This window comes from Panthera pardus, unplaced genomic scaffold (assembly GCF_024362965.1).
Source record: "Panthera pardus isolate Hobbes unplaced genomic scaffold, ASM2436296v1 HiC_scaffold_2, whole genome shotgun sequence".
Taxonomy (NCBI): domain Eukaryota; kingdom Metazoa; phylum Chordata; class Mammalia; order Carnivora; family Felidae; genus Panthera; species Panthera pardus.
The window spans coordinates 49351030-49423118 of record NW_026526765.1 but is presented as its reverse complement, the minus strand read 5'-3'; the positions used below and the strand labels follow the sequence as shown (position 1 = coordinate 49423118).

The following is a 72089-nucleotide window of genomic DNA, read 5'->3' as shown; positions in this document are numbered from 1 at the left end:
CCTGGGGTGCTATGTTGAGAAGGATTCTGAGACTGAAACCATGTCCAGAATCAGGAAGAAAAGAATTAGAGTGTTTGGCATGGGGTGCAAGAAGTAGATACTGTGAGCTACGTGGTATATGGTTGGGATGCTTGCCATATTAGTCTTTGATCATGTAAGGTGTTACACTGTTCACTTAATGCTTCATGTGTGTTCCTTCCTTGAAACCAGGGACCTCATTTCATATTTTTTTATTTATGCCCACTCTAACTAGTGGAGTGCTGAGCACAAGGCAAGGAATCAATCAAGGCTGGTGGGAGGATTAATTCATTCCTTGACTGGTAGCCAAAAAGCATGAGGTCATGTACTATAAACTCAGATCATCTGGGGACAATGAGCAAATACAATCCCACAGTCTCCCCAGCAGGGACCATGGGGACAGTGGTGTGATCATGGTTTTTTGAGTAAGACAAAACTGAGCTAGACTCCAGTCTATTGATTAATTGGGTGGCCTAATGGCCAGGTCATGTAACCACACTAAATGTTAGTGTCCCTCCCCATAAAGAATGAGGCTAATAATATCCACATTGTAGGATTATGGAGAGGATTAGAAAAGATCACACATATAAAAGTCTTGGCCCAGTTCTGGGCAGAAAAGAAACATTCAGAATATCTGAGTTTCATTTTAAGATATGAATAATAAATTTGAAAAGAATTCAGAAAGTCATCATCGTGTGGCAATCTGGTTTCCCAGGAAGACAGTCCACACCAACTCCTTGAATCATGCCTTTGGGCGGCATTTATGAGGAATCACCTCTTCCCTCCCACTTAGTCTCCTAGCCTACTACCCACCTTCTACACTCTCACCACCCCCTTTGTAGGTAATTTGGAGCTCTTCTCACTAGCACAACAGGCTCTCTTTATAAAGGAGGAGTGGAGACTGGAATGCTCAAACATGTTTTCCACTGAATCAAGCCTGTATTTCTCAGGCAGGAGCTAAGCATACTTAGACATGTGGAACGTCAGCCAGGATCAACAGAGACCCTGGATTACCCTTGCTTATGTAATTTTCTGGGGAAATCCAGGGCATTAAAGTCACTAACCACCCTGCTTCAGTTGAAATAGTGTCTCCTTCTAGAGCCAAAAGTCAATCTAGAATAAACCATACATTCCAACCCATAGATGGAGCATTTATTTTTGAAAACAGCTACCATTTACTGAGTGCTTACTATGTGCTAGGCACTATGCTAAGAACTTAATAGACATAGCCATACTTTACCCTCCCAACAAACTCAAAAGGTAGTATGAACTACTGTTTCTCCTTAAATCTATATAAACCCAGTCATTACCACTGTTTCAGTGGTAATTAAAATGCACAGAGATATTACTGCCCCCTGGGCTATATCTCTGCCCTGCCAAACACTCAGCACAATCACCAGGAATCCAATGGAGAGAGATGCCCAGGGGCAAAATTCCCAGTCTTGCTCCAGAGCCCCCAGAGATTTCCTCCTAGAACATCCATTAGCCCTGGCAGGCGTTGCTGGTGTAAATCACCACCCAGCACTAGATGAGAATATAGTTATTATAACAATTGCTGCATTGCATGATGCTTGTGCCATTTGGAAATGTAGGTCTAATTAGCTCTAAGCTGTAGAAGATTTGACTATGGTAGTTTCATTTTGGCTTAATGCTCGGTGCCTGGTGTAAAATCTGAATTTATTACTCTTTTTTTAATCATTTCTGCATGGCTCAACCAGTCGTATCAAAACTACTGCATGTTATAGACTTTAAAAAGTGATTCCCTGTAGGCATTTTAAGGTATAGGATCTATTATGGGAAGATATATATTTGACAGCATTCTGTTTATTACTCAGTTCCGCTACATTGTTCACGAACCCAGTGAAAGATGTTCACAGTGGTAAGTAACACTTTATTCCAGGAAGAAGAAACGCAGGGCAACTTCCTTCGGTAAGTACTAGAATCAGTGTGTGGTGCAATTATAGGACTAATGGGCAAATGTTTCACACACTCCATCAAGATCCTCAAAAACAAGAAACTGCTTTAGTGCTCCGTAGCCCCCTAGATTTTGTCCAAGAATATTTTTCCATTAAAAGTAGTGTGTCTCAGCAATGGATAATCTATGGTACATTTCTGAACATTTTAAAGGACAAAACCCAGGTAGTGTCATCCTTCCTAACCCAGTCCCTGAGAATAGCTGTTTGGAAATACGAAAGGAAGACATCCTTGTTAGTCTTTTTATATATATATTTCTTTATTTTATTTGTGCCATAACTAGTCCAGAGTTGGGGCGAGCATCTGGGGAAGGTAACCCAAAGGTCTGACCTCACCAAGCTACCAAACCAACCAACCCTGGCACTTCCTACCTCCAGAATTCTTCTTAATGTGCAATAATCCTATTGTTTAAACCACTTTCTGTTGGATAGTCAAAGCATCCTGATTAATCACTAGAAATAATACAATATTCCATCCTCAAACTATACAAATAGGTAGAGAAGAAAGAAAATGTACTTGACACATAGACCTAGATGCACATCTTTACTCTGTTGGTAGCTTTTTTATTGATTTATCTGTCTCCCTACTGTACTGTAGGCCTCTTGAGGATAAGGAATATGTCTAGTTATTCTTTATCTGTAAAGAGAATGTCCTAGTCTTTTACAAACTCAAACATCTTGATTGCAATCCAGGCTCTGACACTTACTAATTCTGTGATCTTGAGCAAATGATTTAATTACTCTAACAACAAAAAAAAAGTAACAAAAAAATAGTACCATAACACCTACTTTATAGAATTGTTGTAAGATCAACTAAAATAATCCATGTAGCAAACTACTTAGCCTGGTATCTGACACAATGTAAGAATTTTTTTCAAAAGGCAGTTAATAATACTAGTTTTGTATAATTACCACCTACCAATTTGATAAGAAATCGTTGAATGAATGAGTGAATGAATGAATAAATTAGTGAATAAATGGATGAATGAATAATAACTTTGCTTATGTTGCTTTGAGTGTTCCATGAGGCATAAATCTTGGAGTCTTGAGACACTCAAAATTAACTTGGAGTGTGATATAACTTTTTAAAGTTATATTTTATATTTTAAAGATATATTTTTAAAGTTATATTCAGCTGGTTTGTATCAAGCTTAATGGTTCCATTTTTAAGAATCTCTAGGAAAGATTTGCCCAAAAACAACATGTTCCCTTCTTAGGAAATATTCTCACTTGATCTTGTTCCCAAGGGCATAGAGCAGAGATGCCTCCCACTCTCTTGTCCAGTATCAGCTTTCTAAAGCTCAAAAGCCAGCTCTGGCTTCTAAGGCTGGTCCTCTGCTAACTCTGCCTATGTCCTCTGCATTTCTCCACTCTATCTCCTGGCTTTAAAAAGCAAATATTTTAGAACATCAGTCACATTTCAATCACACATAGAGGATGCTGTGGAACACCACCCAAACTGACATATTCATTTCCATAGTTGCTAGGAATATTGGCTCCTTCTCTGGTAGCAGCCTACAACCAATGACTGCTCATTTCTGCAATGTAAAGGTCTAGCCCCCTTGCCTCAATTCAGCGCAACCCAAGGACTATGACAGTCCTGAGGCCACAGTCTCTGCTGTAATTACCAATCCGTTCTACATCCACCTCTATCCAATCCTACTACCTCACTCCCTCACAGGTGTTGCTCCTGCAAACACATCCCCAGAAAATCTCTTGCACACTAGTTTCAAAGCCTATTTTCAGGAAATCTGATCTAAGACAGAATCATTCTAAGTGCCAGAGATGTGGCAGTGCATTTTTCTGGAAGCTCTGTTACACAGGCATGATTAGTTAAATCATTGGTGATTGACAGTTAAACTCAACCTCCAGCCTCTTTACCCACCCCCCAGGAGGTCAGAGGTGTAGGAGTGAAAGTTCCAACTCTCTAACCACATGCTTAGCCCCATAGGCAACTGCCCCCCATCTTTAGGTGCTTTGGATGCATTCCAAAAGTCACCTCATTAACCTAACAACAGACACCTTTATGTTCTCATCTCTTAGGAAATTCCAAGGGTTTCAGAAGGACTATGCCAGAAACTGGAGCAAAGAACAAATACATATATATATATATAGACACATAAATGAAACTTTAAATAGGGAGCTAGGACTCAAGGTCAGAAGAGGGGTCCAAGCTAAAGATATGATTTGGTCATTATTGGCATACAGATTGTACTGAAGGCCGTGAAACTGATGAGACCATCAAGTGTAAGTGGTGACAGATAAGTCAGGGTCTGAGGGCACTCCAGGATTTAGAAATCTAGGTGATGATAAGGAACCAGGAAATAATACTGAGAAGAAACAATGATGAGGTAAAAGGAAAACCAAGTGAGTATGGTGTCCTGGAAGCCCAGTGAAGAAGTACTTTTAGAAACAAGGTGAGATCAACTGCTAACAAGCTGAGCAAGATGTACCCTAAGAAGTGGCATTTGGTCTCAGCAATATGGAACTGAATCACCAGTAACTTTGACAAGAGTTGTTTTCGTCAGTAGTAGAGATGAAAGCCTGCAAAAAGGGCTCATGGAAGACCAACAGAACAGACGCTACTCCAATGACACAACTGCCTAGAGCTCTATGCTAAGACTCTGAAATTAAGCCGGAGTTTAAAGAGTGCTGTGCTCAATTAGTGATGTCGGCCATGAGTGCGAGATCGAGAATTAGTGGTATATAGGATACATTTTTACTATTTTTAATCCAGGATATAGAGTGGCTCATTCCATATCTTTATTATTTTTATTTATTTATTTATTTATTTATTTATTTATTTATTTAGCTATCCATATCTTTTTTATGCTGTCACCCATTTGGGGCACTCATTAACAGTTAATTCAGTATTGTCCCATTAAACTTCAGCTTTTTCAATGTCCCAATATTCTTGAATAGAAAAAGATGTTTTATTAAATTCTACACCCTAGCTGGATAGTTTTAAACCAGTTGCCGGTGTGCCATTAAAGTGATTTATGAGAGTCCTGAAAGAACTCTGTGTGTCTTAAGAAGATAGCACATCTCTCTGAATAACTAACTTACTAAGCAAAGAGCCTTCAAAAGAGTAAAAAAAGAAAGAAAAAAAATCAACGTTTGACTATGTGATGCATACTTCCATTTCCTGTCTCCTTCTTCCCTGGGAGTCAGAACTAGATAAGAGAGATTTTCACATATTGATGTATTTTGTACAGTTATTCTTTTTCATTGAAGGTCAAATGAGGCTACTTTATCAAATGGGCACAATGTACAGTAAGAGAAACTGAGAAGAACAAGAGGTGTACAGAAATATTAAAATTTAATTCAATGGCCAACTGATTCCCAATATGACCACACTTGCTTCAAGTCTTATATTTTATCCTAGTCTCCAAAAGCAGTTCTTTGTTACTCAATCCCTTAGGAACATATTTCCTAGAAGGGTATTTTCTATGGTCTTCAAAAGTTAATTTCCCTTTAAATTTGCATGCCTGCATTCTCACAAATAACTGCTCAGAGTTGGGAAGTGTCTTGAGTTATCTTGTCCAAATATCTACTCCCTATGTGAATGAATCCTAAGTGCACTATCCCTGACAGATGGCTTTTGGATCTCTGGTTAAACACCTCTGGTGATGGACAACTCACTTCCTTGGGAGAAAGCAGTTCCCTCTAGCTGTCAGACTTTTGAAATGAGAGTTGAAGGAGAATGTGGACATTCAAATAATTGAAGGGTTATGCACATAGGTGAGTGTCTTTTCTCACACAATTGACAAGTTTACATAACAAGATGTTCAGATTCTTTGGTTACCTGAGGCTGACTTATTTTGATGCCTCTCTGATTTCTGAGACTCCAAGACAGAGTAAACATTCTTCATTTGTCAAGTAAATGTCCTCCAACTATGCCCAGACTTAAGAAGGTTCCCATTAAAATGAACTCAGGACTGATTTTTAAATGTCTTTTGTTCCTGGGCTAGCACAGAGGCATGTGGTTGGGAGGGTGGAGGGACAACTGGAATAATGACCTCCTAGTTCTCTAATTATGGCACCAATAATTCCCTTTATATTCTGGTGTTTTGTAGCATGTTTATGGTTTTGTCTTATTTCATCTTAAAGGCCAAACAAAAGCTGACTCCAATTGCTACAAACTCATGAGGCCCCAGCCACAGGCCTCAAGCAAGGAAACAAACAAATAGAATGCATGGGAACCCAGTTTCTTAGATTAAATATGACAATGGTGTAGAGTCCATATGTCTCAGGAAAAAGGGGACATTGAAAAAGTCTCCAGGGTGCTCTGTCAAATAAGGATCATCCAGGATCCAAGCAATTGTTCATTTTTCATCCTCAGTGAAATGTCATATGGATTCCGTCCCTCACTTGTGCTTAAAGATGGATGGCCTATTGTTTAAGCCTGGTGTTTTTCATTAATTAGTTCTCTGCCAACAAAGCTTTAAGTAAAGTCATTTAATTTGGACTTTGCCTACTGGATTATAGAAAATCAGTATTTATTACTATTTTTCATTAATTTTTATTTTCCATAGGACTCAGCCAGTCAAAGAGACTAGGGTTTTGAAATTTTACAAACCAATTCCCCATAGATAACAGAAAACATTGGATTTATTGCCCCAAGTAAGCAATTTTGTAATTTGTGCCTAGGTATGTCCAGAAAACAACAACAACAACAACAAAAAAGAGCAAGAAAATGAAAAACAAAATTTGGCTTTTTCCACCTGTGGAGGGATGAACTAAGAATGTGTTTTAGTTAATCTGTGGATTCTAAATGCTTCTTTCCAGACTCAAATATCAAAATGACATTCTCATTCATTCTGGGGATGGTGGGAGTTTGGTAAGGAGTGATTTTTTTTTTAAAGGCCAGCAAGGCAATCTGGTTATATCCATCATTACCCTTAGTTAATGACCTACTTGTTAGTTAGCAGCTGCTGTTGCGAAGGAAAGGTACCTGGTTTCTAACAGTAGTACCTCATTGCTAGTTGGAGTGAGAGTAATCAATGGCCTGTCTCAGGGCCATGTGGGTGAGTGAACCTAGCCTGAAAAGAATGCGCTTTTCTTCAGTTACCTAGAAGGACTGTAGGTCTCTCCCTTGGAAAAAACTTAGAAAAAGAGCAGTCCACGTATAAAGTTATCCTAAAACTGGGCAGAACTATTTGATAGAAACAAGGTTATAATGAAAGCATTTCCTTGGAAAAGAATATAAAATATAATTTTGACAACAAAATGCCAATTATTTTCATTTCTAGTGAGAAACTAATCATTGAGCAAAAAGAAAATATTCATACCGGTATGATTGGGACATTCTCCTCTTGTCAAGCCACACAGAAAGTCAAACATGAGGATCAAAAGGGGGCTTGGAGTTCATGAAATCAGAAGAGAAAAGAATGGATGAATGGGATCTTTACTAGCATCCATCTGATGGTGACAAAGATGTTGACAATTGGACCATAAATTTTCAAAGTCCCTCAGCTAGAATTCTTTATATTCATTGCCACTAGCCCTAACCTGTAACTAAAGCTGAAAATAAACACAAAACTAAAATCAAGCTCTCCTACTGGTCTTTGAGCAATCCGTGGAGAATTTGGTTGCTTCCTTTCCAGGTGATTTGGAGCCAGGGAGATAGCCAAGTTCCAAAGCACAAACACTGACCTATGTATTCCAAACATTAAAGACAATGGAAATATAAATTAAAAATGCAATCTAGGAACCCATCAATTAATGCTCAAGTCCTTGAATTTATAGTGATATTTAAAAAAAACTAATTGGTTACCTTCAGAGGAGGATAGGAACCAATTTGTCATCTTTATGGTAAATAAGGAGAAACAATTAAGCATAGCCTCAACTGTACCACTGGGTAATCAAAGAGTAGATGAGGGAAAGCATCTGCTCATAAGTTTTCTAGCTAATAAATGCAAGGGAAATGGTAGAATTAGACATCACCATTTAGTAATTCCCAGTAAACTAATGGATCCAGACATTGAGCATTGGGTGATGTTAACATTTAAAAAAGAGCAAAAATTGGGACACCACGTACCTCCTGGTGAAACAACTCAATGCCACCTGCCAAATGAACCTAAAATTAATCATGTCTCAATACAATTCCCAACTTGTAGAAAATACAGAGGACAGAGGAACATATTGAACTGTATAACGAATGTATAATCAACATCCATATCATAGGAAAACTCTACAGGTCAAAAGGTAAACTGTAAGAAAAAGAAAGGACTAGATGAGAAACATATACATTAAAGGAGACTTGAAAGACATGTTATTTTTTGAATGGCCAAGATTAAACTTGAGCATCTTGAGATGCTCACTTGGATGATAAAACTATACAGGACACAAGGAAGTGTTTATTATAAAAACCAGGATACAGTTTACTTTGGGGGTAAAGGAGGGGTGAGATTGGATGGGGCAGATAGCCTTCTGGGGTGGATGACAAAATTTTATCTCTTGACTTCAATAACGGTTAGAAGGGTGCTGCCTTATAACTTATTACACTACATAGCTATTTTGTGCAACTTTTCGTATCAGTGTTCTATTTAACAAACTGAACAATCTACTCTTCCTCTTTCACTTTGGTTTTGTTTTATGAGTACTTGGCCTGAGGAAGACATCTTACCTCTATAAGAAACTCAGAGCACCTGGGCCACTCAGTTGGCTAAGCATCCAGCTCTTGATTTGGGCTCAGGTCATGATTTCATGGCTGTGAGACTGAGCCCCATGTCTGGCTCTGTGCTGAGTGTGAAGCCTGCTTGGGATTTTCTCTCCCTCTCCCTCTGCCTCTCCCCATCCCTTCCCTCAAGATAAATAAGTAAACATTTAAAAAAAGAGAGAAAGAAAGAGAGACTCAGCCAATCAGCCAATCATTCAATCACTGCTCAATGTCATGATATTTTGGAACAACTGTGTGATGGGTTATGCCCTTTTTAATCTGATGGTCTGGATTTGACTGAAACCTCTTGAACTAATCTGGCCCAAAAGCACATTTCTAAGAGGCCTTCCAGAAATGCAAACCCAACCCAGGAGCCCTAGTAGGCTATCTCCTAGTGGTGACAAATAGGACTGATAGTTTGAGATGGCCAGAGTCATTCTCTTGAATAGTCATCCTTCCCATGGACCAGTGTGTCTCTTGGGAAAAAGAGGGTGACTTCAGCTTCTTAGCACATTATCAACATGAAGAAAAAAAAAAAGAACTTATCAAAGCCAATCAAGAAATTATACACTGTTTAGGACAACCGCTCACAGTTATAACCAAGTGACAAAGCTACAAACAGTTCATAAAAGCCTTTCAGGGCATGTAGTAGGGTGGGGGAGACAGGATGGCTTCAACTGTATCCATTTTTACAGATCCTTCTCCAGCCCCCTTCTGCTGCCTGAACAGGTCTTGGCTGTATACGTGCCTACCCTGCCTAATAAAATAAGAGCTCTGGCACTTTTCTTGGATGAGCCCATCTCATTCCCAGGAAGTTTTCAGTGAATGCCTGGATAAAAGAAAACTGGTGCCTTGAAAAGAGAAGTGAAGACCTCAGCTTCAATCCCACGAGATCTCCCTAATGGTTTTTTTAGCTCCCTGACCCAAAATCATTTCTATTATTTTCAATAATAATGATTATAAATTATTTTTGGAGTTCATGACTCAAGAGCACTTGAGACTGGTTTATATTAAATTGGCCAATAAAGCATCTTGAGTTGATTCAAATTGTGAAAGGATGCAGAAATTTGGGACTATGGCACATGGGAGAAGAGGGAGCTATTGGAAAAAAATCTCCAAGCACAAAGCACTTTATAAGTTTTCAAAGTACTTTTAAAGTCAATCTGATATGTAAGTAAAAGCTAACAAAACTGCACATATATATCCCTCACCTAGATCACATTCACATTGGGCATGTAAAATCCAAGATGCAAGATTTTATGGGAGCTGGAAGCCATAATGTGTCTGCCTCTCAGGAAGCTGATGAGACAAGACTTTTGATGACCTAAGCCAGTGGCACCCTGGGGCATAGACAATTGCTTTGACGTATCCAAAGCCCTGTAAGGAAGTTTCAATTCCATTCCTTAAGGGGAAATGTCCGTGGACTCTGTGATAATAATCCTTGCATTAGAAGCCCATTTGTCCAATATCCTCAGTTTATCAGTGGAAGAATTAAGGTCCAAGGAGGGACATACTTGCTTAAGGTCATTGAGGTAAACACTAATTCTATCCTCCTCTTCTTCTCCTTCTTCCCAGACGGCAATTTTTTTGAGTAACCACTTGCCATACAGCTATGTATTCAGAAAAGGGGTCCACTGCTACCCCCAAAAGGAATGAACCATGGCTGGCCAAAGACAATCACAGCCACATCACTGCCTTAGTAGCAGTGACTGGTTAGACACAGACATGTGACCAATCCTAGGCAATGGGATCTGGGGATAGTTTCCAGGGAAATTTCCAGTAAATACTTTCCTCAAATAAAAACAAGGGAAAAACCAAGTGCCTGGGTGGCTCAGTTGGTTAAACGTCCAACATTGGCTGCTGTCAGTGCAGAGTCCACTTAGGAACCTCTGTTCCTCTCTCTGCCCCTCCCCTGCTCATGCACACATGTGCACACTCTCTCTCAAAAATAAATAAACATTTTTTAAAAAGAAGAAAAAGGGCGCCTGGGTGGCTCAGTCGGTTGAGCGTCCGACTTCGGCTCAGGTCATGATCTCGCGGTCTGTGGGTTCGAGCCCCGCGTCGGGCTCTGTGCTGACAGCTCAGAGCCTGGAGCCTGTTTCGGATTCTGTGTCTCCCTCTTTCTCTGACCCTCCCCTGTTCATGCTCTCTCTCTCTCTGTGTCTCAAAAATAAATAAAATGTTAAAAAAAATTTTTTTAAAGAAGAAAAAGAAACACATAGGAAGAAACACTCTTCTTCTTCATGGGATACTATGTCTGCCTATGACACCTGAAACTTCTATATCCACCATACAACCATGACAAAAAAGGCCAAGCAGAAAGATGGCAAACTCTAAGTCCTCAGTGATATAATGAAGCTGTAAATCTGGGCTGCCTGTTATGCATGATAGGAAATAACCTTGTTTAAGTTACTTTTTTGCCGTACTTTCAATTTCTTTCAACGTAAAACGTCCTCACTGTTACAATCTCTCAGAAAGCTCATGGTAAAGCTAGGATTAGAACCAGATATCATCATTTCCAGGCCAATGAAAGCCTCCATGTAAGGCGTGGTGAAGTCTGTTAGCAGCTATATCCGTCTAGGTTATGTGGCAGTAAGAAACAACCCCAAATCTCAGTGGTTTACTACAGCAAGGTTCTATTTCTTGCTTGTGTAACATGTCCATCAGTGTTGGCCAAAGCTCTGCTCCTGGGACCTAGGCCAATGAGTAAACTCTTTTCTGAAATATTGCTGATTTTGTGACAAAGAGAGAAACAAAGCATGCCAAACCATGAACTGGCTCTTAAAGCTTTTTCAGAAATTATGTGTATCACTTTCAGTCACATGCCATTAACCAGAGCAAGTCACATAGTCTAGCTTGATATCAATGAGGAAGGGAAAAAGAACAATTTCTTATGTAAATACTACATTTAGTCTGTATTCAATTCTTCTAAGAAATAGCTGAGCACCCTAGGGTTAACTAAAATGGGTACTGAATTATTTTGATAACATCTCTAAACTTCAGGATATTTTAGCAAACACAACTGCCATGCCTTTTTTATAATAAACTCCTCTTAAAATATCTTTTGTTTTAGCATGATTACATGCTCATTAAAACTCTTTCCATAGTGTATTTTGTGTATACACTGTATTTGTGTGTAATAGTGTATTTAGTGAATATTGCTAAGAGAGCAGATCTTAAATGTTCTGACCACAATAAAGAAATGGTAATTTTGTGATGGGAAGAATATATTAGTTAAAGCTATGGTCGTTATCATTTTGCAGTATATAAATGTATCAAATCACCTTATACCTTAAGCTTATACAATGTTACATGTCAATTATATCTCAATAAAGCTGGGGGGGGAAAAAGAGAATAAAAAGGTCCAAATCAGTGAAAGATTAAAAAAGATAAAATGTCTTGCTTTCCCAATTCTACCCACCATAGATAAATCACTAATAATTTGGTATATGTCCTCTGGTCCTTTTTCTATGTACGTTCACATCTGTATACATATGTAGATTTATACATATATTTGTGGCTTATTGCAAAGAAAAATACCGTTTTACACAATTATACATAATGTCATGAACATTTTTGCTTGTCAATATATAGCTAATTACTTTTCTTTTTGATGATTGCATAGTAGTACACTGTGTGTATGTACCATAATTTATATATCATAATTTCTTTCAGGATAGACATTTGGTTATTCTCACATTCATCATCACAAATAAGTCTGTACAGAAGTACTCATTAGGAGTATGCAGATATCTATATCACTCTTTTATATATTGGTATAGATATCTGCATATTCCTAATGAGTACTTCTGTAGAATAAATTCCAAGAAGTAGAATTGCTGGAAGAGAAAACATAAACATTCAAAAACTTGACAGGTATTGTAAAATGGTCCTCCAAAAAAAGATTATATCAATTATACCTTTGAACTGGTGGGCCTACTAAATCCAGCCAACAGTGTTTTAGACAGTGATCCTTATAGACACACACACACACACACACACACACACACACACACACACACGCAAAGTGCTGCGTTCATTATATGTAGTCAGTATAAAAAGATTCTGGACATATTTATAATGGACCCCTTTCCTCAAGGAGCTTAAATCTAGTGAGGGAGAAAACAGAGACATATGAAAATACTAAAAATACATAAATGCTTAGTATAAGAAACTGAATCAGGCACAGTCTGAGACAGCTGCAAGGAAGCAGATGTGATAAGAGAATGTTCAGTGAAGTGAAGGGTGTCAGTGTAGGGACAGAAGAGCTTTTCAGAAAAGAAGCAATGTCATCCATTACAAATGATAGAAGGAGGAGCTGAACCTTGGAAGACTGTTGCAGATGGGGTTGATGACAGCACTGGGAGAGGAAAGAATAGCTTGTATGGGCAAATGAGCTCACAGGGTCGGTGTGCTGGGCAAATCACATTAGGGTCAGAGTCTCTTTTTCAGGCCAAGATTTTACATAACTAGATCTGTCCTGGGTAATTGTCTGTAGACTCTCTTAGCAACAGGGAACTGGTCTGAATGGCCAGTCTAAATAAGTGAGACTAGAAGAGTTCTACCTTCTTGCTTAGAGTCCCTAAGCTATAAACAATCACTATATCTCAGCCTTTTGATCCCCTAGTGAAAAAAAATAAATCCATCAACAGGATAGAGCCAAATCCCCAAAGGATCTGGATTCATAGTCCCCTCCTGAACACCTTAACCTTTAGCTTGCACAACAAATAGACTACTGGGGGTATCATTAGGTCCTCTGTGAGCTTGGTTTCATGGGAGAGACCAGAACCAAGTTCAAGCTTAGGGGTCAGGATACAAATGCACGAAGCAAATGCTCCCACATCCTCCCTTCAAGCCCAAGACATCTCTGATTGCAACACTCTTTTCCATTAGATCTAGAAAGCCCTCAGAATCCTTCTCAACACAGCCTTCCAAGCAACTATTACCAATCAAATGGAATGGGCATGGGCATTGAAGCCCATTTGTCATCCCTGATTTATAGCAACAGATTAGTCCTTTCTTCACCAGTGTTTTCTCCCACCTATTACTTCACCAAGCATAAGCCTTTCTCAGAAGAAACCATAGTCATTAGGACCTCATACAGACCTAAATAGCCCACACCAGGAAGGGGGGAAGCCACCTTTACCCATTATAGCATCCACTCCTCCAAGCCCCCACATCCAAGAGGAGTTCCTTCAAAGATATTAGCTTTTCATCTGTTTTTACCTCTGCCTAGAGGTGGTCACTTCCACTCATTATATCAACAAATATTTACTTGAGCACCTACTATGTTCCAGGTCATGTTCTACAGACTGAGGCTACAGCAGTGAACAACATACACAAAACCCCCGTGCTCATGGAGCTTACTTTGAGGGAAAAGACACAGATGAGAAGCAAGTGGGCTGATACAAATGCTAAGGGGACCCCAAAAATGCAGGAAAGGGGAACAGGCAGCATTGGATGTAGGGGGATGGAGAGAAATTTTAAAAAGAAAAATCTGAGCCTGGGTGGCTCAATCAGTTGAGTGTCCAACTTCAGCTCAGGTCATGATCTCATAGTTTGTGAGTTCAAGCCCCACATCAGTCTCACTGCTGTCAGCACAGAGCCCACTTCGGATCCTCTGCCCCTCCCCAGCTCATACTCTCTCTCTCTCTCAAAAATAAATAAAACATTTTAAAAAAAGAAAACTTTACTTGGGAGATGAAATGTAACTAAAGACCTGAAGAAGGTGAAGAAGCATGCCATTCAGATATCTGTGGAAGAGCCTTCCAGAGAGAGGTTCTGAGGCAGGAGCAGGTCAGGAACAGTGAAGAGGTCGATCCTACTGGACAAATTGGGGAGTATAGAAGATGAGGCAGAGGATGAAGAAAGGGGGTAGATTTAGGGGATCAGGGTTACAGATCATAAAGTGTTTCATAGTGGGGATCAAAAGAAAATCTCTGACATAGATGGTTTCTGACTTCACCAAGTTTCTATTTATAATGGAAGATAAAGAGTAAATACAATATTATAAATAATTCACTCTAAATGTAACAAATGTAGCACATTTGTAAAGGGGGGTGGGTGGGTTCAAGGTGCCATGGGAGATATAACAGGACAACTGATGGCATTTGGTGATCATGGATGGCTTCCTGAAAGATGGACATCTAAGCTGAGTCCTGAAGGGTAAGGAGTTTTCCCAGAAAACAAAACAAAACAAAACAAAACAAAACAAAAAAAACAAAAAAAAACAAAGGAAGAAGAATGTGCCAAGCAGAGGGAACAGGGTGTGTTTAAGGAGGTTGGAGGTAGAAGGGCTATGTCCTCAGAGCACAGACATCAAAGGGCAGATGGGTATGCTATCAGTCTGAAGAAGCCCACAGGAATCAGAACACTCAGGGCCTTGCAATGTTTAAGCGTCTTCAACTTTTAAGCAAAAGAGGAAGTTTTTGAAACGTTTAAAAAAATTTTTAACATTCATTGATTTTTGAGAGACAGAGAGAGACAGAGCATGAGCAGGGGAGGCGCAGAGAGAGAGGGAGACACAGAATCTGAAGCAGGCTCCAGGCTCTGAGCTGTCAGCACAGAGCCCGACATTAGGGCTCAAACTCACAAATGGCAAGATCACAACCTAGGCTGAAGTTGTATGCTTAACCAACTGAGCCACCCAGGCACCCCAGTTTTTGAAAGGTTTTAAGTTTAAAGTTATCAGTCTTACCTTTTTTGTGAAAAGATCTCTCTGATTACCATGTCACCGTCCATACCAACCTCTTAGATCCTTGAGATGACACAATAAAGCAAAATTGTTTTTAAAAATTGCCCTTGCTTCTTTTCTAATTAATTAGCACCTTGAAAGCCCACTTTTCCTTTCTGAACTCCCTTCCTGACCAGTGGAGGTGACCAGAGATCAGAGGAGCAGCTGCTCTCCCATTCCTTCTTGTAAAACAAAGCCTTGGCCACTCCTTACCTGTCCTGAGACAGGTAAGTCCCCACAGACGTTTTCTAAAGCAAGACAGGACACACATGTATGAAAATACTTCTCTGAGAATAAGGAGAAGAAAAATCTGGTTTACTCTATTTGCTCCAGGCTTTTTCCGGACAGAAACTCAACAGATCAAAACCATTCCAAACTGGGATGAAACCATATGGTTTCCAGAATCACACATTGTTTTACAAAGTTCAGTGGTTGAGACTGCCTTTCTCTATTGGTGGAAATAAAGCAGACTTTTTCCATTTGCTATTCAGGGTCAATACCTGCAGGTTAATTAATTCATTTGTTCCCATGTAGACAACATGTAAGGTGCCACAGGTGATCTGGAATATACAAAGCATCAAAGACAAGATTCCTTCCTTCTGCCTGCAATCATCTTGAGTTCTGTTTTTCTCAAAAAGCCGTGAATTTGTAAATCTTCAAGCAGCGGGAACATGTTGTTTTCTTGTGTTCTTTGTATTCTACAGTCTTGGTATATTCCATACTCTAAATTAGGCCTCAAAAATATTTCTGATTAAAAATTTATACAGCTCATGACAGCCTCTTTCTAGAACATAACCCCTAACTAATTCATGTTCACTTACCCTGCAGTTTTCTATTTATAATATTTTACAATTTCTGTGTATTTGTATTATAAATTATTAAATGACATCAAGGTTTTTATTTTGATGAGGGAATTTTTGATGAATTTGACAGTGTAATTACTTCAGATACTGCTCTGGATTGCTGGGAAAATATTTAATTTTATTTACCACGATGAATAATTAAAGCATGCGAGTGGTGGGCTCTCTTGCTGTGCCTTCTAGCTCCTTACTTCTCTTTGCTCCTAATTAAAATAGTGATGCTTATATGTGTAGTGCCTTAAAAGACATAAATTACAACTTTGGGGCAGTGGGGAAGAAGTGGGTATGGGATAAGACTTGAGAAACATAAAGTAAAGAGGAAGGAGGGAGATGATGAAAACTTGGCTGTGTTTAATTTCATGTTTTTCTAGTAAAAGTAGGGAGAGGGAAGTGCAATCTCCTTGTTTATTTGGTGAACTACTCTCCCAGTTCTAGAAATGTCTTATGTGCAAGCTTCCTTGATTAAAACAGCAGAAATGGTAATGGAAACAAAAGCAACAAAGAACACCACAACTTGCATTTCTAAAGCCCAGAAGATTCCTGATTATAATATGGGATATCATACTGGGTTCATGGATTACATCTTTATATGATTTCCATTTGGTTATCACAAAACCCCGTTATGGTACACACAAGGCCAATCTTAATAGTCCTACCTGGGGATGAGAAATTTGAAGTTCAGTTTGATGAACAGCCTAGTCCTACATCACTCACAAGTACAAGGTCCCAGGTTTCCTGACTCTTAATCCACTGGGATTAAGAAATCAAGGAATAAACTTTTTCTTACCACCTGATCTTAAGTTATCCAAAATACTTGTTAAAAATAAGACAACATTCCCAAAATAGAGTCATTATGCTAAGCCCCATGTCACCAAACCAAGACTTCATTACAATTTTGGCTCTCCCAGAGATGGAATCTTAAACCAGTCAATCAGGGATCGCCTGATCAGCATTAGTTAGGTAATCTGCCCAATTGATCCCTGCCATCCGGTAGAGGAAAGTTACCTTGCAATAACCAATCTGCTTTTTTGCATCCTTTTTCCTGCTCTCTTCTGCCTACAAAAGTCTTTCATTCTGTACAGCTCTTCAGAGCCCCTGTCTTCTAGAGTGGATGCTGCCTGATTCATGAATTTTTTTTAATAAAGCCAATAATATCTTTAAATTTTACCAGTTAGATTTTGTTTTGTAACATAACAAACATGTTACTAGGCATTCAGTATATTTTACCAAAAGACAATTTACATATATATATATACACATGTGTGGGTATGAATTTCAAATGCCAAAACACTTGAGACATCAGTGGAAATAATACTAAACTGTTGATCAGTACCAATCACTCCTCTACTCTAGATCTCAGTCTCCTCATCCAAAAATGGAGACAATATTGGTATCCATCTCTTAGAGTTATAAATGTTTAATAGGTAGTGCAGAGAAAGAACTCAGTAAATACTAGCTGTTCCTAGTTTTCAATGGCATATAGAGTTAAATATGGTACCAGGAGCACCAACCACATCTTAGCCTTCTTTGTATCACAACCTCTAATACGTTGTGGGTTATTCAGTAAATGACGTGGATGGATGGCTGAGGGGTTTTTGGCTATTCCATGACCAGACTGAAGGCTTCCAATTACATCATAAGGTCCTTGAGGGCAGGACATTACCTTGTTCTTTTCCTCCATTCAGTATATTGCTTGAACACAGATGATGCTTTAAAAAAAAATGTCTGCTGAGTTTTACTGGAATAGAATACTCAGTATCATCCACACACAGCCGAGAAGGGTTTGGCAGCAGCTTTTCCCAGGAGTGTTGCCTGAGGCAGGGGCTGTAAAAATCCTGGAAGTGCTGAAGCCACCTTAGTAAAGAACAGGGCATTGTTTGGGGCCAGAACCCCTAGTGAGTGAGGTCTTTTCTAATCAAAGGCCCAGTCACTGGCGTGTGTTCCACAAGCCCCTGGGGCCCAGCTCTCATTGTGTGGCAGGGCCACTGGAGGTGGGGACGCCCACCTCCCAGACTGTATCGATTAGCTGCTCCATCTGCCACTCTGCAAACAAGCTGTACGGTCCCCCATTGGATGAAAATGTCACCCATGGTAACAGATCCTCACAGCTGGCGTCTGACCACAGGACCCTCAGGGAGGGAATAATCAGATCCTGAAAAGCAGTCAGCCCACACCAAGCTAAATGCAAAATGAAAAATAAATAAATGTCTATTGTAATCTCTTCCCTCCCTTCTCAGCTCCAAGCACCAGATATTATTCTCAAGTTGCACTGCCACAGCAGGGGACTGTTGGCCCTCAAGGTAGGTTGCTTGAGGGTCCTATGTATAGTCTGTGGGAATTATAACTCACAGACCTCCCCTGGCTGGTTCTGGAGCTATAGAGAATGCACTGAAATCCTGCTCTAACCACTCCAGATTTCAGTTCTTTCCTAGGAGATCTATCTCTCTTCAATCTCTCTCCCCACCCCCATCCCTATATCTATCCCTGCCCTCTTCCCTCCCTCCTCCTTCCCACCCTTCCTCTCCTCTCTTTGCTTTCTTTTTCTCTCCTACACCCAATACTCCCTCTTCTTCCTGTCCCCTCTCTCCTAATTTTGTTCTTTTTGCACAGGACACTCTTCCTCGTAGTCTTTCCTAGATTACTTCTACTCCTTTTTCAGACCTCAGTTTAAACATCTTTTCTTCTGGGCATTCTGACAATAACACTCCCCCAAACAAAGTGAATATCCCCTAATACTATGCCCCTCCCACTCTGTGCTTCCCCTCTTACTCTTCAGCTGTCTCTTTGACTAGGAGTGGTAACCTTGTCTGTCAGTTGACTATTATGTTCCCAGCACCTAGTACAGTGCCTGGCACAAGGAGGATGCTTAATAACTATTACATGACTAAACAAACAATGCCAGGTACAAAATAATTCTTATAGGGCTTCTGGATTTTCTGAGACTCTGAAGATATCCATGCCATGAGATTCTCTTTGTCAGTTTCCAGTTACTGAACTAGCCTAAGTTGAAAATCAAGAAATTTGTCAGAAGGGCTCACAAAGGTAAAGGAAGCATTGCCATTTTGGACTAGAGTATTCTTTATAGTGGGGGGCTCTCCTGTGCATTGTAGTTCTACCCACTGGATGCCAATAGCACCTTCTGCCCCCAATTGTGACGATCAGAAATGCCTCATGCCGTAAGGTGAGGATTCCAGAATAACAGGAAAAAGGTTCAGCTGCTCATAGCCAGAAATAATGACAAAAGTCCACTACATTTCTCCTGTTAGACCAGGGGTCCCCTGGGAATGATTATGCCTGCCTCTACTAGGGTGTATTTACAACGTCTGGAGATATTTCTGGTTGTCACAATTAGGGGCAGGGGATCCAAAGCCCCCCCCCCCCTCCACAACAAAGAATGCTCTAGTCAAAAATGTCAATAGTGCAACTATTAAGAAACCCTGATCTACATGGATATGATAAAGTTTCCACTAGATATTTTAACTTTTCACTTTAAAGCCTGAACTATCTACTTCTTAGTCTTAAATTCCAAAGATACACCAGGCTCCTTGCTTTTTTTTTTTTTTTATGCCAGCAGATACTCTTTCATCCTGTGGATAGTTCCTGGCATGAACATAGCAGGCTGTCAAGAGACCCAGTGAGGCATCTCTGGTAGACAGCATTATGTAGTGTGATTAACAGTATTGTTATCAGCATTATTAACAGTATTCTTTTCTGGTTTCAAATCCAAAGTCTGCCACTTTCTAGTCATGTCCTTGGACAAGTTACTTAATTTTTCTGAATCTTAGTTTCCTAATCTATAATATGGAATGATAATATACCCACAGATGATAATCCAAGGAAAGCACATGACACATTACTTAGCACAGAAAGAATATTAGCTACTATTTTATTCATGTGACAATAAACAATCGAGATTTTGTAACAGAGTTTTCACTGACTCATAGTTACTTTCCTTTTTTGACAAGTGCACTGGCTATTACTATTTGAACTATGACTAATCCATAGCTGTAACAAATGCTTCTGTATAGATGAGTGTTGCCCCTGGGCACAGAGCTGTAGAGGTATGAGAGGGCAGGGTGTATTCTGGCCCAGGTGAGGTTCCTAGCACAGGAGGAGCTTAAAGTGCATGGATGTGGGGGAATGGAGGTCAGCAGAGCTTAGCCATACACTGAGGACAGATCACAAAAGGCCCAGCCAAGGGGTTAAAAATTGATTTCTTGGGGATCAGAGGCAAACAGGGACTTTAATTAAGCAGGTGAGTGGCAATCAGGTCTGTCTTTTAGGAAGCTGCAATGGCAGCATATTGGGAGTTGTTCACTTCCCTCATTGTAAACCCTGTTTTACTCTCCTAATGGTGGCTCTTCATGTTCAATTGGAACAACTGAACTGAACTGAAGAGGCCGAGATGGGAAAATGCCCACCTCAATTACCACCCCTAGTACTATAAATAAATGCCACCTTTCTGCAGGCAGTTTGGCAATGGGTCTTAGGTGTCTTAAAATAGGCACACCCTCTTACCCCAAAAATTCCACTTCTAGGAATCTATCCAGAGGAAATCATAGAAAACGTGCACAAATATCTACCTATAAGAAAACTCATTTTCAGCACTGTTTTTAGGAGTAAGAAGATGAAAACCCTAAAAGTTCAAAAATAATTAATTGGTTAACTAAATTAAGGTACAATGACTTGCTATAGAGTCATGAAAGCTACATTAGTGACATGTGGGAAAATAGGTTACAAAAGACTGCATAGTGTATGATGTCTTTTCAAAGTACCTACTTACACACACACACACACACACACACACACACACACACACGTCTTTTCATGTTACAGATATCCTTTTGTCCCAGCAAATTCTTTCTGGCAATTTATCCTTAGGAATGAATGAAGGTAGTAATAGCGACATATGTAAAAGTATGTATATATACACATAAACCTACATATATGCACACAAAATAGTCCGGAAGGGTAAAGATACCAAGGTATTTAGTGCTTGCTATGGATGAGGGGATTATGGGAGACTATTTTATTTTCTTCTTTTTGCTTTGTCAAATTTTCAAGTGTTTCTAACAGCATTTATTATATTTATAATGGACTTTTTTTACATTAAGAATAATAATAAAGGCAAAGAAAGGTCATCCCCTATAATTATGCCCAGAAAAATTTTATAGAATATTTGATCATCCTGTAATTTTTGAATGACTAGAGGGAGACGGGCTGAGCTATACTTTGAAAATTGTTGTTGATTTTCCTTAGATTTCAGTATAAATTAAATTTGTTGTCTACTGAGTTTAGTGTGGACTGAGCTGCCAATATCTGCTTAGCTACATCCTGAGTGATGTGCCACTACAATGAAAATGGAACCTATATGATTCCTTTCCTCAAATTACTCATAGTCGATCCAGGATAAATGATATATGTGAAAGAGATACTAGGACTAATTCAAGGCCACTCATGGTAAAGTGCTAAATCATAAGGGAGAGCTGCTGAGTTATACAGAGGTTCAGAGAAGGAGAAGATAATTATGTATTGGAGGGGTCGGGAAAATCTTCACACACAAAGAAGATGGGATGGCAGAAAAGAGAAGAGCGGCAGCATCAAAGGCATAAAGGCAGGAATGATCAGGGTGGGTTTCAGAGACAGCAAGAGGCCAGCTTGGCATAAGCACCGAGTTCTAACTGAGGGCCGAAGGTAGTGAGGACCAATTAAGGAGGAGCCTCCGTGCTGGAGTCAGAATTTTGGACAATAATGTATGTGTAATAAGGCTCTGGGTTAAAACATAACATGGAGATAGTGACTTAAAAATACCAAATATGAACAAGATGTTGATAGTTTAAGCATTAACCATCTAGAAACTACCTAAAAGAAGAAAGTAATACAAGGAAGGACATTATAACCTCTTTTAAATGAGCCCCCAAAACCCACTCTAAAAATATGTTTTGGGAAAAGGGGTAATAGTGGTCCTTTCAGTAGGAAGTAGGCTTTATGAATCCTCAGGAAGTGGCAGGAGAGAACTGGGCTTAAGGAAAGGAAAGTTCATGCTGACAAACGGTGGTTGAGAAATTTGGATGAAACCCTAAGTGTGGAAAATGTGTTTCAGTCCCCAAAATGCAACTTCTGTAATGAGTAAAATTCATTATCTTAAACTTTTGGCTATGATGTGTAATTGTTAACCTCTACTGCTTTGGTTCAAGGCTCCCTTCAGTAAAATATATTGTTTGCCATCAAAGCTGATGTGGATTAGAAGCTGAGCATGTGCCCTCCCTTTTAGGTTATATTAATATACCAAAATCGATAACATGCCATAGCTTTCAGAAGTAGTAATAAAATACCTTAAAATATTCCCAGAATATGTCTATAAATTATTTGTTCAATGTACTTATGTTAAAAAGGTTGTCAGTTACAATGCTCTGGAAAACTCTAAAATTACAAGCCATCGTATTTGTATTTGATAAAGCTCTTGCTGTTTTGGGTCAGAGAGGGTTATGCTGTGGGGGGAAAAAAATCATTATTTTCCCTAATAAATAAATTACTTGCCTATATTTCATGTATCACTCAGGCCAGCCAGTATTGAAGGTTTAAATAATAAATAACAAATAGCTCCATTCATTTATTAATAATGATGCATCACGTGTGTGTGGGTGTGTATGTGTGTGGGATAGTATGTGTGTCTCGAGTACATGAGTTTCCCTTTAGAGCCTTGGGGTGACAGATTGAACAGTAGTCATCTGAAAGGACAAAAAGTCATGCCTCTGAGATCATTACCATTTTTCCAGGTTGAGGAAATCATCTAGTGATAACAGACCTTTCCACTCAGTCAGTACCTAATGTAGAGGACCGTGCTGGGATAAAGTTCTTGAAAGGCACAGAACCACCTAATGCCTTTAGCCTAAAATTCCTTAAAGGGCTCTCCTAGTATTAACTCTTCTCAATTGGATCGCCAAGGCAGAGTTCTAGGGGAAAAAATAGAGGGAAAAGAAGACAATCAGACTCTCTTCAAAACACTCTCCTTTTATTTAGTATAAGAAAGGAGGTTAGCCACATCTGCTTCAGGCAGTTTACATCACCATTAGTCCCAGTTAATTAACTGACCTCACAGATGTAAGTATCAATCTCCACCATATTGTCACAAAGTGACCCTCACGATTCCCTGCGATGCTACTCCTTTCATTTGAAACAGACAGAGGCAGGTTGAGCCAGGGTACCCAGTCCCACAAAAAGCCAGCTAAGAAATACATTGCACTACATTCCATTCCCAAAGGAATACCTGGACCAAGGAAACGACTGGAAACAGCTGGACCTTGCAATGAGTTACTGTTGGCACTAAGCCAAAGCAAAAGCAATCAGCCTTGCGGTGAATCCTAAAACAGATGGATCCCCTCCGTTTGTCCTTCCCTTCTTCACACACCTAGGGCAAGCACAGGGCTTGGCAGGAGCTCTGGGGACATGCACATATATTTAAAAGGACATAAGTCTTAGAACTACTCTTTTAACATAAATTGCATACCTTTTTTCTACATTATTTAGCTCAAGGGCAAAAGATCTTTCACCTCTGAAAATACATAAGAAAAATCTGGCCTGCTCCAGTGACCTAGCTAATTGGGCCCGAGAATGCTGGGTGGAAGAGTCAAGTTCTGACTACTGTTTGGGGTCTGTTGCTGATTCCTTTTGCCCCAGGTAAATCGCCTCTCATTCTTTGCTCTCTTCTTTATGTGACCCTCACCACCAAACAGCAACACAGAGCAGGGCACAGCAGGCTGCCACACCATCATCCTTGTTTAAAGAACAAGGTCAGCTCCTTGCTGTGAACAGATTTTCCTCTGTGGAAACAGGTTCATGTTTATCTTTCAAGTTCCAGCAACAAACTCAGGGTCGCCAACATGTGCCGCACAGCTGCTGCGGTGCCTGATTTATGAACAAATCTGCATATAATTGTGTTGGTTCTTTTTTTCCCCCTGGCCTATATTTTTTCTTTAAATAAAATGGCTTAGTCCAGGCTGCAAAAAGCCCCAATTCTAAAGCCATATAATTTTATGGACAAGGGATGGGGGTAGGAGTAGGGGAGTTCTTTTGTATGGCACCTGAACTCATTAAAATCCTAAATTCCATAATTTTACACTACCATGTGCCACAACTGAACAGCCTAATTGCTTACCGTCTTTATGAGAACCACAAATGGGGCAAGAAAACCAGGGAACAGGTGGGAAGGCCACACTGGGGTTTGGGTCCAAGCCCTGTCAAGAGGTGGTGACCAGACTAGAACTGGATGATTTTGTATAGTAAGAGACTTTACTCTTTACAGAGGCCTGAATTTAGCCAAGTCAGTGGTGGTGTGAGGTATGTGTCAAAATTAAGAAATTCCCAAAATTAGACATCTCCTTATAGTGACCACACAGTTGGGGTTTTTAAAGAAAGAGAACTACAGGATAGGTAAGAATCAATGGCTAATAATATTATCACTGCAGGTTCCTGGACACAAATAAAGACTGGATCTTACAATTTAGAAAAAAAAATGATTTGGACTTCAAGAAATCAAGTTCCTTCCCTGGCCCCTCATGACAGGATATGGTGATGTGGAAATTATGGATATGAAAATTCTTTAGCATCTGTTCTGTAGATAGTAAAAGCAATTGATGGGCTAGAATGACTGGTATATTCGGCATCTTGGTTGATCACTTTGCTTTCCTCACAAAGGAAACTAGTCCCTTTGAAGAGAATATTATAGTTTGGGGATTGTGGAAAAGGGCCCAGAAATGTAAAATTAGGAAGAAATTTTCAGCATTTTCTTATCTGCCAATTGATAGCAAAGAGCAGGCCACCCAAGTTTCAATTGTCACACCCCATTCTAAAGACTGGACAAGCAAGCTTATTTTCTTTGCTTAAAATGAAGGAAAAATTCAACATATTTCCAAAATTCAGTACTTCTTTGAAGCCTCTAAAAGCTTCACCTCTGAAAATTAAGAGTGCTAGTGTTAGACTATCAGCCTAGGTAACCATGAGATATGAGAAAGCAAGTTGATGAGATCCAGAAATGTACTAAATTAAAAGAGGTTGGAAGGTGACCAAAACAAAACAAAACAAAACCCAGGGAAATTGACAAGTCCATAGAGGTTAGCAGTGGAAGCTACAGTGAAGACTTTTTCAGAACCTGAGAAAAAAGTCTAATATGAATAAAGTAAGCATTAATGGTAAATGAAGGGTTCAATGGATGGATGGATGGATGGATGGATGGATGGAAAGATAATGAGTTAAGAAGAAAACTGCTGATGAGATACAATCTCAAAAAGGAGAGTCCTAGAGGTGAGAGTGGAAAAGGAGTAGCCATGGGAATCCTGATGATGATCACAATCAGAAGTTGTTGAGAACACTGCTAGTGAATCCTGTCACCTAACTAAGAGATCGAGATACCTTACCAGAGATCTAGTAAGGCCTAGAATTAGGGGTAAGCTCTTACTCCCAAAGGAAACTTTCAGAGTGAGCTCCCAGGTCTAGCCAAAGCTCTGGCCACTCAGCGATATTTCCATAAGCACTGCCAACTTCTTCAGAAATGTGCAGAAAGATCTTCTCTCTAAATCAGAGGGACAGAATGTTTCAGGCTAATCCTCTGCAGAGGCCTAGGATCTCACACCAAGAACATAGTGTTTTGCATTAGGAAGTCACTGAGACAAAGTGAGGTCAGATGGATGTCTGGTGTGCCAGGCAGTCTGTGGGGGTACAGAGGTCTCTTATTTAAGCACACTAATTAGAAAGTAAGACTGATACAGGAGAAGAAACATTAGACAGGGAGTCCTGCTTCTAGCTTTGCTAATTCCAAAATTAGGCCAAAACTACGAAGTAGGACAATTCTTTTTGTTCACTTTCCTTCCCCACCCCTCTCTTTCTCTTTCCTTCATTGCTCTCAGAATCTGTTTCCAGGTACTTGTCCTCACGAAACATCCCAGACATTCCTCACCATTGACCAGTTCAAAACTATGTAAGAACTTACTTACCATTAAGTATTTTGCATTCATTGCTTCATCCAACCTTAATGACAACCTGGTAAGGTAGATACCATAATTATTCCCATTTAGCAAATAAAGAAACTGAGGCTCAGCAAAATCATATGATGTGATTAAAGGTAACCTTGTCAATGTTGATGTTTCACATCTGGTCACCTGCCTTCCCTACTTGTGCTTTGTTCTTATGGATCTCCTCGCTCCTAAAAGCTGTGACTTTTTTTTCAGACTACAAGGTTTTTGTTCACCCAGGAATGACTCATGGCTTGTTATACTCTGCATAATGGTAATGACTATAAAAGCATTTCATAAACCATAATAGCATGTGTGTCTGCGTCTGTGTGTTGCATCCATTTCTGCTTCTGTTTGGTTTCTGACTTTGCCTTTCTCCTGGATGCATTCACCTGAAATTCAGAGTCCCCAACCAGAGTAATGCCCACCTCCTAGGCTAGTCTTCATACATCTGCAGTATGCCTGAGTGTTCCCAATTCTAGTTCCTTTCAAATTTGGAAATGACCTGGGGTCATTTCTGTGCTAGACCTAGTGGCAAGGTGCTGGCTTGCTGATTGAAATTCTTTATGAAGCATCCTCTTTCCTAGCATTCTATGGCTGTCTCATATGTCCCTATGTCCTTTGCACTGATTTGTACTGCCCTTTAAATTGTCCCTATGTACCCTTTTAAAAAGCTTGAAATAGCCTTTCCTATCATATGTTTATATCGCCAACAACAAAATTCTATTGTGTCCAAGGAAAATGGACACATAATCATAGCTAATACTACTTGAGCATTTACTATATTCCCAGCACAGGGCTAAGCATCTCACACATTATCTCATTTACCCTCATAATATCTCTGTGAGATATATAGAATTGTTATCTCCATTTAATGGATGGCAGAACCAAAACAAAGAATGTACCTAAAATCACACACAACTAGGGGCACCTGGGTGGCTCAGTTGGTCAAGCGGCCGACTTCGGCTCGGGTCATGGTCTTATGGCTCATGAGCTCAAGCCCCATGTCGGCTATGTACTGACAGCTCAGAGCCTAGATCCTGCTTCAGATTCTGTGTCTCCCTCTCTCTCTCCCCCTCCCTCCCTCTCAAAAATAAATAAACATTAAAAAAATGTAATAAAAAAATAAAATAAATAAAATAAAATAAAATAACACACAACTAAGATGCCAAGCAAAGGTTTATTTTTTTTTTATTTTTTTTTAACGTTTATTTATTTTTGAGACAGAGAGAGACACAGCATGAACAGGGGAGGGTCAGAGAGAGAGGGAGACACAGAATCTGAAACAGGCTCCAGGCTCTGAGCCATCAGCACAGGGCCCAACGCGGGGCTGGAACTCACGGACCATGAGATCGTGACCTGAGCCGAAGTCGGACGCTCAATCGACTGAGCCACCCAGGCGCCCCTCCAAGCAAAGGTTTAAATTGGATCTCATGTGTGTCTCCAACGCCATATGCTCTTAATTAGTTAATACAAGAGATACTTTTGTTATTGTTGTTTTTGTTTTTTGAGAAAGAGAGAGAGAACACAAGTGGGGGAGGGACAGAGAGAGAAGGTAAGAACGAATCTCTGTGCTGACAGTGAGGGGGGCCCACCCAGGGCTTAATCTCACAAATCATGACCTGACCTGAAATCAAGAGTTGGATGCTTACTGACTGCCACCCAGGCACCCTAAGATAATTTGTTTTTATTCTTTGAAATGAATGAAGGCTTTCCAACTCCAGATTCACCAGAAGTCTCCTGGCTCCCAGATCAAGCATATTCCCAGAGGGGAACTACACATAGGACATCTTGTGCCTATGCTTTGTGTCAACTGGCAACTTGGTTCAAGGTCCTATGAAACCACTGTTTTCTGGTCACCAATCCATGAATGTTGACACACAGCTACTGTCAGAAATTAGAGAGCAAGAGAACTTGTTAATACAACTCAAAGAAAAGAACCAAATGCAAGTGGATCTCACACATAAAGGAGAAGACACATTGTAGGTTGTTTTTGTTTGTTTGTTTATTAGTCAATAGGACTCATCTGCTTTCTGGATATCAGACCCAATATTTAGAAGCCGGAGTGTCCCATTCTAGACTCCTGTATCCATTTCAGTACTCCTTCTGCCCATCAGTTTACTCCTTAAGTGGCAGAGTATTTTAATAAACCCATTCATGTCACAGAAACAGTATACAGTATCTGCATCTAATAGTGTTTGCTTCAATTCAACTGACACTTGAGCAAGTGTTCTGAAGTCTGACCTCTTAGGTTAAACCCCTGCTTCATCAACTTTTTAAATCTCCCTAAGCCTTAGCTTCCTTAGCTGTCATGAGTATCCAATGAAATAACGCATGTAAATTACACTCAGATGCTAAACTAAACCAAACCAAAAATAAGAATAAACCAAGAATAAACCAAACCAAGAATAAGTAAATCAAGGCAATGAGAAGGCCAAAGTGATGCTGGGTAGTAAAGCTGTACTTCTCTAATTTTTCTGCCACAGCCAAAGGGAAATTAAAGGGCAGAGAAGAAATAAAGCTCATCTTTTCCTAGCCCTTCTAAATGGCGTTAGGACTCAAAATGGAGTTTCTGTGAAGGGTTGGCATGTCTATCTCCTTGTCCCTGCAGGTCAGTGAAGCATAAGCCCTTCAGGCAAGAAGGGAAGTGTTTCAGCCATGGTCAAGAGCCAGGTCTTATTAACCAAATTCCTCCCTCTTTTAGAGAAGGGAGCTCAGGAAGGAAATGAATAAGTAAACAGGAAGGGACGGGGTAGTATGAGTTAGTGGAGAGTGTGAAAATTCTGATGTGTTTTCAACAGAAAGCCAATCTTTCGGCTATACATACCAGACATCGTTGCCTTGGATGTGAGTTAGGACAATCGTGTTGTATAAAATAAACAAGGGGAACAAACAAATCCAGAGCTGTGAAACATCCTCTTCTGGAGTCCATGAACATCTCCCATTGCCAGTTCGGCAGTGGCAGAAATCAGCATTTCACCGTTTAAGAGCCCATGAAACCTCCAAGTAAGAACAACTCGTTTCCTGGCTCTCTTTATTACAATTCCTTCTAATTTAAAATTTATAATGAATGCGAACAATAATCAGTTTGTAAATACTGTTTTTAAGTTCACTAGAGCTTTGCCGAGATATTCCTTCTAGGTAACAAGTATGTGGCTCATTACTCTCTCATTAGCAAGATAGAAATAAAGATGCAAAAAAAAAAAAAAAAAAAGGAAGAAAGAAAAGGGAAAAAACACCCACTCCAAAGATACTGTTGAAGTCTAATTGCCTGCATGGAATTCTTAATAATGTTTACTAATGCCTTTTCAGCCTTGCCAATTTTAATGCTCATTCCAGATTCCAGGTGTGACGTCTGTGGTCCCTGCTGTGATCTTAGCAAGTGAGTTTAGACACCTAGAATAGCAGCTTTGGAGAGTTTTTAGCCCCATCTTATGTCCCCAGAATGCAATCACACCCAATGGGGCTTTAAAAAGGAAATCTCAAGCAAGCTCTGGCGTTTTTATTTAAAATTAAATCTCTAATTGGACAAGGCCTGCCCTTTACCTAGATAAGACACGATGACATCTCAGCCAGTCTCATAGAGGGCAGAGCTCCAAGAGTGAACCTTGTACTAGACATTGCAAGTGGCTAAGCATTTCCCCCCCTTATCTCCTAGAAACTCTGGACATGGTAGATTATACTCTTTAGACACATAGATCCTTTGTAATCTCATTTGGCATTCTGGAAGTCAAAAATCAAATGGAAAATATTCTACAGAGATGAAGAGTTATAGCAAAGATTAGCTTCTTGAATCTCACCGCTGTTAAAGCAAAGAATAACAAGAGGACTTTCAGTAAGAAACTATAGTAGTTTGGGGTGGGGTGGTGTTGGGGGAAGCAAGGCCTATTGGTTTGTGGGTTTTTTTATTCTAAACAACAAGTGAGTTATTTAGGAATAAAATTTAGGAAATAATTCATTGACCCTTGCCAGAAGAACTTTGCATGTGAAGAAACTAAGGCAGGGAATTTGTAAGTTCACTGCAGTTTGGATCATATCCACTGGAGGTTTATCCTCACGATTCCATCCTGGCCACCTTTCTGCCTCTTTCTCCTGTCGTCTAAGAAGTTGAAATGGCCTTCCTAAGCCCATAGGATCAGGCTGAGTGTGAGGCTTTCATTTTGGGGGCTAATTTGGGGATGCAAATTTAAAAGGAACTTACTCCATTTCCTTTATGCCAGTGAGCCTTTCTCTTACAGTTTTATAGTGAGAAAGGAAGGAGGAGAGGAGAAAGCAAGTCCTAACTCCATCAAAATTCCTTGTAATTCTACTGTTTAAAGAAAAACTTTTGGAACTGACATTTGCAGGAGTCTGCTGTTGATTACAGGGGGGAACTAAGCAGAGAACTGTGAATAAGGTCCTGCAACCATGTTCATAAAACAAGATTGAAAAAGTTACAAAAAGCCATAATATCAAAACCATCATGCAAAAAATCGGACATTGTGCCCAGATATAGAATCCATTCCTCAAGCAGGCCAAAGCCTCCAAAGGGCAAGCAAAAGCTCCTTTCAGCCCAGGATGGTGAAACAGACTTGGGCTAAGGTTCTGCCATCAACTAGCTGTGTGATCCTCAGCCAGGTGTTCAACCTCTCTGAGCTTCAGTTTTAGGATCTATAAAATGAACAGGTTTAACTTGAAACCAGGTGAATTCTGCTGCTCATGTTTGAACCCTGGCTCTGCTACTACTTAGGTGTGTAACCTTATGCAAGTTATTTAACCAGGGTGTGCCTCAGTTTCCTAATTTGTGAACTAGGAATAACTATACTACTTCCCTCACAAGGCTGTTGTGAGGATTAAAGGAAAAATAATACAGGTAAAGGGCCTATAATGGTGCCTGGAATGCAACAATCAGTAGACACTGGGTGCTGCTGCTACTAAATGTTGCAAAATGGCTGCAACTCATTGAAACTAACAGATGCAAGAAGGACAAAGCAGTAATCTAAGCTGATTTAGGGTGAAAAGCTTCTGATTTCCTGATGAGTTGGCCTCACCACTAATTGACTCTTCCAGAGACTCAGAAATGCTGATCCCTGCCTCCACAAAGAGGCATTTTTACCTGCTCCTCTTCCAAAACACATCTGCAGATACTAACGTTTGTTTTTTTTAAGACTATAAGTTTTTTATTTAAGAAATTTTACCTGTGATTCCTTCCACTCCCAATCACCACAGTTCCTCCAAAGTCGGAATCATAACCTTCAAAATAGCCCTTTTATTTTTTTAATGTTTATTTATTTTTGAAGGAGAGAGAGACAGAGCGTGAGCAGGGGAGAGGCAGAGAGAGAGGGAGACACAGAATCCCAATCAGGCTCCAGGCTCCAACCTGTCAGCACAAAGCCTGATACCGGGCTTGAACTCACGAATGGTGAGATCATGATCTGAGCCAAAGTCAGACACCCAACCGCCTGAGCCACCCAGGTGCCCCTAAGACAGTCCTTTTAAAACGAACCTTCAGGGAACCTGGATGACACAGTTGGTTAAGCATCCAACTGTAGATTTTGGCTCAGGTCATGATCCCAGTTAGTGAGTTCAAGCCCTGTATCGGGCTCTGTGCAGACATCATGGAGCCTGCTTGGGATTCCCTGTCTCCCTCTCTCTCTGCCTCTCTTTCGCCCTGCCTCTTTCTCAAAAATAAATAAACACACAAACAATTTTTTGAAAAGAAGAACTTGTGTTCAATCCAGTTGTCACTATCAGTCCAGAGTTCTTTTGGTTGGGCTTCTTTGATCACCACTTAAATATGGACATACTTCAAAATTCCCCACCTGTGGGAATGCAAGCTGGTGCAGCCACTCTGGAAAACAGTATGGAGGTTCCTCAAAAAACTAAAAATAGAACTACCCTACAACCTAGCAATTGCACTACTAGACATTTATCCATGGGATACAGGTGTGCTGTTTCGAAGGGACACATGCACCCCCATGTTTATAGCAGCACTATCAACGATAGCCAAAGTATGGAAAGAGCCCAAATGTCCATCGATGGGTGAATGGATAAAGAAAATGTGGTGTGTGTGTATATATATATATATATATATATATATATATATATATATATATATATATATAAAATGGAGTGCTACTCAGCAATCAAAAAGAATGAAATCTTGCCATTTGCAACTACATGGATGGAACTGGAGGATATTTTGCTAAGTGAAATTAGTCAGTCAGAGAAAGACAAAAACCATATGACTTCACTCATATGAGGACTTTAAGAGACAAAACAGATGAACATAAGGGAAGGGAAAAAAAATAATACAAAAACAGGGAGGGGGACAAAACAGAAGAGACTCATAAATATGGAGAACAAACTGAGGGTTACTGGAGGGGTTGTGGGAGGGGGGATGGGCTAAATGGGTAAGGGGTATTAAGGGATCTACTCCTGAAATCATTGTTTCACTATATGCTAACTAATTTGGATGTAAATTTTAAAAACTTAAAAATAAAATTAAAAAAAATTTTTGAAGATGAAAAAAAAGAGATATAAATCTTTCCAACAAACCTACAAAGTAAGCATATAATTACTCACTTTAAAAATAAAGAGGGGCAGAAAGAATCTAAAAAAAAAAATCCCCACCTATAATCTTTGGGATCCAATTCCTTTACTTTAAGGCCATATTTAGGGTCAGAGTAGATGAATCTCCCCGGTTTTTAATGTCAGACGCCCTGTAAACATGAATGAGTTCAAATCATATTCACCCCTGAACTATCACACCCAAGAACTATACAGATTGTTGGAACACGCCAATACCTAAGATTGTAAAAATCTGACTATTAGATCTTTCTCAGAGTGTCAGCAGATAGATGTCTTGTAGTTCTTTCCCACAGATCTAACACATAGTTCTGTGAGTAAAGGAAACCACACATATCCTCTATGAGGCGTTTCCAATGATGTAGGTCTACAGAAAAAGCCCCCTCAGGATAGACCTCCACCAAAGTTTAAATTCCAGGTTCCCAAACCACACTTGGCAAACACCAATTCCTGTCCTGGTATAGCTGCCCTCAAAGGCTTTCTGCATGCTCCTTTCATAGAGAAATGTCTAATTCTAAGCTGGCTTTTTCAATTCATTAGCTATATGCCCTTGACCAATTCATTCCATTTCTTGACCAATTTCTTTTTCTGGGGAAAAACACACACACACACACACACACAATATAACATCAGTATCTTGCATGGCTTTAGAGATGAGCAAATAAGGTAATTAAATGCTCACAACTACCATTTATTGAGCCACTACTAGGTGCTAGGCACTGTACTAGAGATTTTACATATGTTATTTCAGTTAAATAATCCTCACAACAATCCTAAAAGGCAAGAATTAAATAGCCCTGTCACTTACCAGTTGCTTAGGTCAAAAATCTTAGAGTCATTTTTGCATCTTCTCTATTACATTCTATACCAATCCATAAGCAAATCTTGGCTCTACCTTCAAAAAAACAGATTCAGACTAATTCTCACCAATTCTATCTCCACCACTCTTCCAGGAGAACTGCAATAGCCTAGTTTGCTACCATGTTTGCTTGGCCCCGTTTCACCTGCTCCCCACTAGGAGTCACAGCAGTTGTGTTAAGAATGTGATGTGCCTGGTGGCTCAGTCAGTTAAGCATCCAATTTCAGTTCAGGTCATGATCTTGCTGCCTTGGGTTCAAGCCTCGCATCGGGCTCTGTGCTGACAGCTCAGAACCTGGATCCTGCTTCAGATTCTGTGTCTCCCTCTCACACTCGGTCTCTCTCTCAAAAATAAATAAAACATTAAAAAATTTTAAAAAAGAAAAAAAAAGAACATAAGTTAGGTCCATAGTTTACAGGTCAGCCTCTGCTAACATTTGCAGGAACCAGGGCAAGAATTCAAATGAGGGTCCACATACCATATTTAATTTTTTTTAAGTTTTAAATCAAGATAAAAAGTGTTTTTAAAATATTTTTTTCTAAAGAGGTTAGAGTGGAAGAGAGCCAAAGCATACGAGACTCTTAAAAACTGAGAACAAACTGAGGATTGATGGGGGGTGGGAGGGAGGGGAGGTTGGGTGATGGGTATTGAGGAGGGCACCTTTTGGGATGAGCACTGGGTGTTGTATGGAAACCAATTTGACAATAAACTTCATATATTGAAAAATAAATAAATAAAAATAAATAAAATATTTTTTTCTGTTATCTACTTGATAAATCCATAAAATGGTGAGATCTAAAAATATATGTAAATCAGGGTGCCTGGGTGGCTCAGTGGTTGAGTGTCCTACTTCAGCTTAGGTCATGATCTCATGGTTCATAGGTTCCAGCCCCGCATCAGGCTCTGTGCTGACAGCTCAGAGCCTAGAGCCTGCTTTAGATTCTATGTCTCCTTCTCTCTCTGCCTCTCCCCTGCTCACACTCTGTCTTTCTCTCTCAAAAATAAACATTAAAAAAAAATACATACATATACATATATATATATATATGTAAATCTATGGCCGTTAAAATGACTAAAAGTATAAATCTATGATTAAATGCCTAAAAATTGTCAAAATATCAAAGATTATTCAACTTAATTGTTATTATGAATATTTGGCTGTTTGGATGAATAAGAAGTAAATATGTGGATAAATTATGAATTATTATGTATTCACTCCATAAGTTTTTCTTGTCTTAACTTTAACAAAATTAATCATCATGTCATAATAATCTAGATTTTCACATCATTATGTTCTATTGATAGCAATAATCTAAAGTATTAAAAGGTAATTATATTGAAAGTATATAATATTTGAGTAAACTTTCATTAAAAAATTTAATTAATATAAATAAAAAGAACAAAACACTTAAATTTTTGTTCGCAAAAATGCTGTTTTTATCCTGAAATATTCAAAATTATTTACTAAAATTAAAAGGTGTAAGGTTAATTATAGTAATTAATGTCAATATTTTAAATCATTTAAATAAAGCTGAAATCTATTTATTTTTTTGAAAAATTAATTAAATCTATCAAATATTATTATTAAAATGAAACCATTTGTAGATTTGGCTTGAAAGGTCATCTAGTCACCAGTATAAAGACTCAGAATCACTCTGTTTCACGCTTTTCACCACTATATATAAAAATATAGATACAAATTTAAGAGTAATATGGATTTCTTACTAGTGCAAAATCTTCCTCAGCTACCCCATGCAACTGTGTTCATGAATAGTTTCAGAAGCATATTTTTGAATTTGAGGTGATGCAAGAAAAGAGATGTTTCACACAACTGGGAAATAATTTTGCACTTCATTATGCAAACGTTTTTTGATATCTGAGAGGAAGAACTTATCAAATAAATTTGTCTTTTCTTTTACCTAAATACTTCATCTAGTCAAATCCTTGCCACACTCCAAATTTGTGTCTATTTACAAAGTCAGCAGCAGTAAAGTTTCACTCAAAACTTTACAGCATTTGGATACATTGCTGACCTTTTGTTTTGAGGACACAGGGCAAGAGATGTGGGAAAGTGTTCCTCTGGGGCCTGAACAGAGTTAGCTGCAAGAGTGGATGTTTCAAGTTTGGGTTGCTGTGTGTTAACACTGAATGCTGATTCACAAAGAATGGAAGCCAGTGTGCTTGTTAATAAATTGATGCTTTCTGTGATTGTGGCACTTAGGATCTTTTAATGCTCTTGCCTGGGGATAAGGGCAATACCGCCTATAGGTCCCATATGATCTGGCTCCTGGTTATCTCCCCATCCTCTCTTGTCCCTCTCGTCCGCTACAATGTCAATACAATGGGATTTGAACTGCCTTCTTGCAGTTCCTTGATCACAACAGCCGTGTTGAACACCTTCAAGGACTTGCTGTCTCCTCCATCTGAAGTGTCCTTCTTCTAGATATTGATGCAACTCACTCCCTCCATATTCTGTTTCTGTTCAAATGTCATGTTATCGAGGAGGCCTCCCCCTGTATCCACTATCTAAAACAGTATTCTTAGCACTTTCTATTCCCTTACCCTACTTTATTTTCCTCGTCAGACTACTAATCTGACATTAAATATATTACTTATTCCTTTATTTCCTGTTTTTCCCAGTAGAATGTCCTACTTTTATTCACAAAATCCAGTATAGCACATTCTCAATAAATGCTTAGTTATATGGGAAGCACTCAGTAAGTCTTGATTTTTTTGTGTGTGCTCTTCTTGTTTGTTTTTTTTTTTGATTTGTTTTGTTTTTGGTTTTTTGCTAGTGGTGGTGGGTTTGTGGGGGGGGGGGGATTTTGGCTTTTTGGCTTTGGCTGGGGAGAGATGTTCTCAGATGGGATTCCTTAATCACTGTAAGGAACAACTGGTTCTAGTTTCTCAGACTTGAAAACAGTAGAGATGCACCAGGTGTGGGTCTAACTTATTACCCCCAAATGAAAGAGAGAGAGAGAGAGAGAGAGAGAGAGAGAGAACATAGATGACTAATAACATCTCAAAGTCACGAGAAGAGAGTAAATAACAAAAGCTATTACCTTTAAGAATAGATGGCTTTTGCAAGTGATCCACACCTCCAGGGGTTATCACTGTTGGATCTTGTTAACTGATTCCCTGCACTTTCCCCTCCTTAGCCACACCCTTTCTCTTATAAGAAAATTGAGGTCGCCTTCCTTCTACATTCCTTTTTTCCTTTTCCTACCACTTACTGGAGCATTGAGCATATGCCAACCACTGTGCTTAGTGCTTGCCATGTCCTGCTTCATTTAACCTTTACATCCACCTATAAGCAGCTGCTATTGTTATCCAAATTTTACAGATGAGGAAGATGACATTCAGAGAGAGAATAACTTCTTTCAAGGCTAGCAAGTATAAAGCCAGCTTTCTAAAACAGTTTTGTTTCTCCCCGAAGTCCATGCTCTTAACTACTATAACTTCTGCCTCCCCAAATTCACTTAGATTCTTCAATTCAACCAATATTCACCAGAACCTTCTAACGGAAGGATGAGGTAGTTGCTACGGAAACACAGGATAAGACACAGTCCATATCCTTAGATCTAAAAGGAAAGGCAGGATTTTCACATGCCAAACCAAGAACAAAGACTACAGTATATGAGTTCTTGGAGACATGAGGGTATGGATAATAAGTGCTCTCAGAAGATGGGGCAGGGCGGGAGGGAAGAGAACATAACAGCAGACTTTAGTAAGGTGAAGAAGTTAAGAGGGGTGAACATTTGAACCTTACCCCCAAAATATGGCAATACAGTAGAATACTCCTCTATGTGCAGAGATACATGTGAGGATGATGTTTTCACTTATTTGTGCATTTATTTACTGCGCAAGATTTACTGATGTCTTATCAGGTGCCTGGAAAACTGCCGGGTTCTTGGCAGACTAAAATAAGTGCTTTGCAGGGGAAAGAGAACAGTGCTTGGCCAGTGAAGAGAACAGATCTGGGCTCAGTGAAACATGGGAGGCTGCCTTCCTGGCTCCAAAGATCCCATTAGAAAAAAAATGTGTTCAGCATTCTTTCAGCATACTACCCAGAGTATAAGAACATTGTGTCATCAGGAACCACTAAGTGTACCCTGGAGACCATCCATCCAGTACCAGGTCAGATTTCAGAGGTTCTTTTTTGGAACTGCCCTGGTGAGACAAACTACAGTAGTCAAAGGAGCAGGTCTGAATTTTGACCTCAAAACATGAGTTCTGTATCTCTAGGTGAATAACTTAATCTTCTTGGAGCCTCCTTTTCCTCAATTATAAAATATAGAAGGTAATTCTCACTTCACAGCGTTGCAGTGAGGATTAAATGACATAAGATCTATAAAAATGCTGGCACATAATTGGAGCCCCAAAACTTAATAGTTCCTTTCCCTTCTCCATTTTCCTTAGAAAATAGTTTCTTGCTTTCTGAGCAAGGAAGTGTAAGCAATTGTGGTCTGATTTTTTTCTGAAACTGTAAGTTTCTTGATTTCACCCACCCCTGCTAAGTGATTCCAACCATTTAACTTCCTTTGCAGGGTCTTACCCTCCCTGAGCTCTCTCCAACATTCCCCTAGCCCCCAACCCACCCCACTTACCTTCACCTGTCTCCTAGATTCAAAGCTTCAGCTTCCCTACCCAGGGTTAGAATCTGCATCAAGTGTCTTAGACCTATTTGAGCTCATGTAGCAAAATCATTATAAAGGGTGATCCCCTGCTTTCCCCTGTAATAATCAGGCTCCCTCATTGGGATAAATGACTTGGCCATCAGGTTTATAGTTTACCCATTTGGGAACTGGATTATTGCTTCATAAAACTGTGCTACATGGTACTATTATCATTTAATTATATTGCCTAAAGAAAAAAAATAAAGATTGCCTTTTTGAGCACTACTCTCCAGTACTACCAAGTTTTGTGGGAGCTGACTCCTTCAGCACATTTCCTGCCCTCAAATATCTTTACAGGTAAAAGGTCATTCTGTTTGGCATGCTCTTCTTTGCTGGGCACCTCTCCTCAAAAGAGTAGTTTGATCTCTTTTTTAACATGCTATTTCAAATCCCCCAGAAAAATGTGCTAGACTTTATGGCAACATTTTCCTTCCCAAAAGCATTATGTGTCTCATGGTCCTATATATATATGTGTATATATATGTATCTATATATATATATATCCAGTATATATATATATATACTGAGTCCCAACACTCAGTGCTAGAACTGAACTTCCTTGTATGCTACATGATTTTTAAAAAAGCACCTATGGAAATTGTTTTTACTGGTAAAATGTCAGTAGTTCCCCCTTAAAGATCCATTCTTTTGGGTTAATTTATTTTGTTTATTACAATTCAATTGCAATGGAAGCTGTCTTAGGAAGGGTGGAGTGGGTGGGAGTGCAAAAGAACCAGGATCTGCTTTTAGTTGATTACTGTGGAACCTGGTGGTATTCCCCAGCTCAATATCTCTCCACTATCAATGGATTTGAAGTTTTTGAAAAGCTGTTACCCTGGGAGGATTAATAGAGTTAGTTTCATTTCCATTTTAGTATTAATAAATTTATCATGTCTGATAGGATCTTTCAAGAGACAATGCAAGTATTGATGATGGGGAAGCAAAGATGAAATGCTTTATGCTCAGCTCCACAAATCCTGCCGTGGTTCGGTGCAACTGTGGGTTATACACCATGGAGCAGTAAGTAAAATGTGGACCCATGAACTGAGTAAAACTTTGGGGAAGAATGAAGTCAAGAAGGGTTTGAATACCTGGTCACTTCAAGGTGCTTGAAGGAAGAGGAGAGTTTGTATGGATCTAGGGAGAAAGAAGAATATTCCAGAAGAGGGAAATGATGTAAGGTGAAGTACTAAGAATAAACACGAGCTGTGTCCTGGATGGCTTCCTAACTGGTCTCTTGCCCTCAATCTGGTCTCCACACTGCAGTCATAGTAATCTTTCTAAAACACATATATGATCTTCTCTTGACCCTATTAAAATCCCTCGTCATCTTCTCATTGCACTCAGACAAAAGTCCCAAATTTCTAGTACATGGACCAGGCTCTGTGCCTGGCACACCCCTCTCTCTAGCCTAATCTTGCACTGTTTTCTCCTCACTCTCTTCTCTCCACTCATAAATGCCAGAAAACAGAATAGCATCTTAATAATGGCTCTCTCGGAGTCATCAGCTTATGGGTAATTTCTGTATTTCTTTTTGCTTGTCTTTCAGTTTCTAAATTTTCTACAATGAACCAAGATTATGTTTTTAGTAATGATAGTATTTTTTTAAAGGGAATGGGAAGTGGCTTAGGAGGCAATTTTGCCAATAATACTGGAAGCTTTCAGGAGGGCAAGCAGGATAAAGGCTAACAGAATACAGGAGACACAGAGCTGCAACAATGAAACTGCCTAGAAGTGACAGAAATCAGGGAAGTCCTGGGGGCAGAACACAAAGTAAGGCAAAACTAAAAGTAAGGTAACATATAACACCTATTCTTCAGAAGAGCATCTGGAACATAGGGGAGACACAGAGCAGTGGTTTGGGAGGGAGGCAGAGTTTAAGTCCTTTTTTTGTTGTTGTTTTAATTTGATTTGAAGATTCTTTTCTTGTTTAACTTCTTTAAATTTAAAAAAATTTTAAGTGTATTTTTATTATTTATTTTGAGAAAGAGAGAACACATGCATGCACCTGCAAGTCAGGGGAGGGGGCAGAGAGAGAGAAAGAGAGAGAGAATTCCAAGCAGGCTCAGCACTGTCAGTGACATCCAACTGACTGAGACATCCAAGAGTCCCTGATTTGAAGATTCTTAAATATGTCTGCCCGTTAAGTGAAATGCTCACCAAGAGCACTCCCCGTCTCTGCCTATATCACATGTGGCTTCTCAGTTGTTGTTTAGGGGATGATCTTCAAAGGTTACAAAATATTTTAAACAAACTTTGTTTTCAACCAAATTCAGCCAGGTTCCATTTATTAAATAAATAAATAAATATCTGTAAATGAAACTATCATAAAGATGAAGGTGGTTGGGAAAGGTCCATCTATTATCAACAAATGACTCAAGTCTCACTATGTCCAGCCTGCTTTATTATTTGTTGTTTCTCTAATTCCTTTCAGCCTCCGGATCTCTATATTGATACTAATCCACAAAAGTGATTCCCAGTGACCTCTGGAGGCTTTTCAATCCAGCTCACAGAGATTCTATGAGTTAGGGGCTGGATAAATACATATTTGCAAAAAGCATTCCCCACCGGCCTCAAGAGTTGGAAAGGGTTATTTAATTACATCACAAAGAGGCTAAAGAAATAGATGGTTGGTGTCTTCAAGCTACATGAAAACTCCAAGAGCTAGCTATTCCAAATCTTACATTTAGAGCAGGAAGCTGAAGCCATGGGGGTTAGGATCTGTCCACTGTCCTCCACAAAATGACAGGTGAGCCAGGGTTTGAGAACACAGATATTCAATCTCTCAACCCAATGTTCTTTCTATCGGCCATCATTTTTCTGACAGTGCTCCTGACCAAAACAAACATCTCTCTCCTAACTCTCTAGAATTCCAGAGTTCCTGGAGAAATGGGCCTGATGGAGTTCTCTTTAGTATTATTATTATGGGGCGCCTGGGTGGCTCAGTTGGTTAAGCATCCACCTCTTGATGTGGGTTCAGGTTATGATCTTGCAGTTTGTGAGTTCAAGCCCCACATCAGGCTCTGCACTGTCAGTGTCAGAGCCTGCTTGGGATTCTCTCTCTCTCCCTCTCTCTCTGCTCCTCCCTCACCCCAATATAAATAAATAAACTTAAAAAAAAATCTTAGAAAATAAAAACCTGCCTTGGAAATGATAAACATGGCCACAAGCAGAATAAATTCCCAGCATTGTTAGAACCAGAGGCATCCCTTAGTGTTATCTGCCTATGTCCTATGTGCTGTATATCAATGAGACCTCTACACTTAATGGACTAAAATGGAATTACACATTAATTAAATGTGTTTAACAGTCTATTGGGCAGCACAGCTACTTCTGTGGTTGGTTGGTTGGTTGGTTGGTTGGTTGGTTGGTTGGTTGATTGGTTTGTCCAGACCCTCAGAGCCAGATCTCATGCTCAGGTACAAACAGCTGGCTGATGGATAGCCATCATGTCCATGTGCCCAAGTGTAGTAAGAAGAGTTTCCTCGCTGCAAGTGGCAAAATCCTGCCTGAGGACCCTCCCTACTTCCTTTCCTTGGCCCCCTACAACTGTTTCTAGGCCCCTCCATAGACCCTTTATATTTGGTCCTGCTTCTTAGGAGTTAGTCTTCTTAACCTCTAGCATCTTCTCCGATGACCAAATGACATCATGAGGTCAGCACAGGCCATAAAACTGCACAACTAACTCCTCTAAGGAAGCAACCCTGAGCTACAGAAGAGCAGAAGATTTGCACATCCTAAGAAGAATGTGATCTGATGTGGAGGGTAGGGGATGTGCCTTGGCTTTGTGCACCTTTTTCTTTTCAATTGGTCTTGTTATGACATAGCCCAGACATTCAGTCACCAAGAAGAGACAGCCTAAAAGTAATGTGATGAAACTGTTGTCTTTTAAAGGGTGAGCAAATGCATTTAACGATTAAGTTACCAAGGCTTTGATGAGAGAGCACCAGGACCTCAAGGGGAATATGGTCCCAAAATCATAAGCAGGACTTCCAATAGGTTAGCCCCATCCCCTGCCACCTTCACCCTTCCTCCTCCATGAATTCAACCAATTCCAAAGCCCATAACCCATGGAATGGAGACTGTGGTTTGGACAAAAGAGTCTGAACACTGGAAAGTTCAAAAGTCAACCTGGGTCAGTCAATTACAATAGACGTAAGTGGCATCAAGGCTCCTAAGCATAGTTAAATCTGACTTTGGAGGACCTGCCACCAGGTGCCACCTCACAGCATATCAGGACAAATAATCAAAGATCTTTAGTCATGGGGATGGTGACCTCGTACTCCAGATTCATCTGATTTCATGTAGTTCTATTATTTTCAGTAAGTCAGTTGATTTCTAAATTATATCTCATGTGTATGCAAACGTGAACCAGAAACCAGAATAGTATAGTGATCAAGATAACAGATTTGTGAGTCAGAAAGACAAATGTCATTTATAAGCTTTGACTCTGATTAAGTCTCTTAACTTCTCTAAGCTTTATTTTCCTCATCTGTAGAGTAAGATATTCTTGATATTTACCTGACAGGATTGTGGGAAAATTAAAGGAGAAAAATCACATAAAAACTAAAAAAACAGTATTTACTCAATAAATATCAGGTATCATTATATAAGTAGACATGATTTTATTTTTAAACCTTTATGAGACCTTGATTAAAAATAAATTCACCTGGGTGACCACCTGGGTGGCTCAGTCGGTTAAATGTCTGACTTCAGCTCAGGTCATGATCTCATGGTTCACAAGTTCGAATCCCACATCAGGCTCTGTGCTGACAGCTCAGAGCTTGGAGCCTGCTTTAGATTCTGTGTCTCCCTCTTTCTCTGCCCCTCCCTTGCTCATGCTTGATATCTCTCTCTCTCTCAAAAATAAATAAAAACATTAAAAATTTTTTAAAATATAAATTCTCAAATCTAATAACACTTTGACTACAAGATCTAATTTTTGATTTGGAAACTAGTCATAGTAGATAGAGATAACTGGAAGAATCAACATGTAAAATGTAAATTAATCAACAATGCTCTTCTCTATTAAGTACATCATTTCTGTAGGACTCTAAATCTATCCATCAATTGCTTTTCCTCCTTATAAAAAATGCAATGCAAATCAACAAGGAAAGATAATAACTGAACACAGGTCAGGAGAACTTAACCCAGGTCTGTCTCTGCGATTAGCTGAATAACCTGTCCTTGACATACACTGTGAGATTTGGTGGCCTCTTATATAAGATAAGGTTTTGGGAATGTACCTGAAGGTACTTTCCAGCCCTAAGGTTCCAGTGATCACTCTTTCAGTGATTCAATAAGATTCATAAATGGTAGTAAAGGGTTCTGACATCAGTGATTGACTTCTCCTCTTGGCTGTGCAGAAGGCTACAGGCCAGATGAAAAACAAGTATCCAGACAAACATGGGATGGAGTAAGGCAGCACTGACAAACTCTGCAAGGCGTGCTATTCAATTAGCAGGATGGCAGTGTCCTGGGCTGAGTCTATAAGGCAGTAGTTACCTCTGCAGCTAGTCCTCTGTCCCCAGGAATGGGGCCTCCACATACCTATCAAGAAATTACCCATATCCTTCCGGCACATGGAGTGTTGGCAGCAAGGGAAATCCTGGCTCTAATCCAGGCCATGAGGCAAACCTCTTCAATATGAGAGTAAGCCCTCAGCTTATCCCAACATCATTGTTCCTGGAAATAAAACTATCATCAAAATGTCTTCAAATGGAGTGCAGCCATGATGCAGTCCTTGAAAGTATGGCAAATAAATGTTTCTCCAGATGCAGTGCTCAACCATGAACCAATAGCAATTATCATTAGTTCATCACAACACCAAGAACCCATATGAAGCCTCAGAAGTCTTTTAAATATCAATGAATTGTATGTGCATCAAATTTAAAGCCTACTTGTCATAGCTAATACAATTTTAAATTGGATATAAAATAATATATATACAAACATGATATTAGCTATGCTTTTTTTAAGTTTTTTTATTTATTTTTAGAGAGAGATTGAGAACACAGCAGGGAGGAAGAGAGAGACAGAGAGACAGAGAGAGAGAGAGAGAGAGAGAGAGAGAATCCCAAGCAGGCTTCACACTATCAGCACAGAACCCCATGTGGGACTTGAACTCACAAACTGTGAGATCATGACCTGTGCCGAAATTGAGTCAGTTGCTTAACTTCCTGAGCCACCCAGGTGCCCCTAGCTATGCTTTTTAAAACATGATAAAATACTAAGATTATCTCTGGGTGGTAGAATTACAGGTCTTTTTTTCTTATATTTTCCAAATATTCTGCAACTGACCTGTATTACTTTTATACTCAGAAAAAAATAAGAGTTTAACAACAACAAAATCACCTTGACTGTTCTTTGACAATGTTTAAGAGAGACTACCAAGCTTGTCCATTCATTTGGGAGACTAATTTGAATGAATTGAATGCTACATTGAATTTGCTCCTTTGAAATGTCATTCCTATGACAGACAGTTTAAATCAAAGAGTAGTGTAATATTGCCAGAAAAATAGAAAATCAGAAACCCTAAATCCTACTCCTAGTTCTGCTCTCTAACTAGCTTGAGATTGTGACCAAGTGACAGCTTCTCTGGGCCTCAGAGTATGGGACTAGAATCAAATCACCCATGTCCAAATCCTGCCTCTTTTGCCTTCTACCTGTGTGACCTAAGGCCAGCAACTTAATCTCCCTGAGCCTCAGTTGCCAATTCAGAAATTGGGAATAATAATTGTCACTGCTTCCCAGGACCATTGTAAAAATAAAATAAGAGAGTCTATGGAGGCCTTTGGCCTCATGCCAGGCACTCTGGAAGTGCTCAGGGAACACTAGCTGGAATCATTATTATTACCTTTCCTGTCCCAAAGCAGAAGGAAAGCAAACATGTTTTTGAGGGGGGCCTTCTGTGGGAGGAACCATGTCTCTGCTCTTCAGTGCTTTGCCAGAGGCCTATCCAGTTCTTCCCCACAGAAGCCCAAACTCTCCACAATGACCAAGTTCTTTTTGCCTTCCCTTGACACTCATTTATTTCCCACTCTTCCTCCTAAGCAGCTTCTGAGATCATCAGGTTTCCCTGGGGGAACAGGAAGGGGGTAAAAGAAAGCATGTGGTGCCTGCTGACATCCATAGAACATCAAGATGACCCCTCTTACCTTTAAAAGAAATGGTTTGCGTGTGTGGCCCAAGACAAAGGGAGTAATGTTGACTTTTACTTGTTAGACACTATCTCGGATCTCCTGGGTTTGTTTGATGAATTGTTTTGGGTAGATAAAATATCCCTGTTCCCACTCTCCCCGATTCTGCCACTGGGAGCAGATTAACAAAAAATGTGCTCTTCACATCGGAAAATGCAGCCCTACAAAAACAGTTCTTGAGGGAGAAAAATTTTTTTGTCTCTGCTGATAATGTTCCCACGCTTTGTGGACAGCCCATGCTGGCCTGAATTTGGGGTCACCTTCTCTCATTTGGAAGTGTCAGGAGGAACTTAGGGTTGAAGACCCTACACACAGTTTGCAGCTAATGCTTCAACGGATGGAAGACAGGCCCAGGAAATCCATGGGGAATGAAGAAGACCAACCCCTACCCTCTGTGACTCATGAGCCTACAACAGAAAAGGAAGGACGAGAGTGACCTTTGGCTACAGGAAAAAAGAGCTTAGAGAAAACACAAATAACAGTTGCAAGAGGCTGTATAGCCCAGAGGTTAAATGTATCATGGGCTTTGAAGTCCAACAGGCTTCAGTTCCCATTCTTGACACTGCCCCATACTCAGGCAGGCAACTTCGCTGAAGCTTAGCCACACAGGGGAGAGGAAGATTGACCCCATAGGAGTTGTTGTGAGGCCTAAAGGAGTTGATGGAGACCAAGCACCTGGAGGGTGAAACTGGTGGCTTTATTAATAATATGTACATCTTTGATAGAGGTCTTTCTCTAGAATAGGAAGCATTTTCCCATGATAGCAGATAAGGTATAAACAGTACAATGGAGAACCAACACAATGCTTGCACATGGTTTTCACTCTGTAATTGTAGCTGATATTATATTAAATTATAAAGGCTGGTGGTTATTGAGCAGTACTATGGACCAGGCACCATTCTAGGTGTTTACATGCATCCTCTTATTTGAGTCTTAGAGAAATCATTATAATAACAAGTGTTACTATTATTACCGCCATTGTATAGAAAACCGAGACTTATAAAATTGCCCAAGGTCACTCAGATAGTAGATGGTAGAGCTGAAATTACCTATGCACATACATGATCCATTTCATGCATCTTATTGGTTGTGGTCACTAAAGACTTTAACTCTTTTCTTTTAATGTTTATTTTTTGAGAGAGAGAGAGACAGAGCATGAGCAGGGGAGGTACAGAGGGAGAGGGAGACACAAATCTGAAGCAGGCTCCAGGCTCTTATCTGTCATGACAGCACTGAGCCTGATAAGGAGCTCGAACTCATGGACCACGAGATCATGACCTGGGCCAAAGTCAGGTTAAGTTGGCTTAGCCAACTGAGCCACCCAGGCACTCCAGACTTTAACTCTTCTCTATAGAAAGATGTTGGGGTGACCTTTTATCACATATTAGCCCTTCATCTATGATCAGACTCACATCCCACATTTGCACCACGTCTTAGGTTGGGACGCTGTTAGCAGTGGCTGGAAATTATACTGAAAAGTTTCTCCAGCCAAGCCCTCAAAACCTCTTAATCTGTACAAACATTTAATGGTACACCCCCAAAACCCTCACAGATCATCACTCAGTGCCCTCCCCCCCCCCTTATAAAAGAGAAAACAAGGTCTGGAAAGGTGAAGTGACTACAACAGAGACATACAGCCAGCTCCTAGCCTAGCCAAGTCTGGAAGAATTCAGCTCTCCATTCTTTGCTACCATTTCATGCTCCATTACCTCTAATATCACAATCTTCCTTGCAAATGAAATGTGGGCTTTCACCAGGGTTAATGATAACAGTTGGTAGTCCACTTTCTATCCCTCGTTCCCAACACATGTGTCCATGTGACAATAGGGGAGCCTCCACCATAAATCTGACAAGCTGATACCTGCCACCATGCCAATGAGGATGCCCATTTGACAGTATCACAAATCTATCCTAAGTATAAGGCATCCCTCTCCTTCCTCTCACCCATTTCCTGTAGCCCACCCTTGTCTTCTTGCTGCCTTGTTGAGACCATGCTTAGCCAACATGCTAAAGCATAAGTCCATTGTGAACGTTTCTTTTCTCATCTACAAAGACTTTTGTTAATGGGTTCTAGGATGTAAGGAGCATGAAGAGGATGAATGCTCACCCATTCATTTAGTAACTAAATAAATATTTATTGAGCACCTATTATGCAATAGGCATTGGACCTGAGTGCTGGAATATAGTAAACAACCAGACGTGATCCCAGATCAGAACCTATAGCCCAGAGGGTGACACAAATATAAAATAGGCAACCACATCAACAAACAAAATAATAACATGCAATGAAGGACAACAAATAAGATGCAGTGGAGAGAATAATAGAAGAAGCTCAGCTAGGAGCAAGGACTCAGGACAAGGCCTCTCTGAGGAGGCAATCTCTGAGTACATGCCCAGGGAATACTTGAGCTCTCCATGAGAACATCAGAGACTTCTCTCATAATTCTGTCCCTAGCCACCCTTCCAGGTTTTCAGCTTGTCTCAAATCATGTTTAATATTTTTTAATTGTAAAAATAAGATGTATTCATTGTAGAACATTTAAAAAATCAAAAAAAGATAAAAGAAGAAAAATTGTTCACAAACTCATACTTCCATTAGTGCTATATATATATATATATATATATATATATATATATATACACCATTATAAAAAAGAAACTTTCATTATATGGACATGGTAAAAAAAAAAATCCAAGGCATGAAAAATGTCTAATAAAAACTAAGTTCTTCCACTCTATTCTTCCACTGTGGCCACTACCACCCCCAGTTTTATTCCCCAGAGTATCAGTTTTTTGTGTGGACTTGAAATATATACATTTTTTACCTAAAGTGATATTATTCTATAGAACCTATTCTGCTTCCTTCTTTATTATTTAACAATATATCCTGAAGAAGCAAGTATATATAATTTTATTCATTTTAATAACTATTAATGCCTATTTTTACATAGCTGAGACCACATCATATAATAATTTTGCATCCTGCTTTTTTCACTTAATATTACATCATTAAAAACTCTTACTTCATTTAAAATTATTTGTAAAAATTTAAAAAAAACATTTTAATGACGGCAAAACATTCTACTATATGAGTAAACCATAATTTACATAAACATTACCTAATTATGCATGAAGCTGCTGCTGTGTTTTTTTCTACTTATAGAATCTTGCATTCATTTCTATAAAAATTTATTGAGACCTCTTATGAACCCAGCATTGTTCTCTAGTCTACTACAATATACCAAAGATGGATATGATATGCATATTAATATCCTTAAGAATACAAAGAATATGCACTGTGCTGTATACAACAGTTCTCTAGATGGTCCCATCTGCCAGCAGCCTAAGTCAGCTCTGCTATAGGCAGCAAGACTAATGCCTGTTTCTTGCTATTTTTGCTCTCTGACTTACTCCTCTCACCACTGACCTTTGCCTACCAGGAGTAATAAAATAGAGTCAAGGGCTCAGAAAAGGAGGCAAAGGAGACCTCTTTGCCAGTTTACATTCTAGACCTCAATCTTCTTCTGCTTTAGGCAAAACATGTCCCCCATGTGGCCCAAAGGATTCTACATAAGGTATGAGGCTAAGCTCAAGATGGTAATAAAATGTCCCTTTAAATGGCTTTGTTATGGGCATACATCTTTTAAGAATTTTGCTGAGGAATGGCTGAGACCAGACAGAATTTGGATGCCTACAATACCTCCACGAGACAGTTCCCTATCCATTTGCACATAATTACCAGCTCAATGTATATGACCATGGGTCCTGGAGCCAGAGGGCAACTACTTACTAGGCTAGTAATTTGACGTTTCTGCGGCTCCAATGACCTCATCTTTAAAATGGTGATAATAGGGGCACCTGGTAGCTCAGTCAGTTGAGCATCCAATTCTTGATTTTGGCTCAGGTGATGATCTCACAGTTTGTGGACTCAAGCCCCACATTGGGCTCTGTGCTGTCAGTGTGGAGCCTGCTTGGGATTTTCTCCCCCCCACCCCCGCCCCTCCTCTGCTCTCTCTCTCTCACTCTCTCTCAAAGATAAATGAATAAATGTAAAATTTTTTAATGAAATAAGTAAAATGGTGACAATAGTAGAGCCTACATTGTTGTATTAATGTGAGAATTTCATGAGTTGATTTCAGGTAAGTAATTTAGAACTATGCCTGAGATGCCATAAGCACTTAATAAACGTTTATTGTTAGAGTTTGTAATAGGCGAAAAAAGAAGTTGAGTGCTTAAGTTTAAAGAAAAAAAAAACCTAGGGGCGCCTGGGTGGCTCAGTCGGTTAAGCATCCAACTTTGGTTCAGATCATGGTCTCGAGGCTCTTGAGTTAGAGCCCCACGTTGGGCTCTGTGCTGACAGCTCAGAACCTGGAGCCTGCTTGGGACACCGTGTCTCCCTGCCTCTCTGCCCCTCCCCCAGGCGCACGCGCGTGTGTGTGTGTGTGCGTGTGTGTGCGCGCGCGCTCTCTCTCTCTCTCTCTCAAAAATAAATAAACATTAAAAAAAAAACTTATTAGGGGCACCTGGGTGGCTCAGTCGGTGAAGCGTCTGACTTCGGTTCAGGTCATGATTTCACAGTGTGTGAGTGATGGCTGAAAAGAAGTTCATATGGTTTGATCTAGTCCTTGATCTTAACAATTCAACACATTAAGCAGTGTTTACTACTTTATTCTGGCCATGTTTCCCCTAGTCCCATACTTAAATATATGTTGAGGAATGTTAAATATTTACAGTTGATTTTGTAAAGTATTTCATTCCTTTTGGACTTCTTCTGTAATGCTGTTGGAATTTAATGAGTTTAAAAAAATTTTTTAATGTTTTATTTATTTTTGAGAGCAAGAGAGACAGCACAAGTGGAGGAGGGGCAGAGAGAGAGGGAGACACAGAATTCAAAATAAGCTCCAGGCTCTGATCTGTCAGCACAGAGCCTGATGCAGGGCTCAAACTCATATGGACTTATGATAGAGGAGATAGTATGTATCATTTCAACCATCCAATCATCTAATCATTTCAATTATCCGATCTTATTTTTAACTCCTCTAGGGAAGAATTAGAGTATAAATTTCTCTAAAACGCATTCCAAGCAGAAGGAATCGTATTAGACAAGCATAAAACCATGGAAGTATACTGTGTGCCCAAAGGAGGACAAATGGCTCACTGGAGACAATATTAGAGCATTTTGCGTGGTTGAAGCCAGAATCTAGCAGAAGGAGATGATCCTAGAAAGACTGGAATTGGGTCAAAATATTCAAGGCCTCTAAGGCCACAAAGAAGTGATTGCATTTATCCAACAAATGTAAGAAAAAAGGTAACTCTTCCTATTTTCATTTTAAATAGTATATATGGCCATATAGAGAATGTATCAAATGGCAGAAAAATTAGAGGCAAAAGGCTACCTTAAGGTTGCTAAGAATCTAGGTCAGAGATGATAAAAAATATGATGTCAGATGATAGAAAAGTCAAAAGGGAGAGAAGAAGACATCAAAAGACATTTCAGGGGAGCCTGAGTGGCTCAGTTGGTTGAATGTCTGACTCTTGATTTCAGTTGAGGTCATGATCCCAGGGTCATGGGATCAAGCCCCCTGTTGGGCCCCGTGCTGAGCCTGGAGCCTGCTTGGGATTCTTTCTCTCTTTCCCTCTACCCCTCTGCCCTCTCCCCCACTTGTGGTCTCTCTTTCTCTCTAAAATAAAAATAAATAAAAATAAAAAGACATTTAAGAGATAGAAGCAAAGGGTTTTAGTGACTGTTTAACGTCACAGGCAAAAGGAAAAGAGAAAAGAGTTAAAGTTGTTCCAAATCATCATGTCAGAAAGATAAGTGATTAGAGAACAACACAGTGAAGTGTTGGTGGTTAGGAAGCATTCATCACGAGTGGGAGTACAAAGAGGGTCACATTCTGGTGGTGTTGAGCAGAATCCCCAGGCATCTAAGTCACTGGTTTCCCCTGGGATCAGGAGACACCTGACGTGGAGAGAGTTGTTGAAACAAGAGATTGAGGATGTGCGAGAAACAATCTTTACCCATTTGACTATTGTGCCAAGTGGTCCTGCCAATAAGAATCTCACTTCACTGCCTTCCAATGTGGTGACATCCTCCCAAACACTCCATAGCCTCTTTTTGCTTCCTACCAAAAATGATGTGTCATTCCTCTGTAACTCCATGGTACCCAGCATGTATCACCACACAATATCATAATTATCAGTTCCTCTACCTATTTTCCTCTAGACTATGAACTTCTTATTGGCAAGAAATATGTCCTATTTATCTCCATAATATTTATACCTAGCACCATGTCCAGCACACAAGCTATAATCAGAATTCTATAAGGCAGAATCCCCTCATTGCCTCATACACAAAAATAATCATATGCAGCTGCATTTGTCCCTCACAGATAGCTGCAGTGGTAATGTTCTTTGACCTGTTGAAATTGATAGAAGGAGGTGTATAGTCTGACAAATTTTAATCAAGACACTCAGATGTTGTCTGCTGCACTCTAAATGCACTATAGACCCATCTGCCTTTTCTTATATTCCTGCTGCAACCATTTTGTTATCTCTATTTCTGGAGTCCCACGATAATTTTTTTTTTAAACCTTTACCATACCAGTACCCAGAAACATAGCAGCAAAGAAAGTAAAGACCAAATTCAAAATGAAAAGCTGATGACAAGCAACATATTTTTCTGTTTTAATTATTTTATTTATAAACCTGTTAGAGATCTGAATGGATTGTAAAGAGTATACCAGGATTTCGAGATTTAATTTGGGTTTTACAAGCAGTGAAAGCAAATGAGGCATTCATCTCAAAGCAATTTCTCAACTGGAATTATTGTACTCGGTGCACTGACAAGGAAACCAAGACATAGAATAGAGAAATAAACAGTCCAAAGTCACAGGCAGAAACTGGGGACAATAAGAAATGAAATAGAATTCCTGAGTCTGAGCACAGACCGGTGGCTCTTAACCTTAAGTAGGCAGAAAAATCACCTGGTACACTTGTTTTAAATGCAGATCCCTAGGCCCCAGCCCAGACCTGGTGAGTCACACTCAGGAAGCTACACTTTTCCAGGCTTCCCCAGTGGTTCTTATGAACACTTAAACTTGAGTGCCACTGATCCAATGGTTAGGGGTCAGAAGCCACACGTGGGAAGCTACTACACTTGACTCTTCAAATGGTTCTGCTCTGTTTGGCTTAATCAGAAAGCCACACTGGCAAGAGTCTAAAGGAAGTCAGCAAGAAGGCATTATGGGAGGCTCCTCCCCAAAAGCCCTTTGGATCGCTACCACATTCTGTCTTACCAAGCCAAGCCTGACAAACAAGAACCAGCCCCCCACCCAGACACACACATACCCACTTCCACTCCCCAAGGCCACTGTGTAAACACAAAAACTTTCTCTTCAGTGCTGCTTCTGAAGAACAACTGGGACGGGACAGCTCCCCTTTCCCAATCCTTCCTGCAAGGTTTTTTGGTTCTTTTTTTTTTTTTTTTTTTGTTCTCTGTACAATTAATTAGCTAATAATTTTTGCTTCTGATCCATTCCTCATTAAAAAGCTGAATCCCCAAGTTGGAGCTGTCGGAACAAAGGTGGGAGAATTTATGTCTTAATTTTGGTTCATTATGGCAGGAAGCCTCTTGCTCCCATCACTCTCTCTCCTCAGCCCCTCCTCTCCCAAGCTCTGAAGGCTCTGTGACCCTAAATGCCTCTCGCGCAGCAGCCGCCATGGAGGCACTGTCTCTGCCCTTTATCTTCCGCCGCCTCATTAAGAGAAATGAACCTGAGTCTGAGAAAGACGACACAGGGGAAATAAAAATGTAATCCCTTGGTGCCACCTATAATGAATTGTTATGAAAACCATGAAAATATCTGTCTGCGGATATTGTTCTTTGATTTGAAGTCAGTGTTGTAAGCGGTAATTTTTGTCATTAAAGCTGTTAATCTGCTCAGCGCTCCTCATAAGTTTTTATGAAGAAAAACAGCCCTGCTGCCTCCCTGCTCATCGCAGGGTACTTTGGAGGCCAACACACATGCAGAGCACTGTGGAATAATTAGCTTTAATTATGGCTGATACTGCTGTCTGTTGAAAGTGGAGGGACTTCATGCTGCTAGTCCTGGGGATGCGGCCTGCCCAGCCTTCGCAAGGCTGGAGGAGAAAGGCCTCCAGCTTTGAATCTTGGCTCCCAACTGCAGCCAACATTGTGCACCACACCCCAGGGCAGATGCACTCTAGACACCACATGCTCACACTCAAACATGAACACACATATCTATGTGCACACACACACACCCATACACATACATACACATACATACTCACACACAGCCCTCACAACATACGCACACTGGCAACTTCATCTCTCTCTCATCCCCAGTCCTCATGCCCAAAGTCAACCACCACAAACACCAATACAATCCACGATCCACATACACTTCTAATCACAACTTATGTATACCAAGTCATGACAAGATATGCACCAACTAAGACACCACAAAAACTTAGCATACCCAACCAGCTACACCAACATAAACATTCAGCTATATCACAGGCATATGCCCAAGCCCTCAGCCACAACCTACACCAACCAGAACACGCATTCACCCTCCATGACATATGTACCTTGATGTATAAAGCAACCCAAATCAGACACACACCCAACTATGAAACACATACCAGTGCATTAGCTCTAAGAGACAGCCAGATCAATCTCCCACATTATGTGAAAAGCCTAGTAATAAGCTGTGGAGGAGTAAGTGTTCTTGATCTCAAAGAACTCACTATATGATCAGAAATAAGAATCTAGACCACAAGCAACTGGCAATTCATTTAGCATCTATTAATGCACGGAGCATTGATTGTGTGTCAAGCACAGACCTAGGCACTATGGGGATTTCACCAGTAAATAAGATATCGTCTGTGCCTTAACAAGCTTGTGGTAGGCACTGACTGCCTTTCAAGAAAGAATTTGTCCCCCCTGCTGGGAGTGCTATGTGCAGAGATCCTTTAGCTGCCCCCACTCGGGAATATAGCAACTGCAGAGAGCTGCCTTGCCCAAGACCACTCCCTGCCCAAGGTGGCCACAGCCAGTGACTGATAACCATAGGAGTGTAAAAGCTTGGCCATTTTAGTCAATGCCAAGCAACTCTGGCTGGTTATAGCTCCCCTCGTCAGTGGAGGTTCTAGTAACGTCTACCTACATCTCAGGTCTGTTTCTCCCTCAGCCCACTCTTTCATCTCCCTTTTACAGTTGTTAGTCCAAAGGGCAATCCCTAACAAACATATTACCTTGCTCAAGCCCACCTCAAAATCTGCTTCCCAGGGAACACAGCCTGTGGCAGAGCTAAAGTCAACACCATCAGGGCTATGTATTAAGTAAGAGCATCAGAATGTAAGTGCTAAGGGGACTCTTTGGAAAGAGGGAGGAATTAAGCAGTAAGAAAAGGATTTCAGGAGAAGGTGAGATTTAAACTTGATCTCGGGGGTGCCTGGGTAGTTCAGTCAGTTAAGCATCCAACTCTTGATTTCACCTCAGGTCGGGATTTCAGGGTTGTGAGATCGATGCCTGTGTCAGGCTTCACACTGAGTATGGAGCCTGCTTAAGATTCTCTCTCTTACAGGGTGCCTGGGTGGCTCAGCTGGTTGAGCATCTGCCCTGGGCTCAGGTCATGTTCTCACGGCTCCCGAGTTCAACCCCCTCATCAGACTCTGCTGTCAGCGCAGAGCCTGCTTCGGATCCTCTGTCCCCATCTCTCTCTGCACCTCCCCGACTAGCGCTCTCGTGCACTCTTTCTCTTTCTCTCTGTCAAAAATAAATGAACATAAAAAGTATTCTCTCTTCCTCTCTCTCTGCCTTCCCTTACTCGTGTGTGTGTGTGTGCATATGTGTGCACGTGTGTTCACACAGGAGCACTTGCACACACCTGGAATGATACTTAGCATTACATAGCTGGGGAAACAGAGCTTTTTAGAGAGAAGCAACTTGGGCAAAGGGAAAGGAGCAGGAAGTACAAAGTGTGTTCTCACCTCACGGAAATGGTAAGATATAAGAATGAAACCAGACTGTGGGTGAGCTTGAATTGAAATTTTTTTCAGGAATTGCATTTCACCTGTTAGCCCAACTGAACTCAGTGCTTGGCACAGCAGATTAATCACAAAGGTTATGCGCCCCAAAAGTACATCTAGCATGGTTACTATTATAATCATGGAGTGGGGGGACATTATAAACTGAGGAATATTTAAACACGTAGAGAGCAGGTTATGGTCATATCCAAAAAGGCTGGCAGCCACGGCCGTATTAGAGTTCTCTCCCTGTGCTCCTCCAAGTCATCCATCCAACCATTTTTCCATGTCTATTGGTAACATACTATGGATGAGTCACATTCCAAATAACTTCCCTCATTGAGCTTAACTGCTAGTTGTGAAGACAGATAGTAAACTGAGAAATTTGCAAACATATAGAAATAATTTTGTTTCATTTGGGATAGTGATGTGAACACAGTGTGTAATGTGAACCAGTCAGAAGATTCAAACTGACCTAAACTGGGTTAGGATAGCAGTCAAAGAAGTTTTCCCTAAAAAATTAAAATTTTAAATCGTGGGACCATTTTAGTACTGCAAAGGTGAATAAGATCTGTCTTCTGAGAAAATGGAAGGGGGCAGAGATGCAAAACTGTAGGACTGAAGACATTTTACCTATTTCTCAACTTTTTCATAGGAAAGCACCTACATGGAAAAGTAACTAATTTCATTTGCTTTGTTGTTATGACAAGAGATGGGGGGGTGGTTACAGATGCATTACATATATAAGTGTGTGTGCAGTTTATTTATCCTTCCTCAAGAATATATTCTAGGAAGTGACGGCTTGAGCTGGATTCCTAATACCAGGTTGACCAAGGTTCATATTCTACTTACGTCCTGGGGTGATGCTGGAGTAACACTGCAACATCAGAAGTAAGAGCTGGAGTTCTGCTGCCATTTCCGGAGTCTGGCCACACCAACTCCAGCAGTATGCCTCCTGTTACCAGGGACTTTGCATGGATGAAGCATTTGTCCCAGCAGACTGAATTTAGAGACATTTGAAGTTCTCCCTTTGTTCCATTTCAACAGTACTCAAAAATATATAGCTTTGGGACTGCTTTGAACTAATTTCCTAGGGAGTTTTAAAAAGAAAAAAGACCTTTTCTTTGACTCTCACTCAATTAAAAAATAACATTTGGGTTTGGTTTGAGAGTTCAAAAAAATTAGTCCTCATTTTTGTCAGTGATTCATTTAATCAGTTTAGTTCCAGTTCCTACAGTTGGCCTAACTTTGAAAAATCTATGCAATGAGGCATTGTGGCTGCTTAGGATTGACCCAAACTTTTCAACAATTCCCTCCTAGGCCTTGGCTTATGGGTTCAGGGGGAATGGGATGATGGCCCTAGTCTGAATAAATGAAAATAGTGACTTCTATTAAAGGGAACAAACAAATCAAACTATGAACACTTGCTAAGCTAGAAATCAAGGGAAACTTTCTTAACATGGTATTTAAAATATATATCAGATAGTAACAGTAAACTTATGTAATGATGAAAGACTAAGGATACCTGTATTAAAATTAGGAATAAGCAAAGATGCCAATACCACTGAGATTTGTTCTGGAGGTCTTAGCCAATGCAGTAGGACAAGAAAAAGAAATATGGAATAAATATTAAAAAGGAAAAGGCAAAATTATTGTTTGTAATAATAATTATCTTCCTAGAAAATCCAAATAAATTAATTGAAAAACCATTTAAGCTAATAAGGGAGTTCAACATGGAGTAAGATAAAATATAAATAAACAAAAATTAATAGCTTTACTGTATGTCAGCAAAAATCCATTAGAATATTTCATGTTAAAGAAAGATCCCATTTACATAGAGATTAAAAAGGTAAAATTCCTATGAATCACTTAACAAAAAAAAATCAAGACCAATATCTTTGTAATCTTTTAAATAAACCCAGGCATGATTGAAAAGCATCAAGCAATCTGAAGCTCAAACACATAATGCTATAAAGGGCTTGTAGATCTGAACTCCTTTCTGTCATTAACTTTTATTCTTGGCGAATTCTTTACATGGAAATAATGATTTTGCTTCATTAACAACCAACCATTTCTGGGTTATGGAGATCAACAGAATGCAGTTTTAACTTTTGCCTCTGAAAGCCAATCAAAGGATATGGTTCTGAGATTGCTGTAGCTCTGACCAACAGCACAGCCACCTAACTATTCAAAAACATTGCACTTATCTGAGAAGCTTGGAGATAAATACCATAGAATTAGAATTTATTAATGAGAGTTTATATATAATATAAACACATTAAGTATTTGTTAAATGAATAATTCTTACTAATGTCCAAAGTTGTCACATCTTTATTATAACAATAAAATTACTTAATTCTACACAGCACCTTCACGTGCAATATTTTACTTCATCCTCACAAAACTCTGTAAGGTAAGTTGTGCAAGTGTGATTTTTAAACCAGTATGTAGGAAGCATATATCCTGTTTCATGGCATATACAAGCAGTGTGCAAAACATTTTATACACAATAACTTATTCAATGATGTCTTATGACATCATTCTGAGATTGGTGTTGTATTGATGCTTATTTTATGGCTAAGAAAACTGAGGCTCAGATAGGTTAAAAATCTAATTACAGAGCCAATAAATGGCAGAACTATGATGAGCCTAGTTAATTCTTACCTCAAAAGTTCACTCTAAACCCTTAGAGTATAACTCCTCTGATGGTGGCAGTTTTATTGTGACTCATCACAATCTCCAGCAGCAGCAGCATTATTACCTATTGGATTACTTTGCTCAGGCCTCCATAACATAATAAAACAGAATTAAAATACAGAAATTTAGGGGCACCTGGGTGGTTCAGTCAGTTAAGTGTTCGACTCTTGATTTTGGCTCAGACCCAGATTTCATGGTTCATGAGATTGAGCCCAGTGTCAGGCTCTGCGCTGGGAGCCCTCTTTCTCCCACAAAATAGATAAACTTTTTCTAAAAATTACAGAAATGTACTTTCTCACAGTTCTGGAGGCTTGAAGTCCAAGATCAAAGTGCCAGCAGGCACTTAGTTTCTGGTGAGGCCTCTCTCCTTGGTTTGCAGGCAGCTGCCTTCTGCAATTTTAAATGATACATGTAAAATTCCTCACCTGGCCTTTCCTCTGTGCATGCACATCCCCGTACCTCTTCCTCTTCTTATAAGAACACCAGTTATTTTGGAGAAAATCTCGACCTTATGACCTCATTTAACCTTAATTACCTCCTGAAAGGCCCTATCTCCAAATAAGATCATAGAGATTCAATCTACAAATTTCAGTCCATAACAGCTATACTTAAAGATAAGAAAACGGAGGTTCAGGGAAGTTAACGGACTTGCTAAGGGCACACAGCTATAAAGTAAAAGAACTTAGGCTCAGACCTAGATGCATCCAAGTTTAAATCCCATGTTCTTTCCACTTCCCCACAGTAATTATTCACACTGTGGGAAGGGAAGTGCTATGTAAACAATGTAAATGAACAGATAATACAAAACTCATTCTCATTCAGCTTTGGAATACTCAGTTTACATTTTCAAACTCCATTTTGTCTTCATCATTATTTCTAAACTGCTACTAAAATGAGTTTGCATTGCCTCATGGTGCCCTCCCCACTATTCCCAACCTGAGAACAAAGAGAAGTAGCCCAAAACCAAATTGACATGCATTGCAAAGACAGCAGGACATTAAAAATCTACCATAGCTAACCACACACATATAAACCAGAACTGACTGTATGTACGTTGATATACTTAGAGAAAAAGGGCTATATAAATTCAAATTGCTCTCCTACCTAGATATCTAATTCAACTTCACAGGGTCCTAGGATGCAGGTACAGTATTATTTTCCAGTTACATTCATTCATTTATTTATTCAAATAGCATTTACTGAGCAGTGTCCACCAATTAGTCAATCCCAAATGAACTCACTTAGTCAAAGGATGACAGTTGCTGTTCTCAATTTCCCACAGACTCTAAAGAAATTTTTGTTGGAATCTCCCCTCAGTGTCTCTACCCATATCCTTCCACTCCCAACCCCTACACCCAAAATAATGTAATTTATCTCTGGAAATAACAATGAGGTCTTGTAACTGTGTTTTATATAGATAGAAAAACTCAGACAGAGGGATGAAGTTCAATGTCATACTACCTATAAGTACAGTGTCAGGATTAGAATCCAAGCAGCCTGATACCAGAGTCTACACTTGTATCCACTATGCTATATTTCTTGATATGCTATATTTTTAATTAGTTTATCAACATAAGAACAGAAGGAAAATTTAGGCTTGCAAAAGAAATTCTTAAGTTAGAAAAGTAAGGCCTAAGAAGTCAAGGGATTTATCCAAAGCCACCCATGAAGAAGGAGACAAATAGTGCTCAGAACATGGATGTCCTTCCACCCTTACCATGTGACTCCATTTTCATAGCATCCAAGGGATCTGGTGCCCCCATAATTCTGGGACCATGTTCTGGAAGGTAAGAGGAACACTAGCTCATGCCCACTATCCATTGTTCACCTGAGCTAGACATCCCATCCATGAGTCAAAGTAAGCAGAGGGAGGGCATGCATATCTGGCATAGCCTCATTATAGACAACTTCCCCTGTTTCCAGAAGACTGTGAATAAAAAATAAATTTAATAGATGAATTTTTGTATAATATGTACTATGTAACTAGTATGGTCAGGATAGGCTTCATCAAAAAGGCTACATTTGAGCAAAGACTTAAAGGAGCTCGCTATGCTGCTGTCTGAAGAATCGGCATTCCAGACAGAGGGAGGCTCCATGGCAGGTAGACATAGAGAGATGTGTTAGAAGGGTACCACACTAACCCAAGCTAGAGATGATAGTGGCTAGAGTAGCAGCAGTAGAGATGAGAAGGGGTTAAATTCTGGATGCATTTTGAAAGCCAAGTCCATAGTGTTTCCTGCAGCTTTGTTGTGGGATGTGAGAGACAAAGTATTTGAGCATGTCTCCCCACTTTGTGCTTGATCATATGGAAGGATGAAATGCTATCAGCTGAGAAGGGAAAATTTGTGGATAAGGCAGGTTTGGGACAGAGGTGAAAAGGAAGATCAGGAATTCAGTTTTGGACGAGTTGAATTTGAAATGTCTATCTAGTATGCAAGTGAAGAAGCTCAGTGTGCTGCAGAATGTATGAGTCTGAGGTTCAGGAAAGAAGTCTGACTGAATATATAAACTGGAAAGTCACCAGTATATAGATGGCATGTAAATCCAAGTGACCAGCCAAACTCCCCAAAAGAATGAATGTAGATAGAAAAAAGAGGAAGACTAGGGAATGGCCACGGGGCACTCCAATATTTAGATGTCAGGAAGAAGAGAAACTAGGAAAGGACATTTGGAAGAACCAACCAGTGAGGTAGGAGGAAAGCCAAGCAAATGTGTGATGTTCCAGAAGCCAAAGGAAGAAAGCATTAAGGAGCAAGTATTCAGCTGGATCAAAAGCTGCTGATAGGTCACATAACATGAGTTCTGAAAAACAACCACTAAATTAAGCAGTATGGAAGTCACTTGGTAACCTTAACAGAAACTATTTTGATGAGGGATACAGGAGCAAAAGTTTGAGTGGGGTGAGTTTAAGAGAGAAAAGGAAGGAAGAAAATTAAGACAGCACAGGAGAGAAAAATAAATGGAGTCACAATTAGCATAAAAGGCAGAATCAAGAGAAGATGTGAAAACAAACCACATATTTAAATGTTGATGGAATGACCTCCTACAGAGATTGAGGCTGTAGGAGAGAAAGGGGAGAATTGTGAAAATAATGTCCCTAAATGTCAGGATGTCAGGATTTAGGGTACAATTAAAAGAATTTAGCTTTAGATACATGAGTAATTCTTATTACAACAGGCTCAAAACTGTATATGGGTGCAGATACTGGTAGATAGGGTAACAGATAGATGCTTGACAGAGGGGCTGTCAATAAAGACTAGTGAAGGAGGCAGAGCCAGACCATGAAGGATCATATAAATTGCCATAAATGGTCCAGACTTCATTCTGAGTGCAATACACAGCTACATTAAATTTTTAGGCAGATTTTCACATCATAAAATTTATTCACAGAAATATGTAGAATAGACTTTGAGGTGCACAAGGGTACCTAAAGGAAAGGAGACCAGTTAGGAAGATGTTGAAGTTGTCTACATAATAGAAGATGAGTTAATGGCACTAGGAATAAAAAGAAGTTGACCAATTTGAAATTTTTGAAGCAGTGGACTCCAAAGGACCTGATAATCAATTGAATATGGTGGGAGAGGGGTGGGAGTCAAAAAATAACCTCAGTTTCCTGGCTTAGGTAACTAGAAGGATAGACATGCCATTCACTGAGCTAAGGAACTTAAGAGGACAAACACGATTGGGGCAGAAGATGATAGTTGGTTCCTGGACCTCGATAGAGTTCTCACAGTAAGGATGTCTCCAAGGTTATGGTTTATGTAGAGCAGGAGCTAAAGAAAGAACTCTGAACTGGAACTAAAGACCCGGGAGTCATTCCAAACAGTTACTGCTGAAACATGGGCAGGGTCGAAGGAATTCATTGATATGTAATAGTGCTATCTGCTCCTACAGTCAATGGTCCAGACCATTCTGCTTTCCCAGGACTCCTTCCTTTGACTTTAGTTGTCCCCATGATTCTACAGAACTTACTTTAAATCTACCTTTATTTTACATTTACTCTATCTGTATAAAGGCATGAAAGTAGCTAGACCTGAAGAATAAAATAATGGACCTTTGTCACAGCAACTCAGAGACATTTTCTATTTTCAATTTTATGGATAAATTCTTGTTAAGGTTTTAGATAAAATGATGCTATTATAAAATGCATTTTAGTTTTTAACTGTAAACAACTTTATCATGTGCTACTGTAAATGATATAAGCATTGTCTGTCTCCATCTACAAGATTAGCAAAAAGCTAATTATCTAAAGCAGTGTTTCCTAAAATGTGGACACATATCCCTCCCTGTACCCTGAAGATGCTTTTAGGTGGTACGGGAAGTGATTTTAGATGGTACATGAACATGGCCCTATGATATGTCATGGTGTTGGCCTGTTTTTGTTGATTTTGAAGGGAGGTCTCTGTGCCTCTTGGACTTGGATGCCTGTTTCCTTTGCCAGATTAGGGAAGTTCTCAGCTATAATTTTTTCAAATAAATTTGCCGCTTTCTCTCACTCTTCTTCTTCTGGAACTCCTATGATATGGAATCATCTCATTTCATGGAATCACTTAGCTCTGTAATTCTGCCCTCATGGTCTAGTAATTTCCTTTTGCTCTTTTTTTCAGCTTCATGATTTTCCATAATTTTATCTTCTATCTCACCTATTTTCTCCTCTGCTTCTTCCATCCTTGCCATCACTGTATCTAGTTTATTTTGCAACTCATTTACAACATTTCTTCTTTCATCGTGACTATTTCTTAGGTCTTTGATCTCTGCAGCAATAGATTCTCTGCTTAGCCTTCTATGCTTTTTTCAAGCCCAGCTATTAGTCTTATGTTATTTTAAGTTCTTGTTCAAATATATTGTTTATATCTGTTTTGAGCAATTCTCTGGCTGTCATTTCTTCCTGGATTTTCTTTTGAGAAGAATTCTTCTGTTTCATAATTTTGGTTAGGTTTCTGTCTTTTATGTGTTTTAAAACTTGTTATGTGTCCTGAACTTGAGAGTACTACCATATTAATACGAAGTCATACACAGATCCAGGGCCTGGCACTTTAGAAGGTGTTTTTGGACTGTTGCATGCACTCTGCTGTTGCATTTTGGCTGCTCTATCCCACTGGTCAGTCCTCTACAAAGCTCCTCCTTGTTTGTAGTGGTGGAGTGTTTGGACCTTCCAACAGGTGTGCTTTGATTTGTTCATTGAAAAAAGGAAGGAAAAAAGGAAGGTGGGGAGCCTGATCCCATACAAAGAGAAAAATGAAAGGGGCAAAAAAAAAGACCAATCAGAGAATCAAAAAGACTATAAGTCTTAGTCCAGACAGAGAGAAAGGAAAATAAAGAAGAAAGAGATATAGAAAAGGTGTAAAAAGAATAGAGTAAAATTTTCTGATTAAACAAACAAACCAGAAAAAATATATTATATATATTTATTGATTTTGAAGGGAGTTCTCTGTGCCTCTTGGACTTGGATACTTGTTTCCTTCCCCAGATTTTATATATATGTTAAAAACTGACCAAAATCAAATCAGAAACTATGAGCCTGGTTCCAAAGGGAAAAAAAAAAAAAAAAGAAGAAGAAGAGGGTAGAAAGAGAAGAGAAGAGAAAGAAGAGAAGAGAAGAGAAGAGAAGAGAAGAGAAGAGAAGAGAAGAGAAGAGAAGAAGAGAAGAGAAGAGAAAATGCAAACAGACTAACAGGCAAAAACACAAGGCAGCTGTCTGTTGGTTCCTGGACTGGTGGCTATGCTGGTCTGGAGGGGAGGCAGTCTAATTCTCTGTGTCAGTCTTGTTCCAGTAAGTAAGCAATTACCAGGCACAGAGGGGTGGAGTTAGGTGTAAGCAGGTCCTGCATCCATTCGGGGCCCCTGTGCTGTTTCTCGAAACCCCACTGTGACGGTGATGGGGAGAAAAATGGCAATACCCCAGTGTCTCCTCCCTGGACTGGGTGTCTCAAACCATGCCGTTCAGGCCGTCCTCCTGGATCAGCCCAGGCAGTCCGCTTGCTGGGCTCCACAGCCTCCCGAGCCTTCTACGTGCTCTGCTGGGATTCAAAACCCAATGTCTCAAAGGGCCCTGCACCTCCTGGACCCTGTTCTGGTGTAGTGCCACTCAGCCTTGCTGATAAAAGGCCTTTGGCTGGCGCCTCCAGGGTCTTCTGTCCTTGGGGAGGCAATAAACCCTCTTCCCACAGTACTCAGGGAAGGGGACTGCTCTCTCCCAGTGCATCCCTGAGATAGCTACTGTACCTGGGGTAGCTCCCCGCCCCGCCCCACCTCCAAGACGAGTGCACAGGGCAGTGGCTTTGGTGCAGAGAAAGTCCTGCACTTTTGAAAACTCTGATCTAGGGGCGCCTCGGTGGCTCAGTTGGTTGAGTGTCTGACTTCGGCTCAGGTCACGATCTCACAGTTTGCGAGTTCGAGCCCCACGTCGGGCTCTGTGCTGGCAGCTCAGAGCCTGGAACCTGCTTCAGATTCTATGTCTCCCTCTCTCTCTGCCCTTCCCATGCTCACGCTCTGTGTCTGTCTCTCAATAATAAATAAATGTCAAAAAAAATTAAAAAAAAAAAAAAACAAAAAAAAAACAACTCTGATCTTCATCTCCTGAAAGTGTTTGCAAAATAGAAATTGGCACTCTCCGTATTTCTCCTTCTCCAGTCCATGGTCTGTAGAGGTTTTTCTCCTACACTAACACAATACTGTAATTCCACAGCCTGTCTTTCCCCTTTGTCTCTCCACAGAAGGGGTTCCTTCCCCCCTGTGCCTGTCCTGTTTTATCTCCCCCAATTCACATACACGCACCTCGGTCTGCCAAGCTGTCTCCTTCCACCTACGGAGATCCTTCTGCCACTCCACAGATTGATTTCCTGGGTGTTCCAAGTGATCTGACCTCAATATAGCTGTGTTTGAGGGAGGAGGGAAATCCTGGTCCCCCTACTGCTCCGCCATCTTAACTCCTCTCTGAACATGGCACTAAGTAACACTGACTTTCATTGTAAGAAAGTTCATTTCATTTCCATTTTCTTTTAATTCTTCTGACCCGGCCAGGGCAAGGAGAAAGATACATTTTGATGTTAGAGTGTCCTCAATTCCCGCTAATATTCATTATAACAGAGATAAAGCAGGCCTTGGCTTCAGAGCGTCCACAAACCATTTCTAATTAAAACTCAATAACATTGTTCTATTTTCATTGTATTTATTTCTTATCCTTAAATCTTATTTATGGTAAATAGTTTCAATTTGTAGTATGGATACCAAATGTCCTTGTAAAATAGATTAAGTATTTTAAAGTGAATTAATTTCAAGAAAGATATTAAGTAAAAGATAGTTCTTGGTTATGTCCAAAACATATGAAAATGGTAGTGTTAAAACATATTTTCCACCAAAAAAGTAAAATCATTATAACCTATACACACATAAAATAACATGTTAAAGATTTTATTTATTATTTAATAAACCAAATGGATGATATAACCAGTTCAAATGTAAAAGCACAAATTTGTGTTATTTAAAAGAATGTTAAAATGAATGTGAAAATGGACACAAAATGACTTTTGCATGGCTGTCCACCAGACAGAATTCAATTGCATATTCAATTGCATATCAAGAAACAAGAATTATTTTTGCCTTGCTATCTGTTATCTCTACTTTACAGAGTAATAAAACACTTTAAGTGTGATGAAAGGTGAGAATCAAACAGCCTAAAAGGGTATGCCCTAAACAATGCATAGTTTTCTATTGAAGAAATGGTTAAAGACCATTTATAGTCCAAATCCTAGGGAGGCAACATTGAAAAGATAAAAGGTATATAATCTTGGAAGTCTAGAAATCTGGAGTCTTGACCTTGCAACTGTGTAACCTTGGGCAAGGAATTTCTCACTTTGGGCCTCAGCTTACTTATGTATAAATAAAGGACCTGGACAAGATATTTTCCAAGGGTCCTACGTGTTAGGAAATTCTCCTATTCATGACACTTAAACTCTCAGGACTTTAGCTGCCTAAGAGTGGAATTTTGAAACAGTACCTCTTACTTATAAAGGTTGTCAACCTGGAATTGGCCTGCTCACCAACCTTCCTAGAGCAGAAGCTGGGAAGCTGTCTCTTCTTCTCAGACCAGAAGTATAGTCAATGGGCAACTAATTAGTGATCACCATTCATACACCAATGCCTTTGTTGGAAAGAGGGTGTCTTTGTGTTCATCTTTTAATTAAGATTCTGCTGAAATCTAACATATACACTTCATTTATCATCATCCTTATTACTATCATTAATAACCAGAGTAGAAATCCCAGCTTCCACTGGCTACCACATCACATCACATCATTAACGTCCTTCTCCCTGAGCTAGTTACAGGTCCCACTCCTGCTTAGAAAGTTCTTGTGCCATGGGAAGCTTTAATACAGTTATTTTAAAAGTAATTTGATATAAAAATTTCAGAGATGCACAGTTCGATTTTTGTACCCCCTTCTGAGTTTTTCTGGACCACCCATTTTGAGGAATATAATTTGCATTGAGTCCAATTCATTCTTTCCTCATTCATTCTTTCCTCAAACAACAGCAGATGGAGACAAGGGCAGAGGTTCAGAGAACTATACTCTACGACCTTACACCAGGGAAGAACTCAGGGAGGAGTAAATACTTCCTTTTACTCCTCACACACTACTCCTGTATCCTGCCAGAATTGGAGTGAAAAACTAAGAGGGTGGGCTTCGCTGCCTGAAAGTCTTGGATCTGCTACTTAACTCAAGCAAGTGCATTCATTTCTCTGCTCCTTGGTTTCTTGAGCTGTTAAAGGAAGTTATATAACAGAATCACAGGTTCCTGTGAGGCTTAAAAATCAGGCATGTAAAACACTTAACACGACGCCAGTAAGCACGTAATAAATGTTACCTGTTGTTGTAGTTGTTGTAGCTGCAATGTCCCTGCCTCAGTGCACTTAGAACTGGAAATCAGAGGTGACCACAATAATAAGCATTCTTTCATCCTGTCGTTCAACAGTCATTTTCTCCCTTATGCATCTTAATTATCTTCTATCATAAAAACTGTGAGTAATGCAAGTTTATTAATATTTGAAGTCAGTATTGGAAAGTATATACACAAGGTATAAGGAGTAATTTCTAAAGTGCGGGAATAGGAGAATTTCACGTTAGACTTGCAACACTATGGGATTTTATTAAATTACAAATATATTCCATTATTATAAATTTTTTAAAGATTTCCATTTTGAAAAAAATGCAAGTATCATCAGTACATGACAAGTCGCAAAAAAAAAAAAAAAAAAAAAAGCCAGAAAAAGAGAGAAGACTCATCCTCCTACTATTCTAGCTATCATTGTTCCAGTTCTCCTGAAAACCCAGCTATGTTTGGCTCCTGCAGAATGTTAATAAAAGATCATGGATACAAGTGTAACAGTGCTGGAAAGCTGGAGTTCTTAAAATTTGGAAGGACTGAGTATCTGAGGAAAGCTGTGGACCTTCCTCTAAGGAATAGTGAATATACAAAACAGCTACATACAATTACAGGACAGTCCTACAACTTCTGACATTTGTCAAAATACAACAACTCTCATAGTAATGTCCATGGTATACCATTAACAAGATCCTTCACTATCTACCTATTTGATTAAAAGCATACCAAGAAGGTCCCATGACCAAAAATATCTTCCCCACAGGCCTGATTCTGACACCCAGTATCTTATTATTAGGAATTCCTTTGAATCTTTGAACTCAGTCTAGTGTTTAGAAGACAGGGGGAAAAGATGGACAATAAACATGTAAACAAACCAATTAGTGCTGTAACTAATTAGTGTTAATGATGAGTTCTATAAAGAAAAGAAAACAAAGTAATAGAATAGAAAGACTTGAGGGATACAACTTTACATAGGGTGCTTGAGGAGGATTTCTGAAGACCTGCCTGTGAGAACAAACAAGTACATGAGTACCTAACAAACAACTTTTTGTTTTGTTCACTTGATTTATTCCCCTCCCAGCTCGCTGAGGTAGGTTCCGCCATTGTCAGAACAGTTCTTCAAATTTTGTGATAGAAGCAGGGAAGGTGGATAAACAAAAGAGCGCAAAGGCTACTAGCACTGGAGGTGAAGCTTTCCTGGGAATGTTATAAAAATTGTAGAAAAGGAGAAGCCACAAGGTATGATGGAATTAAATGATTAGGTAAGAGGGATACTTTTAAAAGAGTTATTGTGGCATATGTATCCCTTCTTAATGTTTGAGCAATTTAAACAAAGAACTTGAGTTGTTTGATATTAACATTTCTTTAAACTAAGTTCTTTGATTGCAACACAGCTCTGAGACTGGATTATGTGAATCCTGTCTTCAGTAGGGTTATACACTCATCCACAAACACACAGACACACACAAACAGCAAAAGCTCAACTACTCTTGGTAATAAGGTTGTCATGATCAGCTTCAATGTTAACCTTGTCTAGGCATGTCAGAAGGAAAGAGATTGGAATTTTTTAAAGGTCACTGACCTCTGGTTTACACTAAAGTTCAAGGCATGAACTCTGTACTATAAATCATTATTATTAAAAGCAGCTGGGGTGTAGTAGAAAAGTCTTGGATTTATGAGCAGGAAACATGGGCTGAAGTGCTATTCCACAGCTCACTAGCTGAGTGATCTTAGTACATTCCTTAACATTCCTTTAACATCTGTAAAAGGGGCATAATAGTACTTGCTTTATTGGTTAGCACAAAACTGTGAATTCCTTGAATATATGGGCTTATACATGTAGAATATTCCTTATTCATTTGTGTATCCTTAAGACAGTTCATTGGTGGCAAATACACAGCCCTAATGCTGTAACTCCCTGCCCATGGAAAACAAAGTGAATAAATAATAGTAGTTTGTTCTACTAAATCCAGCACATAAAGGTACCAGATAAGTCAATATGTGTTGAATGAACGAATGGAGTGCTCCAAGCTGATCAGAGCTGGCTCTTGAGATGAAGCACAATAGCTATTCCTGGTTCTAGGCTTTATTCCAGCATTATCATGATGTATATAATTGATCGCATGCCCATGCCCTCTAGACCATGGATCTACCAACTATTTTTGCAAATAAAAATGTTTTGGAACACAGCGACACTCATTGTCTACATATTGTCCATGGCAGAGTTTAGTAGTTGTAATAGAGACTTTATGACGCACAAAGCCTAAAACATTTACTATTGAAGCTTTTACGAAAAAGAAATCACCAAATTCTGCTCTAGACCCTTGAAGATAGAGGCTGTGTGTTTCATTTTCTTATCCCCACTACCTTGTGAAAAGCAGATAAATGTTAACTGAATTAACATATATTGAAGATTCCAAAAAGGATGCTGGTTGACCTGAAATCATGAGTCCACTAGAATAGCCATTCCATTTCTCATCAAGACTCTCAGGTGAGGAAAACAAGACAGTCTCCTTTCATTAGGAGAAAGGCTGTAGCTAGCAGCTGAGACCCAAAGACAAACTGGCCACTGTAGTGGCCAAGAGCCCTTGGGGTGAGGGTGGAATTGAAGGTGATAGAAGAGTGGAGACCAAGAGCAGAAGAGCATGGAGAAAACATGAAGGAGGAAGTCCAAAGTCAAACATGGTCTCTCACCTACTCTGCTAAAAACAAGCACTGTCTAATAAATATAATTTAGTGAAGAACCTTAAAGTGTTGTTTGTGGACAACTTACATCATAGTCACCTGAGGAGTGTGTTAACATAAAATTATCTAGGAATCATCCCAGGCTTAAGAAGTCATGAATTCTAGGGGTGGGGTCAAAGAATCAGCATTAACAAGTTCCCCAGGTGCTTTTTATACCCACTAATTTTTTTTAATTTTAATGTTTATTTATTTTAGAGAGAGAGAGATAGCATGAGCAGGGGAGAGGCAGACATAGAATCCAAGGCAGGCTCCAGGCTCTGAGCTGTCAGCACAGAGCCTAACGTGGTGCTTGAACCCATGAACTGGGAGATCATGCCCTGAGCCAAAGTCAGATGCTCAACCGACTGAGCCACCCGGGCGCCCAATATACCCACTAACTTTTAGAAACACTGACCTAGATAGAGAATATGCTCTTTTCCCAAGTGAGAGTTCCTAATAAGTATTTATCTCAGATGGCTCCCTTGTCACACATATTTTCCATTTAAAGACTTTAAGATCAATGCATTCTTACCGAACATTTGAGTATTAACCTGTTGAGAGATACTTGTGTTGTGTCCGCACAATGCCAAATTCCTGGTCTACCCAACCAAAACTACTGGATAAATCTGTGCCTCAGTTAACTGGACAGTCAAAACTTGATTGATGATCCAAGAGTTTCATGGAGACACAGGCCCAGAGAGAGACAAGGACAGTGCAGGGGGGATATGTGACAGAATAACTAAATTTTATTGGAAAGTATCTTTACCCCAAAATAACCAAGATAAATGGTTTGTGACTGTGACATAGGACAAAGAATTTCATATAACAGAGTTGACTATGGAAAAAATGCAGCCAGTACAGTAAATCACTCTATGGGGAAAAACAAAACGGAAACAGTTCAGAATAAGTGCCTCTAGAGATAAAAATCACCTCTATGAGATATTTTTGTAAAAAACGTCCTTAGAAATATTAAGGAATAATTTATAGTAGAAAAAAGCTATTAAAAACCAAATGGCCTTCCAAAATGATAGCAAAGTATATATTTAACATGGGCTCATTATACCTTATTTACTATCAGTTCTAACTAGGTTTTTTATTTGCTGCCAAAGTTTGGCACCAAGAGTGTTAACTCTAGCCAACCCTTTCTTCTCAAGGCTATAAACATTATGAAGGGGGTTAAGAAATGAAGATAGACTCCTCCCCCACCTCTACCACTGGGACTCATTTCCTGACTTCTCAATAGCAGTCATTCATTATTTGTGTACCTGGGAAACTCAACCTACCTGCCAACTATTCCCACTCAGATTCTGGAATCAGAATTCAGAAACAGCATACATTCCAAAGAATTCTTATTTATTTTTTTAAAGACCTGCAAAATGAGTAAAACTGTATTGGGAAAACTGAATAATCATCTGGGAAAATAAATGATGTTTGATTACTAAATCATTCCCTACACCAAAAGGCATTCCAGATGAGCAGCCAAAGATTAAAGTGCAAAATATGAAACCATAAAGGTTCTAGAATATAACATTAAGGGAAAAAGCACTCCTGTATATAACACAAAATTCAGATGTCAAAATGAATTATAGATGAATTTCACTACAAAAATTCTATATGAAAGAAAATCAGGGGGAAAAAGTCAAAGATAAATAACAAACTGGAGAAAAGCTAGTTTGCAATTCATATCGTAGACCAAAGCCAAAGCCTATTTTCATTAATATACAAAAAGCCATTAGAAATCAATAAGAAAAATCCAACTACCAAAGGAAAAAATAGGCAAAGACCTATACACTTCATAGAAAATTAGTTAGGGGCACCAGTTCATGAGTTCGAAGCCCTCATGGGGCTTTGCACTGATGCGCAGAGCCTGCTTGGGATTCTGTTTCTCTTTCTCTCTGTTCCTTCCAGACTTGTATGTGCATGCTGTCTCTCAAAATAAATAAACTTAAAAAAAGGAAAAAGAAAAAAAAGCTAAAATGACTTATAAACATATTAAACTTACACAACTTCCTCACAATAAGAGAAATGAACATTAAAAACTATACTGAGATACCATCTTTCACCTCTCAGATTGATAAAGATTTTTAAAAATTATAGCAACTTGCTTTGAAGGTAAGAAAACAGATATATTTAAAACCTGATTGATAAGAATGTGAAATGATTTAACCTCTGA

At 39.6% G+C, this 72089-nt stretch overlaps 1 non-coding gene across 1 annotated transcript; it reads right to left on the bottom strand.

Moving 5' to 3' along the window:
* Positions 1-33092: 33092 nt before the first annotated feature.
* Positions 33093-33223, bottom strand: LOC128778475 (small nucleolar RNA SNORA18). The gene has a single exon (XR_008424061.1). It is a non-coding gene; the product is annotated as a small nucleolar RNA SNORA18 (small nucleolar RNA).
* Positions 33224-72089: the final 38866 nt, after the last annotated feature.